The sequence below is a fragment of the Hibiscus syriacus genome, unplaced genomic scaffold (genome assembly GCF_006381635.1).
Source record: "Hibiscus syriacus cultivar Baekdansim isolate YM2019G1 unplaced genomic scaffold, ASM638163v2 tig00110548_pilon, whole genome shotgun sequence".
Taxonomy (NCBI): domain Eukaryota; kingdom Viridiplantae; phylum Streptophyta; class Magnoliopsida; order Malvales; family Malvaceae; genus Hibiscus; species Hibiscus syriacus.
Window position 1 is genome coordinate 3,213,784 of NW_024062775.1, and position 60,948 is coordinate 3,274,731.

A 60,948-nucleotide genomic window follows, 5' to 3' on the forward strand; every position below is an offset into this window, starting at 1 on the left:
GTTTGCGCAGAAATCTCTGAAACTACTGTCTCTGTACTCTCCTCCATTGTCAGACCTCAACCGCTTGACTTTCAAACCAGTCTCATTTTCCACCATGGCCTTCCATTTTCTGAAGGTATCAAAGACTTCTGATTTCTTCTTCAGAAAATAAACCCACACCTTCCTTGTTGAATCATCGATGAAGGTGACATAATATAGTGAGCCTGCAAGAGATGGAACAGGGGATGGTCCCCATACATCAGTATGAACCAATTCTAACCTTTCTGCCTTGGGAGTCTTGCCAATCTTTGTAAAACTGACTTTCTTTTGTTTTCCAAAGATGCAATCCTCGCATAGTCCGACATCTACATTCTTTAGATCCGGTAGCTTCCCTTTTGACAGAAGTATCTTCATTCCTTTCTCGCTCATATGGCCGAGCCTTTGGTGCCATAGGTTTGATTTTCCATCAGCATCTGCTACTGCAATGATATTCTCTAAATTGGAGGTTACATAGAGAGTACCAGTCTTCTTACCACGAGCAATGACGAGTGCTCCTTTGGTAATCTTCCATTCACAGCCTGAAAAGGTTGTGCTATATCCTTCTCCATCAAGCTGTCCAACAGAAATCAGATTTCTTTTGAGGCCAGGAATATGTCTCACTCCTGTCAGCTTCCAGGTAGTCTGGTTTGGCAACTTTAGTCGGATGTCTCCTTTTCCGACGATCTTTAAGGTTTCATCATCAGCAAGATGAACCTTCCCAAAATCACCACTGACATAGTTCTCCATGATTTCTTGGCATGGGGTGGAGTGGAAAGATGCCCCTGAATCCAAGATCCATGATTCAATCGGACTGTTGACGCTTAGAATCATGGCATCACCTGTCTCCTCTGTCACGTTGGCAGATTCCTGTGCACCGGTATCTTTCTTCAGTGCTCGGCAATCTCTTTTAAAGTGACCTTTCTTGCCACAATTATAACAGGTAAAATCTTTCTTTCCCGTTTTAGATTTTTCCCGTCTGGATTTTGATCTGCCACGATTTGAATATCTTTCTGAAGTTCTTCCTCTAGACTCCGTGTGCAAGGCTGAGGAGGTTGATGCTTCACCCGATTCTCTCCGTCGAATTTCTTCACTCAGTACCAGATCCCGAACATCGTCGAATTTTAATTTGTTGTTTCCCGACGAACTGCTGACTGCTGTAACAGTAGCATTCCAACTGTCTGGTAGAGATGATAAGAGAATTAAAGCTCGAACTTCATCATCGAACTCAATTTCCACTGAACTCAACTGGGTTGTGATTGTGTTGAGTTCATTTAGGTGTTGTGCCACCGATGCCCCTTCCGTCATCCGCAAATTGAATAATCGCCTCATCAAATGAACTTTGTTTGAGGCCGATGGCTTCTCGTACATACTGGAGAGAGCCGCCATAAGACCCGCCGTGGTCTTTTCCTTTGCTATGTTAAAAGCAACATTGCGGGATAACGTCAGTCGGATAACTCCGAGGGCTTGTCTGTCGAGAAGAGCCCAATCTTCATCCTTCATGCCCTCTGGTTGCTTTCCTGAGAGAGGTTGATATAGATTTTTCTGGTACAAAAAATCTTCAATCTGCATCTTCCAAAAGCCAAAGTCCGCACCATCGAACTTTTCAATTTTCACCTTCCCTTCGTCTGCAGCCATCGCTCCCACTCGAATCTGGCTTCGTTTGGATCGTTTCTGACAATTCTTGCGAATCACTGTGTATTAGAACACCACCGTCGACAAACTCGTATCGCCGACCGAATTTCACTATTCACGAAATTCACTATTCACGTTAATAGTAATGAATAGTAACCTCGCAGAAAATTTGACAAAATTCACAACCAAAAGCTCTGATTACCAGTTGTTAGGAAAATAAACCGAGTACAAGTAATTTCCCTATAACCAGATTAGTGAGAATGCGAAATAAAAGCGGAAAAATAATACCCGAAAATTGATAACGGAGTTCAGCCAATTGTGCTTACGTCTCCGGGCTGCTGCAGATCTTTTACTAAGAGAGAAAATTTACAGGTGTTTACAAAACACTCACTACTCACAAGAAAGCTCTCTAGTATAGGAAGAAAGAAATGTTTTGGGATGATTTTGAAGCTAAATGGGTAAGGGTATTTATAGTAGAAACTTAGGGACTAATCTTTGAAAATACCCTAAAGTGCAATGACTAAAGTGAATTTACCCATTCCTATTTTCAACAAACATCTACCAAAATTTTACCAAACTTTGAAAAACATTTTTCAAAGAAACATTTACCAAACTTTGAAAAAACATTTTCCAAAGTTGGTTACCAAACTTTGAAACTTTTAACACTCTTTGCCTCCTTATTACCTCTGTTCATCTCTCCTAAGACTTGGGAGCCAGCATGAGCAATGGCCATCTTGGTTGATCTCACTTCTTCCATTCGACATTGTTCACTACCACTCATATCTGATGTTGTTATGATCTCATTTCGAATCCACGGACCGACTTGAAAAGCTTGGATCTTGGTAGAGCTTTTAGCGAAGCATCCCATTGGGGAACGAGCATAGATTTATCCTTCACCAATCTAATTTGACAAAAACCATCTCAATGCTCTAATTTTCCACACACACAGAATTTCATAATGAAAAGAAACATAGCTGAATTTACCATTTGCAGACGAGTTTTTTCTTCCTTTTGAGAGGGTAGCACACATCAATTCTCACTCTTGCCCTCGTGCTTCCTTTGTAACCTATAGATACTGCTTTCGTGTCATACAATAGGAATTTGCCAACGGAATTTCCTAGTTGTCTCACTATAGGTTCCGAAATATAACCTGTTGGCAATCATTAAATTGAACCCAAAAATTAATTGTGTGAAGGGGTATTGATTTTGGGTCTTCTCCTTGTTCTAACTTGTGGAAAACCAGAATATGGCAATTAAAGTACCACGGGCCATCGTTCTTAATTCTTTCAACATCCCCGTCACGGTGTAGACGAAAGAGATACCTTCCTTCTCCCAACTCGATAAAAGAAATCCCACCAATTGGTCTCCATACATTCACCATCATCGTTTGCATCACTTGAAAATTTATCAAACTAGATGTAAGAAAAATCCCTACAAGACAATTTTCGAAAGTAAGTCCTCCCACCTTGTCCTGTTGATCTAACGATATGGCTTCCTCCTTTCCATCTCAATATTAAGCTCTTCCAACGTACACTCCAATTCCGCCATTGATGAATAACACTGATAGTTTACTGTTAGAAAACGATTTGATCTATCCGAAGTTGCAAGGCAAAAAACCTTAACACAGCCAAGCGACCGAGAGAGAAAATAACACTGATAGTTTGTTGTTAGAAAATGATTTGATCTATCGGAAGTTTCAAGGCAATTTTCGATTTTTTTTTTTTTGAGAAACAAAAAAGAACATAATGTGAACATGAAGAGAACTTGTTCACTCAAGAGAACCTTTTCACACTAAACATATATTAATTAATTAATCAATCATTATTAGGTTGAATTAAGCATGCTTAAATGAAAACAACCGTAATTGGAAGTTGGGAACTACTTGCCTAACCTACTTTTGCCCACTTGAACCCCACCCTTGTTGGAGTGATTTAAGACTAATCAACATTGTCAACGTATATGCTTTAATTATTAAATGCATTTTAAAGACATTGATTAAGTGGATAATTCATAATTAAAATCAACAATAAGGATATTACAAAAATTAAATTTGGGGTATCTATTTTGTCTTCAACTTTAAAACTTAAAAACAATCGAAAAGCTTTTGAAGTTGTTGGTTCATTGCATCAACCTCAATAGTATCAAAAAATAAATAACAAAAACAAACAGTGTATTTCGACAAGCCTTTGCCCACTTTCGCAATTACCCATCAATTCTTTGTACTTTCATGTCTGCTTAGACTGCTTTGATGTTACAATTTGGAGCCTTCGAATGTAGTCCTTTCTGTGTGAAACTAAAAGGATGTGAGGGTAAAAGCTAGCACATGTTGTTGGTAATAAAAAAAATGATAAACCATGTATTTAGTATATAAAGTGTCACATGTGATTTGTTTTAGTATTTAAATTTTTAAAATTTTTAAACTCATACTTAACGTTTAGTTTTTATTTTATTTAATATATAGTTGTTAAAAGCTTAACACGTTTTGCACCTAAACTATTAATTTTGGTTTGTTTTAATACCTAAATTTTCAAAAAAATAAAACTTAACGTTAAATTTTGAATTAGATACTAAAATGAAATAAAAACTAAAGTTTGTAAAGGAGGTGTAATAAAATGAAACAAAAAATAAACTTTATATATGATTTTGAAAAAAATAAAAATTTAATTACTAAAACAAACTAAAACTAATGGTTTAGTTACTAAACGTATAATTTACCCTTATCTTGTGTTTTTACGTTATCGTTTTAACCTTTATTGGATTTTAAAGGCCATAAAGATGAATAAAAATTAAGATTAAAATAATTATTTTAAAATTCAGATATAAAAAATATCATTGAATTTTTAAAATACTGTTTTTATCATTACAATTTGGATAATGTTTAGTGATATTAAATTCAAATACTAAAGAATCAATTGCTTTCCTTTCCCCACAAGATAAATGTTGGATTATATGACTTTGTCGACAAAAACACGTCTTTACTGTCGAATTTCATAATCACATAGCAATAAATCAAGAACAATGGCACACAACTTTTCCAAAAAATAATTCAATTCTATCTATTTGTACGTAATATTTCGCACGTTTTTTTTAACGTAGGTTACTTATATTTTTATTTTGTCTACTTTTATTCATTAATTTAAAATAGCATAATATATAGTCACTTTAGTTTTTATTTAAGATATGGCTTTCAAGAGTTAACTACTGTTAAATGTTTTGGTATAATCAAAATTTAGTCTATGTTACTTATATATTCTCTCAATTTAGTCTTACTTTTAATAAATTAGAATAAATTTAATCTCCCAATCAAATGATGTCACATGTAACTGGTATCACGTGTCGTGCCACGTGTCATCACTCGATTGGAGGATTAAATTTATTTTAATTTATTAAAAGTATGACTAAATTGAGATAATATATAAGTAATAATTATTAAATTTATAATTATACCAAAACACCACATCACTTAATCTATTAACTGCTAACGATAGTTAACCTTTTAACATACATAAAATATTTACATAAAACAATATATTATATATTTTATTATACCTAGGCATATTAAAAAAAATTAATTAGTTCAAACCGAATCACAATATGTCTTTAAAGTAAATTTAAAATCCACACTTAAATTTGATTGGATGCATTCAAAATCGAATTATTGTGTCTAAAAGTATGGGAAAAATTGAGTTTTGATTAAAATAATCCCAAGTCATCCAATACACAAAAATTACTCTTTAACAGCGACAGATGCTAGGAGTGGGTATACGGGCTACCATCCGTTTAGTCTGCGGGTTTTGATAGTGTGGGTTTAAATGGAGCGGTTTAAAAAGTCCGTAATCATAAACGGTTTTAAATTTTAAGGCTCACGGTCCGTCCATTTAACTCGCGAGTTAAACGGACTTACTCGCGGCCCGTTAAATAAAAATAATTTTAAATGTTTTAAATGCAAGAAAAAATAATGTTCTAACTTGCTACACCTTTAAAAATGATTCAATAACTTGAAAAGGAAGGTAGCACCGTCAAAAAAATAAATAATATTTAAATTTTATTTTAAATAACCGGAAATTATTATAAAATAATATTTTTTAAATTTTTTAAATCATTAATATATATATAACGATAAAATTACTTAAACTCAAATAAAAAAAATAATATTTACTTATATCACTAAATTAAAAAACAAATAAAACAATAATCACATTATATTTTTATAAAACACGATTATTCAATGCAATAATATGAAGACACAAAAGTGTCTGCAGCCAGAAATTTAAACAGAAAAATTCAACAAAGTTAAACATTATACAAATCTAACAAATTTTCTTTTGTAAAAGCATTTAAAAGTTAAAAAATATGTTTTCAATTTTTTCTTTTACTTTTCTTTCTTATTTTTAATCCAAATATTACGTGTCATGTGATATATTATTAGAATATCACGTGACTTTTTATAGTTTAAAAATAAAATGGATAGCATACTTCATGAAAAAAATATCAAAATTAAATATAAAAATCTTTAAATACCAAAGTGATAATGATATAAATTTTATAAGACTAAAATATTATATAAATCTTTTAATTTTTATTTTTTAAAATGAATAATAATTTGATATATTGTAAATGAAAAAAATATCAAGCAACGGTAGAATTATGACAAATACCCTAATAAATTTAAAGCTACAATGGTTATAAGTAATATCATATTTATAGGTAATTTATTTTTTTTTCTATAAAATTTTTTAAGTTTATTTTTTTAAAAATTTTATAAATTTTAAATTAAGTGAGCTATTACGGGTTCCGCGGGCTACCTGTGGTTATACCCATTAAACCCGCGAGTTTAACGGTCCGGACTAAAAAACTCATAATTTAAACGAGTTTTAATTTTTGATATCCAAAACCCGCACGGATCGCAGCTTAAACGGGTAACCCACGGGCCTTAGCCCATATACCCACCTCTAATAGATGCCCATTTTGGTCTAATAGAAACTATAGTTCTGTTGAATTTTTAACTAATCGTTTTTCAACACACCAACCAATGAACTTCCAACGCCTCATGATTCTTATGAATACTTAGGTGCGAAATCCCGTGAAGTTCAACTTTTACAATCCAATGTAGAGAAACCAGCTGTGCTTTGCCATTCATCACTCACTCTTTCCACCCTCTCAAGGCGTTTCTTTCATGCACAACCTATTGGCCGTCCCACATTATTTTTCCATTTAAGTAATGTTTCTTTAAATCCAATGATAGGATATATAAGTATTATTATAGTCTATTTTTATAGGGTAATTCAGAACTTTTAAATTACGACACACTCGCACGTGTAATTTTCGTAACTGTATATTTGATATGATATATTCGATTGTCTGCACGTATAAAATCTATAATTGTATTCATTCGTGTGCATAATCTAATATGATAAAATCAATCATCTACACGTGTTGCATCTTTAATTATATTCGAAGCTCGTATCAACATGTGTTGTATCTTTAATTGTATTCGAAGCTCGTATCATTCCGAATAAATAGATAAAGATAAGAACCTACAACCTTAACTACAAGTTACTCACACATGATGATCATGAGTTATGTTTTGTCTTTTTTGGGAGGGTTGGGGTTTGTTGTTATGAAGGAAAGGAAAGGAGATATCACAATCCTATAATCTCTTTTTCCCCTCTACATGGCCCATGGTTCCCAACCAAAACCAGAGAGAGGAAAAGACGAGCATCGAACAAAAAGATAAACACTTCAAATACTTCCTTTTCCTATCAATTTCAATCTTTTGTACCTTCCAAATATTAAAGAGCAGCTAAAAGCCAAATCTGCCATGTCAAAGCTCCCTAATTAATTAACACAGAAAAGGTTGTGAATTATGAGTATATCTCCTCAAATTATAATTTCTATTTATGATGATCTTGTCCATGTGATCCAAACTTAATTTCCCTTGGGTTTATATATTAATGGTGTATTAGGAATAGGTAGGATAATTGGGGAAGAATATTATCTTTAAAGGGATATTCTGATGAACAGAAGAAGATCTTAAAAGCTAAATCCATTTACAAAAACAAAATCCAAGGACCTAATATTATATATTATAAAAGAAAAACCCCCAGAGTATATTCATATTCTTCTGGTTTATACCAAAATACCCATATCTTTTCATTCCCTCTTTTTCTCATATCCCTAAGATTTAAAAGAGAATTAAAAATATATATACATATCATTTTGTATTTAGATTTTGCCCTTCTTTGGTTGTTAGACTTTAGACTTCAGAATTCCCTGGGGTCTACAAATATGGAAAGTCCAGGTGGTGATTTAGTCCAGTCACCGACATGCCCGTCACTGTAGTCTTCCCCAAGCCGTTTGATGCACCACAAATCTTCATCGCACGATAATTAACCAATTTGACCGCGGATGGCCCATCCCCTCCCAACCCGTACAGGAAATGTAAACCGAACGGCCTAAAAACCTCCGGAATCGACGGTAATCTCAAAAACGGCAGCAACCTGTCCAAAATCCTTGTCGTTTTGGCCAACGTTTTCCTCACCCTCGACGCCCCGCGAACTTCCAACCTGAACACGTCCTTGCAGTTCCAAACACTCAAAACCGCCCACGACTCTGGTGGGTCGGATAAAAACTTATCCGACCCGGTCCACGATCCTTGCGTGTAACAACACCCACGTGGCACGGCCAGGAAAGTCCCCAGACTGAGTCTATTACTGAGCACCGAATCAATGTCGCGTGGGAAGAACTCGGTGGTGGAGAAACGACGGCGGTAGAGTGACTCAGCGTCGGATGGGGAGAGCTTGATAAGGGTGACACGGTTGGAAACGCGGAGCCGGTGAGCGAAAACGGGGTTAACCAAAACCGAAGGAGTGCGGAACTTGGAGTAACCACATTTATCAGTGAAGAGATTAACGGAAGCTTGGTTGTCGTTTTCCGTTGCCAAGTAAGAATATTCAACGCCGTTTTGAACAAACCAGTCCTCCATTCTTCGTACGAGTTTTAAACCGATTCCCATTCTCCTGAGAAGAAATCCAAAAACCCAAATTAAAACCATTAATTACTATTGTTTTTAACGTATTAAATTTCAAAATTTTCGTCGGACAGCAAAAACCTGTGAGAAGGAGAGACCCTGAGGCCTAAAATGTAAGCGACTTTGGTGTAAATCGGTAGAGCTTCCGATGGATCACTGGTTCTGGTATTCCGAGAGAGCTTTCTGCCACAAGTTACGGTTTTTATGCAACCTCGAATCATCCCAGCTATTTCTTTCGTCGAGCTCAATTCAGCAACCTGTTTGATTACCGAAACGAAAGGCTAAAATGAGTGGTTTTTTTCTTCTTTAAAGGGTAATCATTTACGTAAAGAACAACTAGAATAAGACTTTAGTAATGAAGGAAAATAATACCAGCATTAGATAAGCAGGGGAGTGGCGAACCCGGCAAATAGGGTCACCCAAGAGGTCGGTAAAGAGAGAGAGTTTGCCGCTTGGGCCTACTTCGCAGCGTTTTTCGACTTCTTCTACGCTCGCTAAATCTTTCCTATCATCAAACTCTCGTACCACTATAACATACTCCTCGTCTCCCATTCTTTTTCACACTCACTGTGTATGTACTGAAAAATGGTGGGTTTTGGAGCAGTGGTGAACTAATCTTCGGGCTTGGAATCTTACAGGAAAGAGAAGGAAATTGAAGTATTTTCTTGGGTTCGTCTCTTTCTCTTTACTTAAAGATAGAAGAAACTGAGAAGTTAATGGCCAGAGCAACAATTGGTTTGGAGCTGCTTTTAAATACTGATTTTTCGTTGGATTTTTTTAAAATAAATATTTTTAAGAGAATAAAGAAATAAAGGGACTTTTACTCTATCACTAGAATCCCCGAACCCTTTCCTTTTCTTTTATGGTTTTTTTTATTTAATTCAGTGCTTTTAAAAGTCCCCATCTCTTCGTCGCTCGTCTTTCTGTCTGTCTATATATCCACTCTCTCTCTCTCTATAAAATTAGTAACAAAATATTATCATTTTTAAACAGGGCTAAAACGGGAGAGATAGTAAATCAAATGAAAGAAAAAGAATAATATTGGAAATTTTTATTATTAATAATCACAAAAAGAGTAGAACTGGAGATGGCGGCTGTGGCTGCGCAGTCTTATGAGTTTATTTTTAATTTTCTATTTATTTTCCTCTTTTTGGTTTTAATCATTTAATTTCTACGGATGGAGGCGTTACCATCATGACCCCATTTGCAATCATTTCGTTTACCCTTTCATCTCCCCATCCATTCATCCATCACCATCATCATTATTATACACATGATGAATATCATGACTATCTCTTCCACATACATAACCACTTTGTCATTTCACGGAAATGAATATTTTCTTCTTTATTTTCTTTTCTATTCAAATCTATTTGAAAATTTCAGAACAAAAAATAAAATATTTAAAATTTAATGCATCATACAATTGCTTAATAATGCTATTTATAAATCTGTTAATCAATGTTAGTAGTGAAGTGATAGTCTCAAATTTGATTAATTATATTTACAGGGTATGAGTATTCATTATTAATTGATTAAAAATTATAAATATATATTATTTTATTATCATTTTAAATTAATAAAAAATTAATTAATTACTATATATAATAATATAAATAAAATTATTATTACACTATATAAATAAATGAATTACTAAAATTTAAATGAGATAAATTTAAACTTAAACACTCAAAATTTGAAGGCTCTAACCTTTGTTAACAGTGTCATATTATAAATTATTTTCAATCGGCTAATTAAGCAGAAAAAGGACAACGTGGCGAGAAGGGAACCGTTAATCGCGGGGAGATGAGTCAAACCCTGAATATCGGCCGTTTGATTGAAGGGGAAAAACGGTTTTTATTTTTCATCAAAAGAATAACTGCAAATGCTGCTTCATCTACTGTTTCATATTAGGATTCAGTCAAGCACATTTTCATTTGTTAATCATGGTAATTGTTTGAATAATTTTAAATACAAGTAAAATTGTCTGAAAAGGAATTTTTTATTTAAGACGTTCAAGATTTTCTTGAGGGTTTAATCGACCTTAACTCTTGTTGATGGCAGCTAAAGAAACTGGATAATCAATGTCGATGTCTTAATCTAAAACATGTGCCAAAGCAACATATGAAAAGGCAAGAGATGCAAGAGTTGTACGAGGTTGAGTAGTTGGAAGTCGTCCTCTCATCCTGCCGCAAAGCAGAAGTCGTATGATAATTTCAACGGAAAGTCACATAAAAATTAGATTTTTTTCAATCATTATTTATATCACCTTAATTAAGAAAAAAAAAAAATCTCCAATGCTTTAAATCAAGGATATTTTTTTCAAAATTAATATCTATAATAAAAATGTCGATGTCTTAATCTCGAATGCTTAATAAAATTTTAAATCAAAAATATTAATATGTTCATGGAAGATATTTTTTAACTGTTGTTTAAAGTTTCACACAATATTTTTCATTAAATAAATATGTAGATTTTACATGCACACGTGTATGTCTCAATTCTGAGATTAAAATGTCATTGGACTACTGGTTAACAAACCTTATAATAACATAATGATTAACCTTAATCAGGAAGTTAAATATTTAATTTATTATTTTCACTCGGTCAAAAAATAATTAATAATTTTTTTGAATCACATTATTCGGTACTAGCTGTAACACCCTCACACTGATACGGGTGATCCAATCCAATCTGATCCCGGGTGATCCAATCGAATCCGATCCGGGGTGTCACATTAGGGCCACCGGAGCAACCCAGACTGAAAGTCTTGAAAAATGTAAATTTTTTGTTAATCCATTTAAAACTATAAAATAATTTATAGATAAAATACAAGTTCAGAATATCATTTATATATTAAAATTATAATTCAACAATATCTAGTAATAAAACAAGTTTCAGAATCGAATATAAAAACAGAACACAACCTACGTGCCCCCTAATCACATGCACCGCACTCTACAAGCAATGCTGACGGAACTCTTTTACTGATGTTGATAAAAACACATGATCAAATTCTTTAACCTAAAATAGTAAGTAGCAAAGTTTTGGGAAGCTCAGTAATACAGAACTATCTGATGAATGCAATAGGACATCGGGTATAAGATAAAACATAAATTTTCTTAACGATACAAACATCATCAGGTTCTAACGGTGAGTTCAATTTCATTAATTAATTTTTCAAGTAACAATCGAGAAACTTACAGTCTGAATGAAACGTTTTGAGAAACAGATTCATGAGACTTGAGAAGAAGTCTAGTGTGTTCCAACAAAACCAGAGGGAGTGTACTGATATTTTAAAATAGTAACAATTTAAAACTATTTTAATACCATAGTAATACCCTCCAACCGAACACCGAAATACAGTTCCCCATAACTGCATCCATAAGGACTTACCCTAGGCCCATTGGGCATATGAGCCAACCTAAGGAGTATCTTGGGGTCTGAGAGCCATCCCAAAAGTGTTACCTAGGGCCTAAGAGCATATCCGATGGAGTACCTTAGGGCCTTAGAGCCTACCTAAGGAAATACCTTAGGGCCTTAGAGCCTACCCAAGTATCACCTTAGGTTTGTAAGGATTTACCACCTTGATCAGAGCTGAACCTCCATACTCCAAAATCCTACCCATACAGTATCCAAATAAATCAGTTTATATAGTAAAAAGTAGATTTCATGATCCATAAATCTGACATGATTATATTTTTCGATGAAAACAGGTAACCAAATAGCACATATCATGTAGCCATAGTTCATAAACAGTAATTCAATACACCAATAAATTAAAATATCAAATAGTTAAAAGATTCAGTAAATCAGTAACTTCGGTACATCACATTTTAGAACAGATGAAACAAACATATAGCATATATGAAACACACTAGAGGATCCAATTATTTTCTGGAGGTATTTGGTATTTATCAAGTAGGGAAACACGAAACTTTTGTAAATTGATAGAATTTTAGAAATGAGATCCCTATTAAAAAGGGTTCGATAGCTAACGAATTAATCAATTATTCATAAAGCGATACATCATGATCATTTAGTATTTGGATATATCTGAAGGGTATTTAAGACTGTTGTATCATAATTACTTAAGATTCAAATATTCTGGGTTGATTTCGTCAATCAAATTCACAAGGGCATTTTAGTCATTTTGGATATATGAGATGTTTAAGTATATAACTCAATAACAGTAAAACGATGATTTGCATTATTCCATATATTTAATGAATTATCGGCTTCCGAGTCCAATCAAGCTAAACATTTCTCATCATTGTAATACTTAGTAAGACTCTAGTAGGAACACTTCAGGGGATATTGATTGTTTTCATATTAATTGCACTATGTGACAGAACAAATCCACCTTCACAAATCTTCAATGAACAGATTCCAGTGAGGCATAAATATATTCATGTGATAATTATTCTAACTCTCGAATCTTAACAGTAGCAAGCATGGTCGATAAGCATAGGTCGTGCTTTAACCTTTATGAGTGATACAAACTTTAATTTTATTAGTATTCCCAGAATTATCTAAAGATATTCCCTTATTCCAAGTCGTGGGGGGTATTTAAATAATTTAGAATCTTAAGTGTATATTAGTTATTTAGAGCTCAAGGGTACTTCGGTCATATCAGAGCTCGGAGTATTTTGATAAAGTTGAAGTTCATGGGTATTCTGGTTATTTTGGAGTTCAGGGGTATTTTGGTCGTTTCATTCAATCCAATCTTTCCATTTAATTCAATCAATTCATTTATTTCTATCATTTCGAACAATTCATACATAAAAAGTACTTCCATGGTGTTAGTCTTTAAGTACTTGCTCAGAAATTGGTAATTATAGGTTTTGAGCCTTTACGGAGGTTATGAACTAATTATCAATGATTCTCCTAACGAATCATGAAATTAATAGGTAAAACAATAATTTTATCATGTCGAAAACCAATCCTCATGTCAAATCCACTAACAAGAGCAATTCCATGTCATTTTTACATCTCAAGGGCAATTTTATAATTTCTTATCTGGGTATTTTTGGTATTACAACTTTTAACGGGGATAATTAGAATTTAAGGTTTATGTTGTTAATCGTTGCACTGATTAAATCACTAAACTTGGAATTATTTATTACAGGGCTTCTAATTTCTGATAGAGTCATCCAGTCTTATTAGTTTACATACTTTTTATTGTATTCAGATCTAGTTCATAGATGATTAACTACATAAATGTGACAAAATATATTCATCCATGCATTAACCAATACCAACATGTTCCATAAGCATGCAAAATGTAGTAATATATTACCTCGAATTTCAAGCCACGTCAGTTAACCAATTAAACTCCATTTGATCGCCCTCAAACTTTAATTCCACGTTCCATAATATCTTGGCTACATGGCAAAACCAATTACATTAGAAACAAAACTTAAACATGAAAAATCGTATTAAAGAGGGAGATAAAATATCAAAAAGTAGTTTACCGAGTTTGAATTTTGTAAAATGGACTTCAGATTCGGACTCAGGAAATCGAGAAACAAAAATATAACTTTTCAGAAATTTTGACTTTTTGGTCAAAGTTAACGGTCAAACAAGTCAAAGGTCAAAGTCAACGGATCAGATCGGTTCAAGTCAACTCAAACTGTTGTAAGAGGTTCCAAGACAGGGAAGGAGCCCCACGCACACGCAATGGCGCGTGGCAGCTCGTACGATAGCGACAGGGCTGAAGGAAAATGGTTGTACTCCCGAAGCATTCTCACACCAAAACAATCCCAAATCAACTCAAAAAATCATACCATAATCAAGCCAAACTCAATTAAAATGAATGAGCAAGGATCGAAAATGCTTACCAAATGTTGAACGGACAAAACAACGATGATGGAGTGATCCACCGGTTGGGTCTTGACCGAAATTGCATGCCGAGCTCGATAATGTAGGCGGTGTTGCGCTCGGGCAACAGAGGTGGTCGAAATCAACGATTTTTCATCTGCGAAAGTTTGGTTTTAGATGCGACTTTGAGTCATTCTCCAATACTAACAATGGTGTTTCTCAACAAGGTGGCAGCTAGGTTTCGTTCGCAGGTCACCGGTGAACACGACGGTGGTGACGGTGACAGCCACGACGGCCGAACGACGATGTATCAAAGGTAACGATAATGGGTGAAAGGTAAAAAGTTTGCCTTGGTGTTTCACGGGGGAGGGGTTGATTTTCACGCGGAGAGAGAGAGATTAAAAAGTTGGCCTAATATATTTAAAATATATCATATATTTCAGCATTTCAGCAATATATCATTAATTGCAGCCTAGTCTGAATGGTTAGGGCATAAGTTAAAAGATGTTGGTTCAAATCCTTAGAACCATAAGTCTTAATTTCTTGATTTTGTCATTTTTCTTTTTTACTGATCAAAGAATAATGGGTAAATTCAAGGCCAAATCCCTGAATTTTTCTTCAGTTATAGTTTAGTGTAATATTTTTACATAAAGTGCTAAATTATCATCAAATTTCATTAAGGAAATATCATTATTAACCCAAAAAAAAAAATTGGGGTGTGACACTAGTACTACAACGCGCTAGTTATAGTTTAGTTTTTTTTAAGTGACTGTTTAAAGGTACATGTTTCAATTATGATGAAAGTACTGATAATAATAAATTCGTTTCATTATTAATAGAAAAATAGTTTATTGAAAATGACCTAAAATTATTTAAGATTTAATTAATTTAAAATGAACAGTTGGGGGAGAAGGGAAAAAGAGAGGAAAGTAAGTAACAAGCCATGTGAAGTTAAAACCAAGTATCCTAAGCTTGGGAGTTATAAAATTATCTTTTTTTTTTAATATATTCATATACTTTTCATCGAGAAAATGTATATTAATATACTAATCTATTTTAATCTTACATTGTAACTATTTTATTTAAGTAGGGAAATGGGACCCTAATTTGATGGATCATGTTGAAATATATATATGTGGGCTAGTTGGGGTTTGGTATGTGATTATTGGGAGTTGATTTTTACTCCTTTCCAATGGTAAACTAGCAATAATTGCAGCCAAGTATATAATCATATAATTTTAATTAAGATTCATGGATAATATTAAAAAATCACTTTTATCTATAATAATATGAATTATATTTGATATATTATCGGAAAAATAATTTCACAAATAATTTTAAGACCATGATAAGTTTATATTTATTTAAACTTTAAAAATTTTAAAATACTTAAAAACATGTCATGATCTCACAACCGCTTACGAAATAGAAAGAGACTCTTCAATAATTTTCCCTGAAGTCTCTGTGAAATAACCTTCTACTTGAATATATGAACATAGTCGACAGCTGATTAAATGACCTCAGCCTAATTAAGTTGGTTTATTATGTTGAAAGAATAAGGTTTGAATGCCTATTTTTTTATATATAAGAGAGTAATTGGATTGGTTAATTAAAAAATTAAAATCAATTAGCCAAAAATATATACCATAACTCTCTACTTGGAATCAATTAAAAGCTGATTTCTTTGTCTCTAATGCAAACACGTCACCTTCTTAAATATAATAATCTAAACCTCCTTTCATTATGAAAAGGCCAAATTACACAAATTGGAATCCCTGAGACTGTGAGGGATTACGTCACGTTGTGATCTAATTTTTTGAATTATTTTTTAGGGTAATTATGCATTTAGTATCTAAACTATAAGTTTTGATTTGTTTTATTACTTAAACTTTCATTTTATTGAAAACAATTCCTAATGATTAGTTTCTATTTCATTTTAGTTCCCGTCACTAAAAACTTAACACGTTTAATACTTAGACTATCAGTTTCAGTCCGTTTTAGGTATGAAACTTTTAAAAAAATTCAAAATTTAAATTTAAATTTTCAACGGGTACTAAAATGAAACAAGAACTAAACTTTAGGTATGATTTTGAAAAATTGAAAGTTTAGGTACAAAAACGAGCCAAAATTGATATTTAAATACTAAACGTGTAATTTACTCTTTATATTAAGTTAAGGTGATGATAAAATAGTATCTTTTCTAAATACGCTTACTCATTTGACAATGAACACTTAATCACTCTTGCTGCAATCACTAGTATATGGATCTAAAATCTCTATAAATAACAACCATACTTTTATCACTAAAGTAATTTGATTTGTGCCGGATTTTAAGTTTATATATCTCTCTCATATATAAATCTTGTTTAAGTTTGTTAACTTTTATATACTTTAATCATATTAACAATTATAAATTTTTATCATCATTATTTTTAAATATTTATTAATTATATTTTCAAATTTTAGCTAAAACATAAATTATTAAAATTATTACTCAATTAAATTATTAAACTCATAATATTGATTATTGTATCTTTTAATTAATGAAAATGTTTTGAACATTATAGTATTGATGGGATAATTTACAGTATTGGCTTAACAATACATATATGAATAAAGACGTAATTCAAGTTAGGTGTAACATATTACCTATAAAATCATCTTTCGTAAAAAATGTAAAAAATATATATTTAGAATTAAAAAAAGAATGAGCTGGATTTAAAAATCGATTATGTGCAAGTAAAGTTAAAATATTCACAACCAACAACCAGTTGGTCTAGTGGGATAAGACATTAGGTCCCTTAAGCAAGGTCAGATGTTCAAATCATGATGTTAGTGAATGAAGCAAAATGGGTTAGGAGGGTCGTCCTTGCCTTTACAGTATCTGATCTGGATTAATTAATCAATAGATCGGATATCAGTGATTAATCTAAAAAAATATTCACAGAATATCCAAAATTTACACATCTTATTAGATTACTTGTTTTTTCAAAATCTGAAAGTTAAGGATTTGTTTTAATCTATATCACCAAAGTAGAAATGATCATCCAGCTCAGTTGGTAGAGCACAAGGTTCTTAATCTTGAGGTTGTGGGATTGAGTCCCATGGAGGGCATTTCATAATTCGGAGGTCTCCTACGGGAGCTGCTCTCAACCTAGTGTTGGGGGCAACCTACTATCTTACCTCCCCCTTACCCCATTACATATGAGAACAAGGGACATCCATTTTATATCACCAAAGTGATATGTTCAGTCATTTTAAATGAACATTAATAGTCACTACATGATTCATAATGCATAACTAATTTGTGCTATAATTTATGGTATTGTTATTTTATTCTTGATGATCTCTAATTAATAAATAGTATTTTTAGGTAATTATAACATAACGTGTCTTTCAACAAGTATTATTATATTGACAGTGCTAAACTTGAATTTTTAATATATGTATATAGCAAGAATTATAATAAGAGAAATTTAAATTGAAGAAGGTGACTAGGTTGACAATGACAGAGAGAATAATGAAATTTACAACGATGAAAACGAATGAAATCATGCATGACATTTACATGTTGGAATTGATAGTATGCTACCAAACGATAGTGATAAAGACAATGATGATAAATTGATAATTTATGGTAGAGAGTTATAAACTTTTTTAAATAATATTTGTAATTATTTAACATATCGGAATATTATTTAATTATTTTTAATTATGTAAAGCGAATCGAGTCAAAACAAAGTATGATTAGACGAATAAAAGAAATAAAATTACAATTTCATTAAAATGTGACTGATGACCACTCCAAAACTTGATGACTAGTGGTCAAATTCGTAAGCATGTTACTTAGAAGGTATTGGGTCTAGAATAAAGTGGAAACAGGAAGAGTCTCGCAAGCTCGTCATTTTAATCCCCTATCCAAGAGAATCCCAAGAATTACTGATAAAATATTATTCTTTGTCTAAAAGATGAGCCTTCATTAGATTTGGAATAAAAAAAGATGTGATTTTGTAATTTACAAAGGGTATTAGAAACCCTAATTTATTATCCTCCTCCCCACTGTTGAAGATGGTTCGGGATCAATTAATAATCGATTTAACTAGCAATTATGCCTAATTAATCTAGGATGACGAAAGAGCTTACGAGCATCATTAATAAAAAATACACTTGATTCTGGCGATGTTTATGGCTTTTCTTCTTAACCGGTCAAGATTTTGATTCAAGAAAGATTGATTAGGATCGAAATATTTAGCCATGTTTCTCATAATAAATAACTTTAACCAAATTTGGACCACACAAACACTAATACCGAGAATATCATACCTCACCGATCAGACCAGGTTTCATTGATGTCAAACTTTTACAAATTAATGTATTTTTAAAATATGGGTCAATATATTCTCGATGATCTTAATTATATCATATTGAAATATAATAAGTATACGTATGTAAAAAGTATTGAGTTTATATGAACGATCAAATCGAGAATCTGGCTCGAATCATATTGATATTTCACATGTTGTCTTTAAAATGGGTTTATAAATACTTCAAATAAATAATCGGATTATAATTAAAAAAAATTAATTTTTACATTTAAGTTATTTTTTTATAAATATGAGATGGGTACAAGATAAAATTTGTTTAAAGTTTTTAATTTTTTGACAATGAACATTTATATTTTTACATGCTCGAACTCGAGACCTTAAAGAATAACAATAAATTTCTTAATTATTAAGGTCAGGTGAAGCTCGAATCTGAAATCATAAGAAATGACAAAACCATTAAGGTTACATCTAAAATATAGTTTAAAATTAACATTATAATTCTGACCATTATTTAGTATGTTATGATATGTTTATTGTAGTATTTACAAACTCAAATAATAACAAATAAGTAAGACAGCGTGAGTGACAAATTTCACAACAATTACCCCGAAATGTTAATGGCAGGGATCTTGTTCCCTTCCTCTTTTAATCTAGTTTATCCCATCCGTACGGATCTTTTAGACCGATCACCATAAACATTACAAAGTTGTAGGGCCGATTTGGGACATGAAATCTTCATAGTAGGCAATGTGGCTCGTTGTTTTTTGTTTTTTTTTTCTTTTTCAAAAATCTAACCAAGGTCTTTGATTAGATATGTTATAGGGTAACCATGTTTTAGATGTCAAATAGCTAAAAATAATCCTCGTGATTCGTGGGAAACCAAACATGTTTATCATGTATCCTTCCTAATTGTCTTGTCTAATGGGAAAGAATAGATAACAAGTTTGCTAATGGGTTGATTAAAATTTTCATTATGACAGTTGTAAAGCAGCGTTTAGTCACGTTGACCATTACCTATTATTATTAATAAAAAAAAGAGATATTCCGATGGTGTGGCTCGAGGAGAGCATTTGGAATAATATAAAAATGTTATGTTATTAAATTTATAAAATAAAAAAAAATTCTAAGAGAAAAACAAAAATATTTTTTCGCGATAAACTCGAAAGGAACATAAATTAGAGTTGCTTAAATTTAATAATAATAAAAAATTTGATTAAATTGAATTTTATTATTTAAATATATAGATCACAAACAATCTATTTATTTGGGAAAAAAATAAATATTCGAACTTAATTATATAATAGAAAGGAAGGCCATGATTCAGAAAGGCGCATGCTTTCAATTTCGGCTCGACCTAGGCCTTTTTTTTAAGTCATCGAGACATCCAAATATTTGACCCAAGGCAGAAAGCAGAAGCTGATAATTGTGTGGTCGAAAGAGTAGGACTCGGTTAATATTTTAAGGTTTAAGACAAAAGACCTGAAAACCAGACCCTTGTTTCCTTATCCCTGCATGTTTTTAGGGTCGGTGGCACATTATAGAAACTCATAACCCTCTACAAAGACCTACAAAAAGGACCTCCAAATTTTCCACCTAAAACACACTATACATATTAAAAACACTCATCCTAGTATTAATTACACCTCCCTTGTTTCAATATATTACATGCATTTTTTAAATATTTTAGAAGGATTATAAAATAATATACGCTCATAATATTTTTAATCATTAACTACACATTCTATAGATATAATTATTTAAACTTACATTCTTCGAGAATAATAATATTTTTTTTATTATTGATATTATTTAATACGTTATAAAATATAATATATTTTATAATTATATGTAATATACCGATAATAAAATATGGATTTTGATAATTTTCAAAGTAATATATTTACTAATTTGGGAAAAAGTTAGCAATTGATTGAAGATAAAGTGAAGAATGGAGTACAGCTTAGGACGTTGGGGTAGACCAAGGTGAGGAGTAGTCGTTTCTCACAAATTGTAAAATTGTTTGGTTTAGGGCAAATTGTATGAGAAGAGACCGACACCAGGGTGCGGCCTGGCTCGGGCGAGTCCCCCACATTGTCCCCTCGTTCAGACGTTTCCAAGTTTTGACCCATCCCCTTTAACACCATTTTTATGAATTCAATTCATCGCATGCCGATGTTATATATTATATACAAATCAATTATATGTGTATAGTTCCTTTGAAATGACCTTTCATATAATCAAGTTATGGTGACACGTTGGGCGTTGGGAGCATGCATTTGACTACTACACTCCTGCATCTTGACAAAATCGCATACACTTCTTTTTATATTAATATTTCAAAATTAATTTCTTCATAAATTTTATACATAGCTTTTAAGAAAACGAATTGAATTCTTTACTTTAGTTGACTAACATAAGTTGTCTAATATTAGATGGCTATATTAATAACAAAAAATATTACCATTTCCTACTCTAAACAATTGAAAGCTATCTGTTTTGGAAGATATTGTTGAATGTAAATCCTATACTCATTCAAGGAACAAGATGGGACTTGACAGTGAAGGATTTTTAACTTGGGAATCAAATCTACGGACTACCCACCCTATAAGACTACCTATAAATGTTATAATTTTCTTTATTTAATTTACCAAAAACAAAAGTAGAAAAAAAAAATCAAATTTCTGAAAATGAGCAAATCCCGCAGGTGGGATGCCTTTGCTTTGTTCTTGTACATGACAATGCTAATCATTTAAGAAACATTTGAGTTGCAATTGAGGTTTAATTAAATATAAAATGGGTGGACAATGTTTCCATGTTTGAAGAGACAACTAATATTTGGTGCAGCTGTAACAATGTTATTGTGGTGAGGGGACACCACATGAAGATTCTCAAGACAATCTAAGTTTATATATTAATTGTTGCGCTGATGATTAAAATTCCCACCATCATTTCCTTTCAATGGCAGTAACCTCTATCACAATTCATTGACAACAATCAAACCTTTTTTCCATAGATTTTTGGGCTACATTACAACTTATAATCTTAACTATAATACAAATATTAAATGTGAAATATTATATCTATTTAAAAATATGATTAACATGTAAATACGATATGAACTTCATACTTTATCTTTATATTTTGTCTACTTTTATTCATTCATTTAAAAAAAATATGAATGCTCATTTTCATTTATATTTATTTAAGATATTATCACTTTCATTTTTATTTAATTAAGATGTGATTACTATGAGTTAAATGTTGTTAACATTTTACATATTAGGTGACGTGGTATTTTGGTATAAGCATATATTTAGTTATTGTTATTTACATATTCTATCAAATTAGTTAATAAGTTAAAATAAATTTAATCATTCAATCGAAAGATACCACATGTTATTGCTGTCACATATTACCATTCGGTTAGAGGACTAACTTTATTTTAATTTAATATATTTATTTTCCACCGATACTTTAAAAAGTTATTCTGCAACCGAATGGTGACACGTGGTGCAAATGACACGTGACATCATTCAATTGGAGGATTAAATTTACTTTAATTGATTAAAAGTGACTAAACTGAGAGAATGTATAAATAATAGGGACCAAATATGTGATTATATCAAAATATTTAACAATAGTTAATTGGTGGTGATCGCATCTTAGGTAAATAAAAGCGAAAGTGACCCTATATTATTTTTTTTTGAAATCATTAAAAAATATAGACAAACACAAATATAAATGATCAACCATATAGTTAACCTGAAATACATATACATATTTATCAAAATGTATCTTTAACCCTTTCATGTATAAGCAAAAATCAAATTACCTTTTTGATTAAAAAACATTTATTTTTAAAGGTGATAAATTTGAGCACTTAAAAACCTTTATAATTATCTTTAGCGTAATAAAAAAACTTTTTATGTATAAACATATGTATTTGTTAAACATAAAAGAAATGGGCCTGTCTCTTTTTTAAACAATATTGTTATACCTTCGAAGACGATCTTTGAAAATCTTTTAATCTTCATAGAATAGAGTCCTCAAAGACTGTCAACTCTTTACTAATTTCCGATAATATTAAAATCAAGCCTTTATGTATGCAATTGAAAACAGAAGTGTTTTGTATCAACTCAAAATTTTATTTGTATACTAAAATAAAGTTTATATGCAATTGTAAAAGTTATAACTAAAATATTAGTATAACTATAAAGAATTAAGGTAACGAGTGTTGGTAAAAGTAATTGAAATTTAAGAATTTAAATTTGTAAAGTCAAATTCGAATCTTAACTTCATCACTTTTGATGAACAATCTATAAATTTTTTATGTAAATATCAATTGAATATTATATATGTCTTGACTTTGGACTAGAAGTAATCCTTGATCTAAACTTTTTTTACCAAAAAAAACTATAAAGAATTGTTGAACTATTTTACATATATATATATATAGTCGGTCCAATTATATTGTTCGCAATAAAAGCAAGTGCAGAAATAGGTAAGGGCTAAGTTTACCCTAAACATGGAAAATGATTGTATCTGTTTACCACTATCCTCTATTTACTGACATGTGAGATTTCCAGTTTTATTAATAGGACTTAGGGTTTTATTTTACTATTGTTTTAATTTATATATATATAAAAAGGATAGAAAAGTAGGGCTTTAGTTTAGATATCTACATAGTGGCTTTTGTATCTTATTTTGTACGTTCCTTGGCTGAAAAAGAAAATGACAAAACGTCCTGAAACTGAAAGCATGGGATGCGAGTACGGGTGTAAACGATTCGAGTATAGTTTGAGTATTGTTGAGCTCGATTTAATTTGAAAATTCTAAAATTGAGCTCCACTTGACTCGAAAACTCGTGAGCTTAAAATTTTTAATCTCGACTCGAACTCGAAATCCTGAACTGAAGCTCGTTAGCAGCTCGAAAAGACTCGAAATAAAGAAAAAAAATTCTTAAACTTAACTCGATTAAAACCTCAAACTTGAACCTGAACCTTAAATGTATGAAAATCTTAATGTATTCTCTTTAAAAAAAATCAATACATAAATATTAATATTTTTTAAAAAAATATAATCTTATATATTATATTTTCGAGCTGCTCATGAGCCTTTTGAGTCGAGTATCAAGTAGCTCGTTTCGGCTCGTTAAGAATTCGAGTCGAGTCCATTCGATCCGAGTATTTATCAAACTTTGATCAAATCGATCTCGAATAACTCACAATCTGTCTCATTTACAACTCTAAATGCGAGGGTGGACTATGGCAAAGGATAAGAACAATTTCAGAGGACCAGACCACGTCGCCGTTTAGTTACACCTTCTACGTATAGTCCCATCCATCATCCATCACAAGTCATACATGTATCATGTCCATGAAAATTTTGAGCAAAAAAGAGTAATGTTGAAACGACCATAAGAAGGATTGACCTTCAATGTCAGTTTCAGCATTCTTAACTTCTTTTTCGATGCTGAAACGAAAGGTCACCCACACTTTAAGATTTAATGATTTTTTTGTATACATCAAATAATTCTAATGATTGAAAAGAGTAACGTTCCCCTTTAAATGATTTGAGTTTAAATAATTTTATTTATAGAGTATATCGTATGTGTATTATTGATTTTTAGATTTTTACTTTTATTAATCTAGATTGATCTGTATTATACATTTAATTATATTGAGTGAATTTCTCATTGAATTTTTTTATACATAAATACTCAAATTCGAGACATTCTTAAATGATATAAAGTTGTTTATCAATATTATTTTAATTAGCACATCTAATTATAATTAGTTGAAAATTATAATATTATTTTAATTAGACCAATTAAAGAGTATTTTTTCACAAACAATAAAATTTTCTTTATTTATTATGATTTTTTATTATCATTGTTAATTTTTTGCACTAGTCTTCCTATGAACACTTAATATAATAATTTAAAAAATAAAAAATAAAAAAATCATTTAAAAATAGATTTATCATCTAAATATATTAATATTTTCATTTTATTTTGAAATTTGATTTTTTATAATATTTACAGGTACTCAGAAATTCTTAGGATGCGAATGGATTCAATTAAGCGATATTTATGTTGCGGAAGACGGCTATCGAATAGAGCAAAATCGAAACTGATAATTTGAGAAAATAAAAATGAAGATAAAAGAGACACAAAATTTACGTAGAAAACCCCTAAATAATATAAGGTAAAAACCACGGGCAACAGTAGAAGAATTTCACTATGAGAAAATAGGAATTACAACTTTTATCTATCTACCAATGAGAAAACAATGATAATTCCCTCTTGATAAAAAGAAGAAAACAACTCTCAAGAAACTCTCTAAATTCTCTCTAGTATTGGAAGAAAGCAAGAATGCTTTGGGATGGTTTTGAAGCTAAATGAGATAGGGTATTTATAGTAGAAGCTTTAAGGACTAATCCTGAAATACCCTAAATTACAATGACTAAATGTGAGATTTTGCCATGTCATTTTTCAACCATTATTAGTGCCAACTATGAACCATTATTGTTGCCAACTTACAATGCATTATGAACCATTATTATGCATTATACAACTATTATTAGTTGTATGACAACTAATAATTTTGTATGACAACTAATAATCTCCTACTTGAAGATTTGATTAGAATAATCATATCTTTACACCATTCTTTATACATTGTACCTTCATGTTGCTTACGTTTCTGACAGGCCACAAGAGGATCGACACCAGGTAAATTTATCAGTGTTGATCGCCTTCATCATGAAATCTGCTATGTTGTCTTTGGTATGGATCTTCTGCATATCTACTGTCCCTTCTTCCACCTTTTCACGAATGAAATGGTATTGAACTCATATGTGCTTTGTCCTTGATGAATGCTGGATTCCTTGCTAGATGCAAGGCGCTTTGACTGTCACAAAACAGAGGCATACTCTTGATTGTGCCCAAGCTCCTCCAATAGCATATTCAACCAAATTACTTCTTTACTGGCTTGTGTAGCTGCTACATATTCTGCTTCTATTGTGGATGTAGCCACAACTGACTGCAATTTTGAAACCCAGCTTACAGCTCCACCAGCAACTTTAAACACATATCCTATAGTAGATTTGCTTTTTTCTAAATCCCCTGCACAGTCAGAATCAACATATCCATTGATAAGTAAATTTGATCATCCGTAATATAATGCAACATTTGAGGTCCCTTTGATGTACCTCAGGATCTTCTTTACTGTATTCCAATGCTCTTTGTCTGGATTCGCCATGTACCGACTAACTACTCCCACTGCCTGTGCAATGTCTGGTCTTGTGCATATCATAGCAAACATTGAACTTCCTACTGCTGATGCATACGGTACTCGAGACATCTCTATCATCTCTTCTTCACTGCTAGAACTCATACTGGAGGATAATTTGAAGTTAATAGGAAGAGGGGTAGAAATTGGCTTACAATCTTGCATGTTGAATCGTGACAAGATCTTCTTCAAGTAATTCTTTTGTGAAAGCCAAATCTTCCTATTACTTCTTTCTCGGTGAATTTGCATCCCTAGAATCTTGTTTGCTGATCCCAAGTCATTCATTTCAAATTCCCTAGCCAGTTGTGCCTTCAATTTTTCAATATGATCTTTGCTAGGTCCTGCAACCAACATGTCATCCACATACAACAGCAATATAACAAAATCGTTATCACCAGACCTCTTGAAATAAGCACAAGGGTCTGCATTAAGTCTGTTGTATCCAAGGCATATAATGAATGAATCAAATCTCTTATACCAACACCTCGGCGCCTGCTTTAAATCGTACAGAGATTTGTTCAACCTGCAAACCAAGTTCTTCTTTTCTTTTTCTTCAAAACCTTCAGGCTAGAGCATGTAAATCTCTTCTTCAAGATTTCCATGAAGAAAAGCTGTTTTAACATCTAGATGCTCTAGATGTAAGTTCAATGTAGTACACATTGCCAAAACTACTAGAACTGTTGTTAGTCGAACCACATGAGGAAATATTTCATTGAAATCAATACATTCTTTTTGAGCATATCCTTTGACCACCAGTCTTGCACGATACCTCTCAACTTGATCGTCACCATTTCGCTTAATTTTGAAGACTCATTTGTTACCAATTGGCTTCCTTCCTTGTGGTAATGGCATAAGGTCCCATGTATTATTTTTATGAAGGGCTTTAATTTCTTCTTGCATCGCCATCATCAACAGTGAAGCATCTGAGTTGTTTATTGCCTCTTGGTATGTTGATGGCTCGCCGTCCTCTGTTAAAAGGCAGTATGCAATATTACCTTCTATAACATAATATGAGTGCCAATTGGGACGTCTTCTCACACGATCTGATTGACGAGTTGTTAGAACTTCAGAACTCTCTGGTTCTTGTTCATCATGTGTTGGTTCTGCTTTAGAAGAATCTCATTGTTCAAACTCATTTTCCACATGTATCTGTGTAGTCTCTAACTTTTCAATGCTATCATCGTCTTTTTTTCTTTGTAGCTTATCTTCTACAAAGATAACATCCCTATTAATGATCACTTTGCGGGCAGTGGGATCCTCCAAGCGATACCCCTTTACTCCATTAGCATACCCCAAGAATTTGCATTTCCTGGATTTTGGATCCAACTTTGAAATTTCTTGGGCGTTGTACATAACGTACACAATACTTCCAAATATATGGAGGTTTGAATAATCAGCTGGTTTACCAATCCACATCTCCATTGGTGTCTTCAGCTCTATTACAGTTGATGGAGCTCGATTCACCAAATAACATGCGGTATTGACTGCTTCTGCCCAGAATGATTTTTTTAGGCCTGCATCCCTCAGCATTGCTCTTTTTCTTTCTAACATGGTTCTGTTCATCTGCTCTGCCACTCCATTTTGTTGAGGAGTGTTTGCCACTGTGAACTGTCTTTTGATGCCTTCTTTCCTGTAAAAGTCATCAAATTCTTAACTTATGTTTTCTCCTCCATTATCTGTTATGAAACACTTGATCTTATTTCCAGAATCAAGTTCCACCTGCGATTTGAAGTTTTTGAAAATGGAAAACACATCTGACTTCTTCTTAATAGGGTACACCCAACATCTCATGGAGTAGTCATTAATAAATGAGACAAAATATTTTGCTCTGCCTAGGGATGTAACTAGTGTTTGCCATACATCAGAGTGAACCAATTCTAGAACACTTTTGGCTCTAAAATTTAATGTATTGAATTTCAACCAGTGTTGCTTACCCTTGCAATGCTCACAAAGGAAGTGATACCTTTGTTAAGCCTCGAAGTAGTTTATCTCCACAAGGACTTTCATTCCTTGTTCTGACATGTGTCCAAGTTTCTGATTCCATAGCATTTTAGAATCTGAACTACATGAGGCAACAGAGGCTTCTGCTTCTAGCAAAGTTTCTCCCTTCAGCATGTACAAGTTTGCAGCTATCTTTTCACCTTTTAGCACCACAAGCGCTCCACAGAACACCTTCATGATTCATTTTCGTGTTTTAATCTTACTTGCATTATTATCCAACAATCCGTAGGATAATAAATTTTTCTTCAGGCCTTTCACGTGCCGCACATCTCGAACAACTTTAATTGTTCCATCATACATCTTCAATTTGATGGTTCTCACGCCAATGATCTCTAAGGCATGATCATTGCAACTATACGCAGATCCTCCTTAGACAGGTTCATAATGATGGAACCATTCTCTTCTTGAGGTCATGTGATATGTTGCTCCCGAATCAATGAGCCATATGTCTTCATATCTCTTTCTACCTTCTACGGTAGTTGGCGCTTCACAACATAGAGCATCTCCATCATCTGTAGTGTTTGCAGTATTACCTTGTGGATTGGAGTTTTTATTTAGACTCCAACAATCGTTCTTCAAGTGACCCTTCTTTCCACAGTTGTAGCACTTTAAATTCTTTTTGCTCCTCGACTTCGATCTACCATGTTTGTGACTGCTGCTTTGGCCACGTTTTGTTGATCTCTCTGTCATCGTTGTCAACGCTTCTTCTTGTTACAGATTTACTTGTCTGTCTTCCTTGTTCTTGCACCGATTTTCTTCTTAGAGAACAACAGCTGCAACGTCATCGAAGACTAGACTGGTGACATTACTGTTTGTCAAGTTGATGATGAGTTGATCATACGAATCAGGTAGACTTTGAAGTAGAAGCTCAACACGTTCTTGTTCTCCTATTGTACATCTTTAGGATGTAAGCTGAGAAAATAACGTGTTCAGTGTGTATAAGTGCTCCGTCACTGAAGTAGATTCTGACATACGGAGAGTGTACAATTTCCTCTTAAGGAAAATTTTATTGTGCACCGATGTGGCCTCGTACAGTTTGGTGAGATGATCCCATATCTCCTTAGCTGTATTTTTTTTCCTCGATGCTTGACAATACTTCATCTGCTAATGTTATATGATCCCGTCTATTTCGATCTATTTGTTGTCATCTGTGAAATCCACCGGCCTTTCACTAATAGCTGCTAGACAACTATCTTTCCTCAGGATAGCCTTCATCTTCAATATCCACAATGAGAAATTTCTCTCATTGAATTTTTCAATATCAAATTTCATTGCCATAGATTCTTTTACGGATAGCTCCCACTATTTCACTATCGTGAATAGTTATATGGAACCTTCAAAGAATGGGTAATACCTTCTTACTTTCTTATGTTGGAGGATCCACCTTTTGGTGACAACCACAAAGACAATAAGTATATATTACACACTTTAATCTGGCTCTGATACCAATTGTTACGGAAGACGACTATCAGATAAAGCAAAATCGCAATTGATAATTTGAGAAAATAAAAATGAAGATAAAAGAGACACATAATTTACGTGAAAAACCCCTAAATAATATATGATAAAAACCACGGGCAATGGTAGAAGAATTTCACTATGAGAAAAAAGGAATTTCAACTTCTCTCTATTTATCAATGAGAAAACAATGATAATTCTCTCTTAATAAAAAATAAGAAAACAACTCTCAAGAAACTCTCTAAATTCTCTCTAGTATTGGAAGGAAGCTAGAATGTTTTGGGATGGTTTTGAAGCTAAATGAGCTAGGGTATTTATAGTAGAAGCTTTAAGGACTAATCTTGAAAATACCTTAAATTACAATGACTAAATGTGAGATTTTGCCATGTCACTTTTCAACCATTATTAGTGCCAACTATGAACCATTATTGTTGCAAACTATGAACCATTATTGTTGCCAACTTACAATGCATTATAAATCATTATTATGCATTATACAACTATTATTAGTTGTATGACAACTAATAATTTATTATGCACTGATTAGGAATAATTTATTAATTTTTCATCTAACACATGCTTTGAGTCACGGATATTTTATGTATAAGAAAATAACTTAAGAAGGATCTTTACTAACATATGCTGACAAGCACAATAAATTAGCCCCAAAATGACGTATACTGAACTTTTAAAATTCCTTCCATACTCCCGTGCTATTATAAAATTAAATCATTGCCATTTTTTTTATTGTAAACTTGATTAATAAATGTTCAAGAATGAGACAAGATGCTTTATGTGTACAAGAAAATTAAAATACTAAAACATTTAAAATAATATTTACGATGACTTAAAATTCTTGAATTTGACGTCGAATCAATGAAGCTAAGTTCTTTTGTTAATATGTTTGCAGATTATTTTTTATATATTATTAATATGAATCATTCAATTCATAATGTTAATCCACTGGATGTAGATTAAAATCATTTATGAAGATAAACGAATTTTATTGTTATAATTACTTATATTTAATTATCTTTTATCATTATTTCTACAACGTGAATAAAAAAGAGAGTAATATATTATTTGACGACGTTTTATAAAGTTTCACATTAGATGGTATCTAAATTTTGATCAGTGAGATACTGGAATGATAAAATAAAGAAAGTATTTATTAAATAAGATTTAGTCATATTTATTTAAAGATTCGATTCGAATAAGCAATCGTATGTATACTTCAATTTTCGAATAAGCTTACAAAAAAATTATATATATAAAGATAGGGATAAGGAGAATAAGAAGGCTGTTAGTTGAGAATATAAGGAACCCTCCAAGGTGAAGGGCATGGGCATTGGCGACCGAAACTTTGAAACGGAATTCATGGGACAAAATTACAAGAGATGGGGCGTCGTGTATTTGTATGCGAGATAATCAGATAGATGAATAATAATATACATGAAGGTAAGAAAATTGGTTACATTGGAAATCTCCCATTCTCACAAATTCAAGGATATATACAAGCTTGTTTCCGGGAGACTACGACGCCAACTGACATCATATCCATGTGTTCTTCTCACTTACATTTCCAATGTCCAACACAGATTATAAGTAGTAGACATTAACTGTTCCAATAATCAGCTTTAGAATTCAAGGCGGGATTCAGGCACCAGCCAAACCACAAAAGGAAGATTTGTCCACCTCTTCAACACCATCACCGTTAAATTGGCATTTGCTACGTCCGAGTTCTGCTGCTCTCCACATTTCTAATTGGGTAAAAGGATGGGCCTGCATGCCAAATAAAAATGAATATGTATCCAATTATGTTATAACTTTTTTAGTGAGCTTGGTGGCACAATATGTCAGACTACAGCTAGACAAATATCTGAAAGTTGTGTCTGACAAATCGGAGTATCCTTCAACAGGTTCATAAAGATGGAGTTTACCACTGCTTCTTTAGCAGTTGGCCTTTCTTGATGATCATATCGAAGCAGCTTATCAACGAAGTCGATGGCCTTACAAGAAACATTGACATTAAACATGGGGTGTAGGGAAAAGTCGAACAATTGTAGAAAGAAATCGCTAGTTCTACTACCTCAGGCAATGCTAGATGTTGATTGTCAGCATTAATAAACTTTGACCAAGATTTATGACTATGCCTGTATCAAGAAAAGAGGGGGAAAAAACTCTTCTCAACTGAAAATCGTAGCACTTCTCTATTATCAATATGACAATTATATTACATTACCAACCTCCCAACAAGGGCCTCCAGATGGGGATTCAATTCTATGCGGTACTTGTTCAGATAAGCGTTTAATTCATCTGTTCCAAGAACCTGTAGCAGCAAACACAAGTATTAAAGAAGCAGGGATTATTTTTTACATCCCAATAAATTCAATTTTAACAACAGCTAATCTACCACTCTCCATAGGCCTCCATTATGCCATATAGAAGCATCTTATTTCTTCAAAAACAGCACAAATATTACAATAAGAGGAAGATAACAACTATACAGGTTTCAACAACAAAATAATATCATACAAGATGAGGACGTAATCAATGGCACAATTCTGTGAGTTCACTCCTACTTAAAACAGCAACAACTCGTATACCTTGGCTATCTTGACCAGTTGATCATAATTATCATGCCCGCAGAAGAATGAATCCTTTCTGCTATCTGCCACCCATGGACAAATATGCAAGCAGATCAAGATACACTCTTTCAATGGCAAAATTCTACCCCATAAAATGTAGGATACTAATATTTTAACATATTCAAAGGGTCCTGAAATAAATAAAGCCCATTTGCCTGATTTTTATTAACATTTAAAGATATATTGGTAATATAGAAGAAGACATTTGAGCCAAGACTTCAAAGCGATCAGCCTTTCCTAAAGACATGAAGTTCCAAGGGTAAGCACACTATAAAACCTTACTCTGTGCAAGTGATCTAAGCCTAAACGGGTAAAATGATACCAAGGTTAGAGTAGTAACTCACCATTCCAGCAAACATACAACCAAGACTCCACAAGTCTAAAGAGTAATCATAGTCTTGCAAATCAACAAGAAGCCCAGAACCTTTAAAATATCAGCAAACAGAAATGAAATGATAGAAAAGAGGGAAAATCTTATGCATCAATCAATGGAGGGGGATTTTGAAACCGAAGAAACAGAAATCTGAAATTGATAATAATATTCAGAAATTCAGTAATATGAATTGAAAATAATATGCAAACAAATATGAAGTCCACTAGAAAGTGCCTCTTCTAATATTGAATAGGATTTTGTACTTTATTCATCAGTTTCGATCAAATAGATGAAGATAGTACTATATATGGCAACCTCAATGAGTATCCTTAAGGCACTTGTTAACAAAATCCTATAAAACAATACCCTTGAACTAACATATCGGAATCTAAACAAGTCTTTCCCTAAATCCTATATATGTCACCCCATCTCCCCTCCATTTGTACTTCAGTTTTGCATGCATATTGAAATTACCCTATCTTTCGTCTTCAAACTCACTGTAGTTTTAGAATTTTCAGAGTAACATTGCATTAATAAAAACATCAATTTATTTTTCCTCTCAAACCAAGAGCAAAATGTATTAATGCATACTTCATGATTGCTTCTAGGCACCATATCCATTGCTATTCAACTCTAATTTTTGAAGTTTGAAGCTAAGGTACATTAACATAACAATCACTAAGGATCAGCCACTTCTATTATTCTTAACCTCCTCCATATCCATTGTCGCCTTAGGTTTCCGAATCGAATTTAATGAATTTTAACTATGAATCAACAAGTCAATCCTTTTATCATCTTAGTCAACTGTGGGAGAAAACTTGAATAAATAACACTGGCAATGCACCAGCTACTGTAATTTATCTAAATCAACTGGTGGTTATGCAATATCTAAGATATGTAATTTGGTGCAATCAAGGATGTAAAATAAAACTGGCCATAAGAAGGATAAGAAAAAGAAATAAGGAAATTTTAGCAGTTGAGAACGTTAAAGGAAAAATGCCAAAAAGGGAAACAGACCTCGAAGTAACTGCAAAATTGTATTCTTTCCCTGGATGATATAACTCTGCAAGTCCCCGGTCAATAAGCCGAAGTTTCCGCTGCTCAAGATCAATCCTCACATTATGTGGCTTCACATCTCGGTGCATAATACCTTGCGAGTGACAACAATCCAATGCCTAAAAATAAAGACTCAATACTTAATAATTGAACCATCTTTCCTCTTTGTGAAGAAAAGAGAAACAAAGATCAAAATTCACATCGTAAGCACAAATATCTTAAAAACAACATCAAAGTGTTTCTTCAAAACTGGAAATAATTGTTACCCCAAATCAACATCGACTTATGATAAAGCTGATAAGTCAGCTCCAAAAGCATGTATTATCCAAGGTAAGAATGAGGTGGCCTCTAACTTCCACAACATTTACAACACTGTCTTGCCTTTTCATCTTAAATTTGAACAAAAGAAGCAAACTTCTCTTTCTTTGAACGAGAAGCTTGATTCCAAAAAGAAAATCATTTCTCAGCCACCAGCATGGCTGCTAACCTAATTACCTAGGTCTGAACTCAAACTTTCATTGCAAGAAGAGATACAAGACAAACGGAAACATGCTTTTCAGCTTTAAAGCCTAAAAATATGTATCTAATTTCAACTTCTACTTCAATGTCATGGCGTATGTAAATAAATAAATCAAGAAGTAAATGATTTACTTGCATTCAGAAGTTTATAGATATAATACCGAATATCGTAATCGAACAGCCACTTTAAATCGGTATTATTCACATATTCAAATATAAGACTCGGAGTCTTTGATTGTGGGTCCCTAACTATATCCAGCAACTTAACAATATTTGGCCCTCCACAAAGATTCTGTAGTATTTTAATCTCCCTCTTAATCTGCATTCCAGATAGTCATTTTATCAAAAACATGTTACGCAAACACAACTAAAATCAGCGGCAGTATTTAGTATTGTGCCACAGAGGACGGACGGACCTTCTTCCTAACTGGTTTGAGAATTTTGATAATGCATTTCTCGTTATCTCTGCAGTGAACCCCCTCAAAAACCTCACTATATTTCCTCTCCCAACTTTCCGCACCACCTCATAATCATCCTGTTCACTGCTAAGCAGTGTTCAAATCAATCGATTAACCATAATTTTTACATTTTACAGCCAAAAGACTTGTTTTAACCTAATTTTCCAGCCACGATTAAGTGAATTATAATAAGAACCCTGTGTGTCATATCCAAAAGCCGCAAACAGCAGCAAATGACAACATTCAAAATTATTAAAACATAACAAAATAAAAACAAAGACGGAATAGAGGGTATAGAGAGAATAGGGAGAATAATACCTGTTGCGGAAGACGGCTATCGGATAGAGTAATCGCAACTGATAATTTGAGAAAATAAAAATGAAGATAAAAAGAGACACAAAATTTACGTGGAAAACCCCTAAATAATATAGGGTAAAAACCACGGGCAACGGTAGAAGAATTTCACTATGAGAAAATAGGAATTACAACCTCTCGATCTACCAAAAAAAAAAACAATGAAATTCTCTCTTGATAAAAAGGAGAAAACAACTCTCAAGAATTCTCTAAATTCTCTCTAGTATTGGAAGAAAGCTAGAATGCTTTGGGATGGTTTTGAAGCTAAATGAGTTAGGGTATTTATAGTTGAAACTTAAGGACTAATTTGTAAATACCCTAAATTACAATGACTAAATTTGGTAATTTACCCTTTACCAAAATTCAACAAAATCATCTACTTTTTGATAATTTCTATTAGGTGATTTTGCTTTCAATTTTCGGTGCCTACCCTTTGAATTTTCAACAATCTCCCACTTGAAGATTTTATTGGAATAATCATATCTTCACACCATTCTTTCTACCTTGTACCTTCATGTTGCTTACGTCTCAGACATACCACACGAGGATCGACACCAAGTAAATTTATTAGCGTTGATCGCCTTTGTCATGAAATCTGTTATGTTGTCTTTGGTATGGATCTTCTGCATATCCACTGTTCCTTCTTCCACCTTTTCACGAATGAAATGGTACTGAACTCGTATGTGTTTTATCCTTGAATGAAATGCTGGATTCCTTGCTAGATGCAAGGCGCTTTGACTGTCACAAAACAGAGAGACATACTCTTGATTGTGCCCAAGCTCCTCCAATAACATCTTCAACCAAATTGCTTCTTTACTGGCTTGTGTAGCTGCTACATATTCTGCTTCTGTTGTGGATGTAGCCACAATTGACTGCAATTTTGAAATCCAGCTTACAGCTCCACCAGCAACTTTAAACACATATCCTGTAGTAGATTTGCTTTTATCCAAATCCCCTGCATAGTCAGATCAACATACCCATTGATAAGTAAATTTGATCCTTCATAACATAATGCAACATTTGAGGTCCCTTTGATGTACCTCAGGATCTTCTTTACTGTATTCCAATGCTCTTTGTCTGGATTCGCCATGTACCGACTAACCACTCCACTGCTTGTGCAATGTCTGGTCTTGTGCATATCATAGCGAACATTAAACTTCCCACTGCTGATGCATACGGTACTCGAGACATCTCAATCCTCTCTTCTTTACTACTAGGACTCATACTGGAGGATAATTTAAAGTTAATAGGAAGAGGGGTAGAAATTGGCTTACAATCTTGCATGTTGAATCGTGACAAGATCTTCTTCAAGTAATTCTTTTGTGAAAGCCAAATCTTCCTATTACTTCTGTCTCGGTGAATTTGCCCTAGAATCTTGTTTGCTGATCCCAAGTCCTTCATTTCAAATTCCCTAGCCAGTTGTGCCTTCAATTCTTCAATATGATCTTTGTTGGGTCCTGCAACCAACATGTCATCCACATACACAGCAATATAACAAAATCGTTATCACCAGACCTCTTGAAATAAGCACAAGGGTCTGCATTAAGTCTGTTGTATCCAAGGCAAATAATGAAGGAATCAAATCTCTTATACCAACACCTTGGCGCCTGCTTTAGACCGTACAAAGATTTGTTCAACCTACAAACCAAGTTCTTCTTTTCGTCTTCTTCAAAACCTTCAGGCTGGAGCATATAATCTCTTCTTCAAGATTTCCATGAAGAAAAGCTGTTTTAACATCTAGTTGCTCTAGATGTAAGTTCAATGTAGCACACATTGCCAAAACTACTCGAACTGTGTTAGTCGAACCACAGGAGAAAATATTTCATTGAAATCAATACCTTCCTTTTGAGCATATCCTTGACCACCAGTCTTGCACGATACCTCTCAACTTGATCGTCACCATTTCGCTTGATTTTGAAGACCCATTTGTTACCAATTGGCTTCCTTCCTTGTGGTAGTGGCACAAGGTCCCATGTATTTTTTTTATGAAGGGACTTCGATTTCTTCTTACATCGCCATCATCCACAGTGAAGCATCTGAGCTGTTTATTGCCTCCTGGTATGTTAATGGCTCACCGTCCTCTGTTAAAAGGCAGTATGTAATATTACCTTCTATAACATAATCTGAGTGCCAATTGGGACGTCTTCTCACACGATCTGATTGACGAGTTGTTGGAGTTTATAACTCTCTGGTTCTTGTTCATCATGTGCTGGTTCTACTTCAGAATAATCTCCTTGTTCAACCTCCTTTTCCACATGTATCTGTGTAGTCTTTGACTTTCAGCGCTATCATCATCTTCTTTTCTTTGTAGTTTATCTTCTACAAAGATAACATCCCTACTAATGATCACTTTGCGGGCAGTGGGATCCCACAAGCGATACCCTTTACACATTAGCATACCCCAAGAATTTGCATTTCCTGGATTTTGGATCAACTTTGAAATTTCTTGGGCATGTACATCACGTACACAATACTTCCAAATACATGGAGGTTTGAATACAACTGGTTTACCAGTCCACATCTCTATTGGTGTCTTCAGCTCTATTGCAGTTGATGGAACTCGATTCACCAAATAACAGGCGGTATTGACTGCTTCTGTCCAGAATGATTTTTCTAGGCCTGCGTCCCTCAACATTGCTCTTGTTCTTTCTAACAAGGTTCTGTTCATCCGCTCTGCCACTCCATTTTGTTGAGGAGTGTTCGCAACTGTGAACTGTTTGATGCCTTTCTTGCAAAAGTCATCAAATTCTTCGCTTGTATTCTCCTCCATTATCTGTTCTGAAACACTTGATCTTATTTCCAGAATCAAGTTCCACCCGCGCTTTGAAGTTTTTGAAAGTTGAAAACATGTCTGACTTCTTCTTAATAGGGTACACCCAACATCTCCTGGAGTAGTCATCAATAAATGAGACAAAGTATTTTGCTCCGCCTAGGGATGTAACTGGTGCTTGCCATACGTCAGAGTGAACCAATTCTAGAACACTTTTGCCTCTAGAATTTGATGTTGAATTTCAACCGGTGCTGCTTACTTGTTATGCAATGCTCACACAAAGTAAGTGATACATTCGTTAAGCCTAGATGTAGCTTTTGCTCCACAAGGACTTTCATTCCTTGTTCTGACATGTGTCCAAGTTTCTGATGCCATAGCATTACAGAATCTGAACTACATGAGGCAGAGGCTTCTGCTTCTAGCAAAGTCTCTCCCTTCAGCATGTACAAGTTTGCTGCTATCTTTTCGCCTTTCAGCACCACAAACGCTCCACGGAACACCTTCATGATTCATTTTCGTGTTTCAATCTTGCTAGCATTATTATCCAACAATCCGTAGGATAATAAATTTTTCTTCAGGCCTTTCACGTGCCGCACATCTCGAACAACTTTAATTGTTCCATCATACATCTTCAATTTGATGGTTCCCACACCAATGATCTCTAAGGCATGATCATTGCAACTATACAGATCCTCCTGAGACAGGTTCATAATGATGGAACCATTCTCTTCTTGAGGTCATGTGATATGTTGCTCCCGAATCAATGAGCCATATCTGCAAATCGTTTTCTACCTTCCACGGTGGTTGACGCTTCACAGCATAGAGCATCTCCATCATCTGAAGTGTTTGCGGTATTGCCTTGTGGATTGGAGTTTTATTTAGACTCCAAAATCCTTCTTCAAATGACCATTCTTCCACAGTTATAACACTTTTAATTCTTGCTCCTCGACTTCGATCTACCATGTTTGTGACTGCTGCTTTGGCCACGTTCTGTTGATCTCCTCTCATCGTTGTCATCGTTGTCAACGCTTCTGCTTGTTGTAGATTTACTTGTCTGTCTTCCTTGTTTTTGCGTCGATTTTCTTCTTGTAGAACAACAGCTGCAACATCATCAAAGATTAGACTAGTGACATTACTGTTTGTCAAATTGATGATGAGTTGATCATACGAATCCGGTAGACTTTGAAGTAGAAGTTCAGCACGTTCTTGTTCTCCTATTTTACAACTTAAGGATATAAGCTAAGAAAATAAAGTATTCAGTGTATTTAAGTGCTCCGTCACTGAAGTAGATTCTGGCATACGGAGAGTGTACAATTTTCTCTTAAGGAAAATTTATTGTGCAGCGATGTGGCCCGTACAATTTGGTGAGATGGTCCCATATCTCCTTAGCTGTCTTCTTCTCCTCGATGCTTGACAATACTTCATCTGCTAATGCTAGATGAAAGTTTGCCATAGCATTCCCGTCCATTTCGATCCATTTGTTGTCATCTGTGAAATCCACCGGCCTTTCACTGATAGCTGCTAGACAACCGTCTTTCCTCAGGATGACCTTCATCTTCAATTTCCACAATGAGAAATTTCTCCCATTGAATTTTCAATATCAAATTTCGTTGCCATAGCTTCTTTTACGGATAGCTCCCACTATTTCACTATCGTGAATAGTTCTCTGGAACCTTCAAAGAAGGGTAATAACTTCTTATTTTCTTATGTTGGAGGATCCACCTTTTGGTGGCAACCACAAAGACAATAAGCAGATTACACACCTCTAATCTAGCTCTGATACAATTGTTGCGGAAGACGGCTATCGGTAGAGTAAATCGCAACTGATAATTTGAGAAATAAAAAAGATAAAAAGAGACACAAAATTTACGTGGAAAATAGGCACGGGCAATAGAATTTCATGAGAGGAATTACAACCTCTCTCGATCTACCAAGAAAAACAATGATAATTCTAAAAAAGAGAAAACAACTCTCAAGAACTCTCTAAATCTCTCTAGTATTGGAAGAAAGCAAGAATGCTTTGGGATGGTTTTGAAGCTAAATGAGTTAGGGTATATAGTTGAAACTTAAGACTAATTTGTAAATACCTTAAATTACAATGACTAAATTTGGTAATTTACCCTTTACCAAAATTCAACAAAATCATCTACTTTTTGATAATTTCTATTAGATGGATTTTGCTTTCAATTTTCGGTGCCTACCTTTTGAATTTTCAACAATACCCCCATTGGACAGTGAGGGGGTCATTGTCCCAATATTCTTTTGGGCGAATAAGGTTGACATCGGCGTAAATCCTAGACTTCGAAGGAGCACCAGGGCTAATAGATTTTCTGATCTTCTGATCCAGGGTTTCGGCTTCTTTCAGCTCCTTAACCAAACTCTCTTCTTTTGTTGTGTTGTTGTTGTTGTTGTTGAGAGACTGGAGAGGCGGGTGGTTTTGGAGGCGATTCCGCGAAGGAAGGAAGGGAAGGGGAGGAGGAGAGGGAAGAAAGGGGAATATGAGAGGAGGTAGCGGCGGGTGGAGACGGTGGTGGCGAAGAGAGAATAAGGCCATTTACAGCTTGGCCTCTGAGACAAGAAAAAGAGAGGAAAATTGAAGCCGCCACCGCCAATATTCATTTTTCATTTTCCAAAAGCTACAACGACGACGTTCATATGTCATTTAAAATGGCATCGCATAAACAATAGATAGACTGATCGACCTAAAACCAACCGACCGATCAATTGCCATCTTGCGCGCGCACTGTGGTTTGGTTTAGATCTCATCTCTAAATTCATTTGCGATGATAATTAATGGTTTAAATTGGTATTTTATTTTCTATTTTAGTATGTGCAGGGTGAAATCTTTTGCAATTCAGATTCACAATAGGCCCCATGAATCTCTTCCTCTTAGTCTTTACTTATGTGTACACAGGTTTCTAGTTTTATTTATCAAAATATCGACAAAGCTGGCTGTTAAAAAAACGAGTCAATAAAGCAAACCACTAATAAATTACCAGACAACCTTCGACTAGAACACACGCACTGTATCTCTACAAAAGTACGAGGGCTTTTTCCCATCTCATCACTACACTCTCCGTACACCTTTACTTCTGCAACATGACAACTTTTTTAGCTTCCGCAGCCGTAGTGTTAAGTTGCAGAGATTTACTAAAGGACAATCAAATATACCAAGATCATTTGCTAAGGTTAAAAATGCTACGAGGCAATGTATGTTTGGAGTTTCTGAGAAGAAACGAAGACGAGCAAAGCAAGCAATCAATGTCAACTGAAAGTCGACGCAAAGGATCTCTTGAAAGTCGAAAAATCATTATAGTTTAAGTGCCTTTCCCTACTCCCTCCAGTGTACTAAAACCCATGTTTTAGAGACTAATAGGTAACCCATCTGATGTTACACGATGAGCACATACATTAATTTCGATCCAATTCCGTATATTATTTAATAATATGAAGTGATTGAAAAATAATATATGTTTAAATTTTATTATATGTTGATACACAATATATCTTGTAGACGCAACAACTTTAATCCTTAACTTCTAGAAAAAGTAATATTTTCTTTTATTATTTAGGCCACTTGATGTATTTTAATTAAGTTCACTCGTGAGTAAGGAAAATGGGTAAGTGATTGGTGAGCAAGAGGAGAACGGGTAAGTGTCCTTGGTGAATCTTCGAGTTCTTACGAAGTAAATGTCGCACTTGTAGGGCATAATACCATTGGTTGAGGGTAATCTATAAAGTGATAAATGCTACACCTATGACTAAAGCTACTAGTACTACTTTCAAGAGACGAGATGATTTAGCCAGTCGTTAAGGAGACCCTAATCAAATCATGGGAATGAATATGAGCTAGGTGTCAAACCCTCATGCCTCAAACACATCGTATTGACGAGGAGCCATGTTGTTACAGTTGACAGACATGACTATGTAGAAGGTAATTCAAATCTAAGTATCAATCCGGCTATGTGTTTTACGTTTCAACTCTAAGAAAGCTCCCCTCTCTTGGGCTTTTGCAGCAGCTGGCAATGTCAGATTGCCAACTCTAAAACCATCAATATCGCCCATATTTAGCCACGGATCAGTCGACAGTTCCAGGCCCAGGTTTAGCTGAACCAAGGAGAGGTTAGGCATGAGGATAGCTCAAGGTTCACGAATGGCCGACGTTCTTTTACATTCATCATACATCAATGATTGACTTCCATTACTGTAGCTGCATTTGTGATAATGGACCACTAGCAATTGATTCAACTTTGAACGATTATTTAAGCAAAACAGCGATTAGAATGATAATTAGGGATGAATATGAATCGAATTGAAAATGATCGCGCTCCATTGATTAATTTATCTCTGATTTTAGAAGTATTTCAAACGAACCCATTGACGGAGGAGTTTGATAAGGCTGTACTTGGTGATGGAACTTTTTAATCGTACAATCGACGTAACCGCCCATTAGCAAAAACAAATCGAGAGGGGGGGGGAAAAAAGATGCCGAAACAACTTGTAGACTGTCAAGACCCTGATGGTCACATTTTGCTTAAAAATAACCGAACAGCTGGACATCATCTTTATTTGCCCTGTGTGTTCAAGGCCAATCCAAGTTGCCCTCTTTAACTGACCCCACAAATCGGAATCTTGAGATATTGCCTGCATTTCCATGGTGATTTGGTTTCTTCTTATCGTAGAGCCAAAAAACGCTGCTTTTCTCTTGCTTTATTGGGCTGATGGTCCACCCAACTCTCCCCTGGTCCTTTTACTAATTCTCCCATGGGACTCTGGTCCTCAAATTATCGGATTAGATCACATTTAATTCTAATCAGAATCCCATTTAATTGGTTTCAAGTAATTAACCAGACCTGAATGTTTATTCGTCGTCCTGTATTAAAGCCTTGATCGATTGCTTTGAGAATGTAAGATTTGCAATCAGACGATAATCATGACTTGGATAACAATGATCCCGCCATTCAATTTTCAGGTGATCCTAGAAATATCTATGGGTTTTGTCTTTTAATGAAGACGAAAATAAAGTAAATTTTCTGGAGCTCTTCTTCTCGGTGACGGTGAATAGTCAAATGAGGCGTCGACGTGCCGACGATGAAAACAAGTTGAGAAGAAAACATTATCCGGGGAGAGTTTACGTGTTGGGTGAAGGGAGTTTTCCCACCAATTTTCTAGGAAAGTCTCTCCCGTGGCTGAGGAAGTCAATTGGCTGCCTTCTTGTTTTCACGGCCACACAAACGCACAAAAAAATCAATCCATTGTACCCACCAAATTAAATAAAAAATATTTTCTTCTTGGGTCCATGATTTACAGCTTTAGTGTTCCATAAGATAGACACAGAGGATGAGGATGCCACGTCAATGGAAGCCATGACGCTTCCATTTCCTCACGATTTCACCAATCACGCGCCGCAAATTTTTAACCAATTTTCTTTACTTACAAACAAGATTATTCATTTGAGTCATCTAGCTACTCGACGAATGTTGGAGTATGCATAGCAAACCAAAGCATAGTTTCCTTCTGTTGACCAACAATTAATTTTACCAATAACATTATTTATAAGACAACCCCAAAGCTCTCATGTTCTAGGGATATTCAACGTAATAACGTTCTTTTAATAGTTTACAAATATATTGTTTAATTTTAAAATTTTAAAATCAAATAATATCCTTTATCATTAAAATTATTAAATTTGATGGATTTAATTAAAAATAATAATACCTTTAAATTTTAACATTTTAAAATACTGTATAGAATTATTTGAAATTTGCCAATGATAAGATTATACAACTCCATATTATTTCATATAAGTTGTCAGACCCAAAAACCAAAAAATAATAATGGAAAGATAAGGTTGTTAATTCTCACTTGATTGGGCATAATAATCATGATTTTCAATTTATATATATATATATATATATATATATATAAAACAAAGTTAATTTATGGGCATTATTTTTTTTATTATCGGTATTTTTCACTAAATACTAATCGAGAAAATTAAACTGTAATTGGATGTAAGAATTTCCTGTGATCATGACTCGCTAAAAGCATGAAGAGAGATTAAAGCAAATCCAAAAGTCATGGGTTTTATAATTAATAATAAAAGAAAATCCAAGTTAATTACGTTACATGCATCTCTTGTTGAGAGGAGCTTATACTAAAATTGTTGTCAAGATTTTTGTGTATATAAATTATTTGAGTTTAATATTAGATTTTTGTGTAATAATTATTTGAGTTTAATATTGGATTTTTGTTAACCCTTTCTTTAATCAATTCTTTAACCTATTTTTCTCTAAAAGTTTTTGTGTTGCCTGCCTTTTCACTCTTTATTTTTTTAAGTAAACAGAAGCATCAATTTTAAAATTGGTTGTCTATAGTTGGTGGTTATTAATTTCTCATTTTTTATATTATCTTTTTTTTCTGAGTTTTTATTTTTATTTTGAATGAGATTAAACGCTTTTTTTGTTCTTGTGACACATGAATTCTTTGTTCTTGTGGCATGAACATTATGTTTTTTGATAGTTTTCTATATACCTTTGCGATCTCTTTGATGTTACATAAATCATCACGACATTTATTTTCTCATTAGTAAAATGTTGTTTGTTAATATAATCATAATTGTGTAGCGGACCAGCCTGCCAGATAATTTGGATTGCTCACACTCCTTTATCACTTACAAGCGTCTAGTTCGACAGAGACACATGAGATTTTATGAAAGTTTAGTTCTTTTGATATTTGTCGTCATTCTCAATGAAATGTTCCATTTTTCTTTGTACATTTGGGTTTACTACTTTTATTTTTGAACGAGTTATTGTGACGATTGTCTCTAATTTTCTCTTTATATTTGTACATTGTTCTTTCATTGTTTTTATTAATGAAATACAATGGTGATTGTTAAAAAAATATTTGAGTTTAATTGAGTAAAATATAAATTTTGATTCCATCATTTTAGTTAAAATTTAATTAGCTAAAACAAGTTAACTATTTCGAAACTCAGAATTAAGAAATTTGAAATTTTAGGTTTAATAAATCAACAAGAAAATTCGAAAGACTCAAATCTTATTGTTGTTTATTAATGCAAAAAAAAAATGCATTGTATAGGCTAGAAAACTTTAATCTTGATTAGAATAGTAAAAATGTATATATAATAAATTTAATCTAGACTGAGAAACTAGAAAACAAATGAAAAATAATATTAATTTATCTAAGTATCTTAATAAAAGATATTGAATTTGATTATAAATTAAAAAGTCATAATAAATAACTATTCTCATATTAAATTCATATAAAAAAAATTTAATCTTTTAATATTCATTAAAACGAATATAACTTTAGTTTCAAACATTGAATTGACTTCTTTCACAAATTTGCTGGAAAACAAAGAGATAAGAATATACCTCAACTTCAAAAGTGATTAAATTCATCAAAAAAAAAAAAGCATTGTGTGTTGATTGATGTTTAACTGAGTAGCCAATGAAAAATATAACAGTTTTTAAAATTTAAAAAATTTAATTCAAACTAAAAAGCAACACAATAGTTAGTTGAAGAATCAAATTTGACTTCTTTCACAAATTTGCTGGAAAACAAAGATAAGAATATACCTCAACTTCAAAAGTGATTAAATTCATCAAAAAAAAAAAAGCATTGTGTGTTGATTGATGTTCTTAACTTGAGTAGCCAATGAAAAATATAACAGTTTTTAAAATAATTTTTAAAAAATTTAATTCAAACTAAAAAAGCAACACAAATAGTTAAGTTGAAGAATCAAATGAAAATTTATAAAAATAATAAGTCTAAAATAAACTCAATTTATTTTTTTCCGAAGGAAACCTATCAACCTCGAATCAAATTTCTAATCAATCTCGAGATTCTAACATCATCTTTAGACAACCCTAATATACGGTTAAGAAAATTTATTACAGAAAATATTAATATTTTTTAATATTTTTGATAAAGTGTTATCTAAAATATTATTTTTTATCGTAAATATTAATTTTACTACCTAATTTCTAATATAAAAAATAACATTTTACCCCAATATTAACATTTAGGATAGAAAAAAATAATGGTTTTAAGTAACGCCTTACCGAAAATGTTAAATATTTTAGGTAGCGTCCAATATTAATATTTTCGGTAAAAAAAATAATGTTTTAAGTAGCGTTTTACTAAAACTGTTAAAAATATTAATATTTCCGGTAAGATATTTCCTTAACCGTATATTAAAGTTGTCGTACCTAAGATATTCTATTAATACTAATGCAAAACAACAGCATTATTAGCTGGTTATCAATTATACTAATATTTTTTTTGAGAAAATAACCTCAGTGACCAAAAATCCCATATAATATACGATTTTAACCAACTTTTTCCGGATTTGCCAAAATGACCAACAAAATCGCAATGTGATCGCTAATTCGCAACGCGATCTCCATTATCGCAAATTCGCGTTGCATTTCGCGTTGCGATAGTTGAAAATTGCGTTGCGATTGTCTACAGTGTCGTTGCGATTTTCCCAATTCGCAATGCGAATAAGAAAATCGCAACGCGAATTGGGAAAATCGCAATGCGATACTGACTATCGCAATGCGATAATACAAAATCGCAACGAGATATTGACTTTCGCAACGCGATACTGACTTTCGCAACGCGATAATACATAATCGCAATGCGATTTTCTAAGCGCCATTAGTATCCTGGCCAAGTATTTTATTTTTAAATTCCAAACACGAATATTAATATATTGGAACGCTGAACCGTCCACAGTATATCCCGTAATCGCAACTCATAACCTAAAACCTAAAATCACAACAGTCCCATCTCCATCTCTCACTCTCTCACCCATCTCCGACGAAATCCGTCCCCATCTCCGGCGAAATCCGTCTATCTCCATCTCTCAGAGCCACCCTCACAATCAGAAATGGAAAATCAACCAACGAGGGTTAGTTTTTTTAATTATTTTCTTTTTGAAATTTTTGCATTATTATTAGGTTTTTCATATTGAAATTGATGATAAGTTTACTGGTAATTTCAATAATAGATTAACCATTTCACTTAGATTGCTTATTAAATCAACCGAGAATTGCAACGCGAAATGAAAATCGCAACGCGATTTTAGTTTCACGTTGCGATTCTCTCGTTGCGATAGTCAAATTCGCGTTGCGATAGTCATTTTCGTGTTGCGATTTTCATTTTCAGAAACTATTCTTCTTCTGCAAATTGAAAACTTGAATGAATTGCATTACTTCAACCAAAAAACAAAGACAAATCGAAATTCACAGTGTTGCAAATTTAAGTTTGAAGAATAAAACTACTACTCTTTATGTTTATTATGTTTTTGGTATATCTTCACAGTGTAGTTTTTGGTATATCTAACTTAGTATGTTTATTGTTTTTGTAGAACTTTTATTCGGCTCAATTGACCTTAAGAAATAAAGTCATTCTGGCCAAAACAATTGCGTCGAACTTTCACCTGCACAAAGAAAAATGTTTGAGGATACATGCTTCGGGCCATGGCTGAAAGTACAACATCCCGGTGGAGATGCGATGTTGACACACCTGTTTCTTCAAACCATGACTAGCGATCTACCAGAGACTATACAACGTCGTGATGAAGAGATATGGTTTGATTTTCCACCGGCGTATACGTGTTTTGGGCGGGAGGAGTTTGCTTAATCACCGGTCTACGCTTCGGACACGATGATGTAGGTCGGTACACTAGACACATTACCCGCCCATCATGGCTATCCCGAGTTTTTCCTGAGCTGGAGAGGTCGAATCTACACGTAGAAGACCTGACAAGATTGTTGAATAAGAAAGATGGTTTTACTCGGATGGATGACGTCGATGTTGTCAGAGTATGCCTTCTAATTCTTTTGCATACCGGCATTTTAGGCAGAGAGGCCAGACAACCTATTCCAAATGATCTAATCAAATTGGTAGAAGACCTAAATGCGTGGAACCTGTTTCCGTGGGGCTCATATTTATGGAAAGCTACATGGAATAAGTTATCGTCTGCCTTGGATGATCGAAAAAGTTTGCATGGCGATGGTTCCAAATACACTTTGACAGGCTTTATTTGGGCCTTTAAGGTAAGAATTTTTATATAATGTTTCCAAAATTATAAGTAATTATTTAACAATTACTAATGTTTGTTATTATATTGTTTGTAGATTTGGATATTGAGGCATTTCCCGCCATGAAGACATATGCAATAAAAACTTCAAATGATTCCCAGGGCTATTTCCTGGAAGAGGAAACGGACCTTGCAATGGGAAGATTTACTAGGTATACGACAATAATAATGTAAGTTAACATAAATACTACCATATGTTTATAAATAAGTTATTACTAGTACACATTTAACTTTGTTTGAGCTTTTATATTGTTAGGAGGCCAACACTCCTCTACAGAGGCTGACACCCATGAAAGCTGAGCTTGTCACTGATTGGTGGCAAGCTAGTAAGCGTTTTTTTGATGGAACGGTTGATGAGCAGCCTCCACTTCGGGAGCCTCACCTCGCCCCAGAGCTATCACCTTACCCAGAGCCATCATCTGATCGACCGACTATACACCTCCACAACGACAGCCATCACCTATTATGTCACATCATCGAGCCTCTTCTCCACCATCACCGTAAGATAGGTGACCGGCAAAGATGCCACGACGTTTATCTCCATGTTCTCCACCTCCACCTCAACGGGATGAGTTAGGGGAGTTACGTGATGAGGACAATGCCTTGCGTGAGGAGGTCGATACTTTACGCAAAGACGATGGTGCATAGCGTGTTGAGGTGTCTACATTACGCGGTGAGGTAGCCGCTCTACGTGATGGTAGCATCGTGCAGAATGAGGTTCATACTCTACGCAACGAGATAAGTTTAAGATTTTTCATACTCGTAATTCATTCGGTTGCTACCAATACTGCTAAAATGTTTTTGTAGTATTTGTTTTTGGTTTTGTTTTGTCTTTTGGTTGAAGTAATGCAATCCATTCAAGTTTCAATTTGCAGAAGAAGAATAGTTTACTTTCGCAACACGAAAATGACTATCGCAACGCGGAAATGGCTATCGCAATGCGAAATGAAAATCGCAACGACAAAATCGCAACGCGAAATGAAAATCGCAATGCGATTTGTGTTTCGCGTTGCGATTTTGTCATTGCGATTTCATTTCGCATTGCGATTTTGTCGTTGCGATTTTCATTTCGCATTGCGATAGCCATTTCCGCATTGCGATAGTCATTTTCGCGTTGCGATTTTAAGTTTGTGTTGCGAAAGTAAACTATTCTCTTCTGGAATGTTATATATGTTGTCCTTTTAAATGTTTATATAAGTGCTTACTTCTGGAATGTTATCTAAGCATTTTGTGAACTATGATAGAATAATGAGTTGGGTGAATACAATGCTAGTTTGAAACATATTTGTCTTTGTTTAATATCATGTCTGTTTATTTACTGATTTATGTATTAATTTTTTTTTAGCGGCCCGATAAGGTGGATGCTTTACGTCGGGTTTTCCTTGCACGATGGAGTTCACGCATCAGACGGCGTGGACGTGCTATTACGTCTCCGTTCACCCCAATGGTGCAAAGACTCCGCAAGAAGAAGCCCGACTCACCTGTCATCCCTCAAGAGTCCCCTCCAATCGTTCAAGAGGCCCCTATCCTCCCTCAAGAGTCCCCCCACCGTTCAATAGGCCACTGTCATCGTTGAAGAGGTCCCTCCCACCATTCCAGAGTCCGATTCACATGGGGTAATATATCGAAGTATTGAGAAACCCCTACCGGTTCCGGACATGATGGATGAGAGTTGGCTCTCGTATGAGTTACCGGCTAGTACCCTTCCGGTATCTGAAGTGGAGAGGAGACAACTACCGGAAACAATTGTGGATAATACCCTTTGGGCTAAGACCGCAGTTGATTTTTATCTACATGAGCGGAGCCAAGGGTGTTACACTGACATAAGCAAACTCAACGATGAAATATTTTTGTTGCTTGATCGGTCTTGGTGGGTGTGCTATTAGGGGTTGAAGACAGTGGCTATTTCGATGGGGAGGTAAGTCTTATATTTATCTATATATGATTTTGATTAATTTTTTAAAATTAATGTAATTCACTAATATATGTATTTTTTGTAAACAGCATATCGATGCGTGGGTGTCACGTCTACTATAATAAGGAAGCTTAGGAAAATAAAAAAATTCGCGATATACATAATGCCGGCGGCTTTTCACGCAGTTCACTTGAAGAATCAACGAGATGAATCATTTTCGTTGGGCAATGGACAAGCTAAACTTTATTCTGCATGGTGGGAGGTCGATAAGGTTAGTGTTTTTTTTAAATTTTTAAAGGTGTTCATAAATAGTGCGCAAAAAATGAATTATTACTTATGATTGCAGGTGTTTATCCCTTTTGGAACGTCGTCATTGGCTTCTCGTCCAACTTCAGCTCCCATCCCTGAAGATAATAGTGTATGACAGCATGATAAATTATATATCACTGTCTGATTTGAGAGATGATCAAGGGATGGAGCTCTCATTTGGCTAAATTCTTGGATGGGATTAATTATTGGACTCATTCTGGACACAAGAAGCCAAAGAAGTTCAATGTCACAGTTGTCAGAGACGAGATCGCGCCACAACAATCGCCGGGAGCCAAAGGGGATTGTGGTCCTCTCGTATGCTTGTGCTTGGCGCGTTTGACAACGGGAAACACAGAGTTTCTACCTCCCATCGATAGAGATAGAGCTGTGTAGGCTTGTGGTTTCGGCATTATATGGCTAGAGCAATATATTCGAGACGCTGCCTACCTGCATCCGCCTTATGAAAGTGTCATTGTTAATTGGTAAGTCAAATGCAAGTTTTTAACATAATACTCCTTTTGGTTTGAAAATGTTTGGTTAAGTACCTAGAATTCAATATTTGCTGTTTGTAGGTTTTAGATGTGTAGGAAGTCTTGTTTGAGCAAATGTTTGGTTTCTGCAGGTTAATCCTTAAGTGAGCTGCGTGAAATGGATGTACGGGGTCACAAAGTTGTTGATCTTGATTCAATTATTTATGAAGAAATAAGAATTATTATTATTTTTTGATTGTTTAATTGATTTGTAAATGATTTGTAAATGTTGATTTGTTTAATTGATGTGTACATAATTCTTATTTGTGTTTGTTTAATTGATTAAAATGTAATAGGTGATTTGTTGATTTTCAATCTGCATTATGTTAAAGGCAAAACAGACTATCGCAACACAAAACTGATTATCGCAACGAGAGAATCGCAATGCGAAATGAAAATCGCAATGCGATTTTCATTTCGCATTGCGATTTTCTCGTTGCGATAGCCATTTTCGCGTTGCGATAGCCATTTTCGCGTTGCGATAGCCATTTTCGCGTTGCGATAGTCAAATGAATGTCTAACACCATGAACATTCTCCCATGACCATCCAAAACACAAATCTATCCAACTGATCAACATTAGATGATTTCATGGTTGTAAATTAATTTACTAAACAAACGAGCTGCGAAACTAAGACCTGTGCCGGATGGGGAAGGATGTAGGAACGGATGTCGCCAGAGAGAGTGAAAGATGAGATGGAATGAGTGCGATTTAGAGATTTAGGTTATGAGTTGTTGCTGCTGCGTAGATATACCCAAAAAATTTGTGTTGCGAAAACTAAAATCTGTTGCGAACTTTGAAAATCGCATTGTGATTGTATTATCTCGTTGCGAAAGTCAGAATCGCGTTGCGAACGACACTGTAGACCATCGCAATGCGATTTCCAACTATCGCAACGCGAAATGCAACGCGAATTTGCGATAATGGAGATCGCGTTGCGAATTAGCGATCGCATTACGATTTTGTTGGTCATTTTGGTAAATCCGGAAAAAGTTGATTAAAATCGTATATTATAAGGTATTTTTGGTCACTAAGACGATTTTCTCTTTTTTTTCATATTAAAAGCTTTGGAAAATTGAACGATGTCAGATAGGATTAATATATTTATCTTAAGGATAATTTAATTAAATTATTAAAGGCCAGTAAATGTATTATATGAGCATATTAAAATATCACTTGACAGGTCACATCTAATTATAATTTTTATAACCAAAATTGGAACTTGTGAGGTTCTAGCTCGGTTCAAATTTTAAATAAAATTAATATTATATAATATTTAATATAAGCAGATAAAAGACTGAAACCTACTTCTGTTTCACGAATGTGATATATTATAATTTTCTCAACTAATCCGTTAGTTTTATTCGAGAAATAAACATTTTTAACTATATTTCAAGTAATGGTTGTGTTTCTTAATCTCACTCAAACCCCTCAATATTAGGTTCTAAAAAAAAATACTATATCCCTCCCCACTAGCTTTACGATATAAAACCTCCCATCCACTCCAAGAATATTTTTAATACATGTGCATGCCATGCCATACCATCCATCCATCCATCCATCACCACCATTAAAAAATCAAACCACTTTCATTATTTTAAAACACCCTTGATGCTATACTACTTTATTTCAATACTTCTATTAGTAAAAAGTAGTCCTAATAAGAACGAAAATAGACAAATAAATGAAATGAAGGACAGTCAATAATCAATATTCGCTCAAATAATATAATTAAATTGACAAATTATATCTCATCTATGGCGTCACAATAAACTGTAAGACATTATTAAAAAGTATTTTTTTCTTAAAATGTATATTATTGAATAAATATTTATTTATATTGACGTAATAATAATTAATATCAAAATCCTTTTATTTAAATAGAAAAAAGATAAGGAGAGAAATACAATGGTGGTGCGACGACCATCCGCGGAAACAAGGAGCCGCTCTCGCCTAAGACTTTGGAATTTAACCTTGGTCAGTCATCAACGCCATTTCTATTTCCCAATCCCAACAAACACTTCACCGCATTTCCCTGTAAACGCACTCAGATATTTATAAATTTATTTTCTTATATTATTAATATTTATAAATTTACTTGAGTATAATTTGTTATCTGCTTTATTTTTTAAAATTAAATATTATAAAAATAATTTATTTATTCAAATTCAAATTCAAATTCAAATAATAATAACAATACTTAGTTTTAATGTAATTAATAATAAATAAAATCGGTTCTTAAAAAATAAGATTAGACATTAAAAAAATATTAATATGAAATATAGTCAGAAAACACCCACTGGCAAAGTAACCCAACCCCCTAACCCTTGAGTTTGATTTCAACCCCTTTTGGTCCCTTTAAAACCCTCCAAAATTTCCCTTCCTTCTTCTTCCCTTACCTTTGCCGGTTCCATTTCCCCATTTTACGTTCTCACCTGTTTCTTGCAAGGAATCGGTCAGCCAGTCAGCTTCAAAATATTGTGCTTCACCTTTATGCTAAGGGTTAGCTGTTGTTCTGTTGTTGAGCCATGAGTTGCAACGGTTGCCGAGTCTTACGAAAAGGATGCAGCGAGTCATGTATTTTACGTCCATGTCTGCAATGGATCGACACCCCCGAAGCGCAAGGCCATGCCACCGTCTTCGTCGCCAAGTTCTTTGGCCGTGCCGGCCTCATGTCCTTTATCTCCGCCGTTCATGAATCTCAACGTCCTGGTAATCTCGTTTCTTAATATTTTGTTTCTGGGTTTTCATTTGATTTCGAATTCTCATCGGTTTCTTTTATATATATATATATATCAGCTTTATTCCAGTCACTGTTGTTCGAAGCTTGTGGGAGAACGGTGAATCCTGTGAACGGAGCCGTTGGGCTTTTATGGACGGATAACTGGCATGTTTGCCAATCTGCGGTTGAAACCGTCTTACGAGGAGGAACTCTAAGGGCGATGCCTGAACTTATGGCTTCCACACCACGATCCGATAAAACATCGGAAGCTACGATTACGTACATGTCGAAGTTGCAAGAAACGGCAACGAATCTTAACTCAAACTGTCGGTTTTCCTGTTCGAGATCTAAGGCTTCACCCAAGCGTATAAGAGTGGAAGAAATCAGTAAATTTCAACCTTCCGATCTAGATCTTTGTCTGACTTCAAGCTCCAGGGAAACCGGCTCTCGGATAAAAAACGACCCGGCACACCGTCGTTGAACTCGGAGGAATCTGACACGACGACGTGTTTTCAAAGTGGGTTTGCAGATCAAACAGAAGAAGCAGATAAAAAATTATTGAACTTGTTTGTCTGAAGAGGAAATGAAAAAGAAAACAAAAGTTTTCTTTTCTCAGTGAATCTAATTACATTGAAACGATCTTGTCTTGTTGTAATATTCACCTGTCCCTCCACATCTTCTTCGAGAGATTTAGATAATGTTTTTTGTAGTCTGGGGAGAGTGAAATTTTCCGGCGAGTTTTTTTTTTGGTAAACAACCGTCACTGGATTTCTCTCCTCTTTCTTTTCTTCTTTTATTTACAGTGTAAAAGCTGTTAAACGGGAGAGAAAATGAGAGTTGATCGGTGATTCATAAGATCGTCTCTATTTTTGTTTAGACTTTGTAATGTTTTTCTTCTTTTCTTTGTGTTTCGTGCTGAATGCACAACCCGAATAAATCTGAATGTACTGCAAAATTTCCCTACATTATGGTTTAAATTAAATATTTCTAAATATCACAGTTACTGCTGTGAAAGTTGATTAATATTTTAAACCAATGACAAAAGATTATGAATTGAAGGTAAATCAGCATCTATAACCGGAGAATATATAGTCCGGAGATTATATCTCTTAAGATTAAATGAACAATAAATTAAAATTTTACTTAATGAAATCAAAAGTTAATTTAAAAATAAAATTGTAAATGAACTCTTCAAATTTATAGTTTGAACTCTACTATTACAATAATTATAAATTTATAAGTTATGTTTAAAAATTATTTAATTTAAATATTCTAGTATTTGATAATATTTTGTACCTGTAAAATGAAAGAAGAAAATGGCATCCTACCCCAGCAAATGAATATTATAACTGTGCAGTTTGACTTCAAATACGTGGCGATGAGTGTATGTGGCCCTTTTCATTTGGGAAAAGAAAAAGACAGCCAAAATGCTTGGGCAGAACCACTAAAAGGGTAGACCGTAAGCACTGTACCTTTCAATGCCATCCGTTTATCCCCTCAAAGACGAATGTTCATCCATGGTCATTGCATCGTGTCCCCCACATTCCAGTAGCAGCGCGTCATCCAAATTACAATAATAAAATGAAGAAACATGCAGATGGCGTCATCCATCTACTTTTCTCCTCATACTTATCCACAGCATCTAGAGTTCACATAGAAAGAAGAAGAACGAAAGGAATTCCAAGCAATGAGGCCCTTTCCGGCGCTAGACAGACATATAGCTGTGATTGCAGCAGGCGGCACTTGGAGTGCTCAAAGAGGCGTTAGAATGTACCAATTGGCAGGGGCAGGGGTGGAGGATACCTTGGATTCGCCGAGAGTTGATTACATCACAGAATCAGACAAATGTTTTTTCTTTTTATTAAAAAGAAAACAATATCTATTGTTTTGTTTTCGAAAAGATTATATCATTTCAACTTGTTAAATGTGTTTATTTTGTATATTTGATTGATTGATTGATTAATTAATATTATATATACAGAGAGAGTAAAGTGATTTTTATTTTAATTTCTTATTCATAATTTAAATTCTAAATTTTATTTAAACTTTCGGATGCTCATATTATCTTTGAACTCTCTCAATTCAGCAAAGAATAAAATAATTTATTTGGCTTGTTCTCCGAAATTGTTTGATAACTAACGAGAAATGCATTTGACGTGGCTCTGTGTTGGATCCAATTTATGGGCACGACCGCCAGACGACACTACACGTCCTCTGTAACTATTATGTGACCCGAGGCATCTGGTTAACTCTTATTCCCCCTGATCACGCTGATGATTTCTTTGGTTGCTCCGTTGACAAATGGCTTGATGATAATTTATGTAATATATATGATGCCACACACGATAATATACTTTATAATCTCCTATTTTTCTCTTTATGGTGATAGATTTGGAAGCGACACAATAAATTCGTCTTCACCGAATCTTGCTCACCTATATCTGACATCGTCTGTCTTATCTCTTTCTGACCCCTCCACTTCGCAAGCCTCCCCTCTAAGGTTCACGCTCCTCATCAACACCAACTGGAGTTCTTTGTGTGGACTCCACCTCTGTGAAACTGGATTCGATTGAACGCAGATGTCTTGGTGTCATCTATCACTGGTTTCGACTATGTTGAAGGAATGTTTCACACTAGCGATGATGGTTGGATCATTAGATTTCAGAAAGCTTTCGATATTGTCATGCTTTTTCAAGTCGAATTGTGGAGCCTCTACGATTGTCTTCAACTAGCATGGACCCACGATTATAAATGGCCCAAAGTGCTATCGAATTGTGCAGAAGTCGTTAAGTTAATTCTTGCACAGAGCAGAAACTTTAACCCTCTCTCATTGGTAAAAGCCATATCTTTTATTCAAAATCAAACTTAGTTTACTAAGATTCTTTGAATTTCATCGGCTGGTGACGATGTTCGTTCTTGAATACTATTGAGTTTCATTGCTTAACTCTATACCATCCAACATCTAACTACTTATTTCAAAAAATATATGAAAACCTCTACATTATAAAACTTTTCATATTTTAATCATTGGTTTGATGCCACCTCTCAATTAAGAAAACTATCTATATTTGTTTGCGGAATATGGAGTAGCCCCGGAAGGTTTGGTTCATATTGATAATCCAAAGTGCATATGCCATTTACCTTTGTTTTTATTTTCAATATTGATGGGATTTGAGGCTCAAAGAAATCAACTTAAATTGTTGCCAAGTGGGGTGAATTGATCTTTTTTTTAATTTTTGGGAATTAAGGAGAAAAGATAGGAAAATTGGCGCAATGATTTATAGTGGTTCAATTTCCTCAATGAAGTCTACATCTACTAGCTTAGCTCATTACTAAGGATTTCAAACAAATTCACCAATTTGTTCTTTCTTTTTCTAGGCTAAGATAGAACTAAAACTCCTTTCACAAAAAGATAAAGAAATATAAACAAGAAAACATCCAAAAGGTAGATGTTTACAAATTAAGCTCACAAAAACACTCTATATACAAGAGAAAAGGAAAAATAAGATTGAAAGGGCTTTTCTATTGATATGGATTGCTTGGATAGGTGTTGTAACCTTCTTCGAGTGTCGTCAACTTGTTTTTATATGTTGGAATGAGTTTGTAGTCATTTATAACCGTTGGGAATGTTTTGGAGCCATTAAAACCCTTAATTTTGAGTATTAAATGGTCACCTGCAACTTTGGTATTGATACTGCAAAGTTGGTATCAAGTCTGAGCATGAAAAACATCAAATTTGTAGTCGTTGAAGCCTCGGTATCGATACTGTTTGAAGGAGTATCAATACTCACCTTCTAGTATCGATACCAACACTGTGACATTGATACCAAAAAAAAACCTTCTGGAATATCAATCTCGAGACTGCCATGTTGGTCTCGAGACTAGCTAGGGTTTTTGGCAAATTTCAAGAGTTTTGAGATTTAGAACAATGTTTAAAAGTTTGACAAAGTTTAGAAAATATCTAGGACATATTTTCAAATTAATTTGGTTTTTGAATTATTTTTGAACCATTTGAGCAAATTTAATTTAGTACAAAAACATTTTTCCCTTATTTGTTATATCAAAATATAGGTTTAACAATATTCCCTTTCTTGATATAACAAAACCTTTGAAAAAGTAGTTTTTGGCAAAAGCTCCCACTTATTAAAACAAGGGTTGAATATGAGAATTAATATGGAACATATTTAAGCTCTCCCTATTTCATTATTGAAATTGAAATTTTCAAACAAATTATTCTCTCCTTTTTTATATAAAAAATAAATCAAACTTTAAGGTACAAAATGACAATGGAGAGTAAGTAGAAATTTTTACATAAAAATCATTTGTAAAATTAAAAGCTCCCCCTCGACAAATGTATTAAAAATTGACTTTGAAAGCTTGACACTTAAAAAAACTATTAAATTTCAACAAAGATGAGCAAACATGTTAGTAACACATGAAATTCAATAAATCTAAGTCTATATTACTTTATACAATATTAATATTAGACGTTAAAGTTCATATACATAAAACTATCCAAAATTGTTATGTATTTGAAAATATTGATATCAATTTTTAGAGAGACGTCATTTACAATAAAACTTGCATAAACATTTAAATTTGAGATCAAAAATAAAAGTTTATAAAAAACATTAAATTCATATTTGACAAAAAATCATTATGATGAACAAATTTTTTTTATGAAAAATCATTAAAACATTAAAATGTTCACCACAATACATTTTAACATACATGAGATAAAAAAACAACATATAATCATTTATGTTCAAAACTCATGCATGCATAAAACAAAATATGCAACCAATATATTAAAAAAACATTAAGCTTAGAGGTTACCCATTCCTCATTTTGTGTGCCTAGAGCATTTTAATTTCTTCACTTGTGTCACCATTGCTCCCACACATCTACAAGAGACATTCATTTAGATTTTGGTATCCAAGTTGCTCTGGACCCTTGATTGTTAGCGCTAATGTCCCTTGCTCCCTTAAGAACTCATACTTGTCTAATTTTAAAATGTTTTAAGTTTTAAAGGACAAGTATGTTCCATGTGACCATGAAAATGACAATGTGAGCATTTTGCCATTTTTAAACATGATGAATTGTTTTGAGAAATTATTTCTTTTTTTCTTTTGTTAAACATTCAAACTTTACTTTTGAATCAAGATTTTATTTTTCTAAATCATTGATTTTGAGTTTTGAAACTTCAAAATCATTTTTCAAAATTTCATTTTGTTTTTCAAAATCTAATTTTGCTTTCAAAAGAAAATCATTTTAAATTTTAAAATTAATTTCTTATATTTGGAATTCATTATCTCAAATTCCAAATACAATTCATCGTAGGCTTCTTGTAACTCTTTAAAAGAATAAAAATTTAAATCACACGAGTTAAAAGTTACCCTTAAATCTTCTTCGATGGCCATGAGACATAGGTTGACAACTTTATCTTCATCATTGGAGTCTTCTTCATCACTCCAAGTCGCCACAAATGCCTTCTTTTTGCTTGATCCCTTATTCTTTAGGACGAGACATTCATATTTGGCATGTCTCGTTCTTTGACACTCAAAGCACACCAGGTGACACTTCCTTTTACTCGATTCATGCTTCACTTCTTTTCCTTTGGAATACATGAATTTGGAGAATCTTTTGAAGAGCTTGACCATCTTTTCTTCTTTATACTCTTCTTCACTTAAGATGTTTTCATTTTGGGTAGAGGATTTCAAGGCCACACCTTTTTCTTTATTTTTCTCTTTCTTATCTTCTTCTTGTTCTTCCTCTTTTTTCATCATTTCATGAGTAAGAAGGGAGCCAATAAGTTCATCAAGTGAGAGAGACTTTAAGTTCTTCACTTCGATGATCGTCATCTTCTTCGATTGCCAAGACTTTGGAAGAAAATATATCATCTTCCTAACAAGCTTATCGTTAGGGATGACCATATCCCATGAGACCATTGACAATCACAAAAAAATCTATTCATCAAAGTTTTGACGTCTTCACCCGGTTTCAGCTTGAAATTTTCATAGCTTTGATTGAGAAGACCGATTTTAGTTTCCCTCACATCATCGATTTCTTCATGAGTGACTTGGAGATTGTCCCAAATTTCTTTGGCATTAGAACAAAATGAGACTATTACATATTCATATAGGCCTAATGCACAGAATATGATGTGGATTGCCTTAGCATTTTGTTGGAACTTCTTCTTTTCTTCTTCACTCCAATTTTTCATCTTATTGGTTGGAGTTTAGTGACCTATTAAGATAGAGTTTTAAACATCTAGATCGGTGGCTTGAACGAAGAGCATCATTCTATTATTCCAATATGCATAATTTTCTCTATTGAAATAGGGTGGATTGTTGATCAGTTGAGAATCTTCGATGTAGTAAGTGCCGGAGGAAAAACCATATTCTCGGTTGAGTCAAAAATTGATAGAGCTCTTCTAAGATCTTCACAATATTGTTAAAACATCGATTGTGACATGTTCTTATACCAATTATTGAGATTTGAGGCTTGAAGAAATCAACCGAAATTGTTGCCAAGAGGGGGTGAATTGACATTTTAAATTTTGGGAATTAAGGAGAAATGATAGGAAAATTGGCTCAATGATATATTGGTTCAACTTTTTCAATTAAGTCTACATCTATTACTTTATCTCATCACTAAGGATTTTGAACAAATTTACTAATTTGTTCTTTCTTTTTCTAGGCTCAAGAGTAACCTTTACAAAGTCTTTATATTTTACAATAGCTAAGATAGAACCAAAACCCCTTTTACAAAATAAATAAATAAATGTAAACAAGAAAACCTCCAAAAGGTAGGTATTTACAAATTAAGCTCACAAAAACACTCTATGTATAAGAGAAAAGGAAAAACAAGATTGAAAGAGTTTTTCTCTTGATATGGATTGCTTGGATAGTTGTTGTAACCTTCTTCAATTGTCCTCAATTTTTTTATATGTTGGAATGAGTTTGTAGCCATTTCTAACCATTGGGTATGTTTTGGAGCCGTAAGAACCCTTAATTTTGAGCATTAAATGATCACTTGCAACTTTGGTATCGAAACCAAGAAGTTGGTATCGAGACCAAACATGAAAAAATTCAAAATTATAGTCGTGTAGGCCTCGGTATCGATACTGTTTGAAGGAGTATTGATACTCACCTTCCAATATCGATACCAATCATGGTACCGATACCAGAAAAGCCTTCTGGAATATCTGTCTCGAGACTGCCATGTTGATCTCAAGACTAACTATGGTTTTTGGCAAATTTAAGAGTTTTGAGCTTTACAACAATGTTTAAAAGTTTGACAGTTTAGAAAACATATAAGACATATTTTTCAAATTATTTTGGACTTTGAATTATTTTTAAATCATTTGAGTAAATTCAATTTAGTCCAAAAACATTTTGTCCTTATTTGTTATATCAAAATATAAGTTTAACAAATATCTTTAGATACATTTTTATATATTTCTTAATATATTGTGGGAATTGCGTGAAATTGAATAGTTAAGTGTTTATTTGTTTGAATTTTGATTGTAAAATTCATTTAGATCCGTTAGTTCAGGTCAAACTAATTTTTTAGTTATATAATTC

At 33.6% G+C, this 60,948-nt stretch overlaps 3 pseudogenes; 1 reads left to right on the plus strand and 2 right to left on the minus strand.

The window, feature by feature from the left end:
• Positions 1-7,879: 7,879 nt before the first annotated feature.
• On the minus strand, positions 7,880-9,265 carry LOC120130593 (annotated as a pseudogene).
• A 21,967-nt stretch (positions 9,266-31,232) lies between these two features.
• LOC120131022 lies at positions 31,233-42,410 on the minus strand (annotated as a pseudogene).
• Positions 42,411-53,018: 10,608 nt separating this feature from the next.
• On the plus strand, positions 53,019-54,071 carry LOC120130561 (annotated as a pseudogene).
• Positions 54,072-60,948: the final 6,877 nt, after the last annotated feature.